Here is a 62,062-nt window from a genome sequence, read left to right on the forward strand (position 1 = left end):
CCTGTTGCTGAGATCCCAATGTTGAAACACACCCCTCCTTTTCCTTCCCCTCCTATACTTAGGAATCTCATTTTGGGTCTCAAGAATTCCCTTGTGTAAACATCCTCAATCATTACAAAATAGTGATGTTTTACTCTACGTCTACAATTGAACAAACATCTATTAAGAGCCTTGGAAATGCAGGGAACTCTGCCATAGCAGAGGAAAGGTTCAGTTATCACTCAAGGAGATGAGGCATTCAACAGAAGGTCAGCTAGAAAGTACCCCAGATTTGGAGTCTTGGAGGACATGAGTTCAGATACTAAATCTGCCATGTGTGATTTGGGGTAATGAACTTATCCTCCCTAGGCCTCAGTTTCCTTATCTGTAACATAAGAGGGTTGGAATAGATCATTCCCAAGGTAACTTCCAGTTCTAAATCATCGATCCTATAACTAAATACCTGAATGCCAAGGCTTTGTTGATTTTAAATAATTTTTGTAATATTTTTGAAAGTCCGTCCCATTTTCTTAAGCAGAGGATACTGAACACCATGGGACACTGTGAGAGGCTGGTCCTCATCCTCTGTTCCTGTCTTTATTTGCTTTTGAGTTTTCCCATCTCTTACTCTACTATCACATCTCACTATTGTGAGCATGCCAACAATTGGGCCCTCAGCACTTGCTGGCAGGCAGGCAATCAGCATTTATTAAATGCTTACTGTGTGCCAGTATGGTGCTAAGTGCTATAAATTCAAGTAAAAAAATAGCCCTTGCCCTCAAGGAACTTACGTTCTAATGGAGGAAGATAACACACAAAAGGAAGCACACACACACACAAAAAAAGCATGGGGCAGGACAGGAAATGAAGGTACCCAGATAATCCATATCAGGGCCTGTATAGTATTCAGGTCTGGAAAGCCAAAATGCAATGTGGATGGCCTAGGTCACTCCCCAGAATGGAGATCCTGGGGGGAGCTTATCAGTGGAAGAAGGAGGGGTGTTCCAGAGTAAGAAGGCTTCAGAAATAGATGGATGTAACAGGGAGAGGAGGTCCAGGTGCTGAGGCAGGTTTCAGGGTAAGATCACTGCCTAGGCATCATGGTCCAAGTACAGGAAGTCAGAAACTTAGACTGCAAGGGAAGGAAGCAAGGCTGGCCAAAACAAAGGCCCTCAGGCAGGGGTCTATGAGGCACATGATGCACTTTTAAGTTAAATATGCATAATTAAAAGTTTCTCCTTCACTTTTTTCAGTCAGACAAAAATCCACAAAACTAGCGTGATTTGTAGAATTTGCCAGTTTCTGAGGTATAAATGCTCACACTGGAATTTTAGATGCTGTGAGTCTACTTTCATTGACTTTGAACTGGTTTGGGGCTTCATCAACTACTAAATCTCAACCCAGACACTCGCCTCTCCGTGACTCAGTTTCCTCTTATGTAAAATGGAACTAGACTTGATGGCTTCTAAGGTTCTTTCCTCCTCTAAAGTGATGATTCTACCTATTGCTTTCTTGATATGAGGACCTTAGATTTAGAAGATGAGTGGGATCCAACAGGTCATCTAGTCATAAGATCATGGTATGGAAGATACAGAGCAAGAAGAGACCTGAGAAGCCGTCAAATCCAACCCCTCATTTTACACATGAGGAAGATGCCCAAGAGACCTGCCCAGAGTCATACCCAGAGTAAGTGTTTGAAAGAATTCTACCCACTCATGCCACACGCATGCTCACATTTAACAAAGCAAAAAACTGGATTCCAAGATCAAACAGATGGTAAGTAGCAGAGCCAGGAGTCAAATTCAGAGCCTCTGACTCTGAATCCAGCCTTCCTTCTCCTACACCACACTAAGAGACATTCTAAGGTACTCAGGTGGAGACATCTTCAAAGTCCACACCTCAGCAGGAGTAGTTTTGGTGAGTTTCAGCTCCAAGCAAACCTTTATAATAATGCCAGGGAATTTTGAAAAAGACATGCATAGATTCCTGCAAGTACATAGTGAGGTACGACAGTAATTAAAGCTAGTCACAGTGGAGGCTGATTTAAGGAGGCGACTGATAGGATGATGTATGAATCGGAGGAAGGAGATTATGTTTAATGAGCAAAAGTGTAACCACAGCAATTTTATGATCCTGTCAGTTTGAAACTAAAACACAGCCTGCCCCCCATCCAAGTATCATTCAGGAACCTAGGGAAAGTGGTCACAATATATCCCCCAAATGATGTTGAAAATAACTTTGTAATAGCATCTGATTCTTCACTGTGGCATGAAGGTGACCTGAGTCTTCAAGGGTACAAAAGCTCCCAAAGGCCCAGTCAAGCTGGATTATAGAGCCAGGAGGTCTCCCCTGCCTGTTTGCATAGGACTGGCCTAGCTAACCCTGAAAATTCTTGTCTCCGGGAGGCTGGCTGCTAGGACATGAATTTTTGGTCCATGATAACCCAACACTTCTCCTCAGAAAAAGTAAGGCACCCATAAGGGTCATGGCTCAAGGATTTGTGACTGCACAGTTCAGAGGAAGCAGCAGAGCAGGCCCTTAATAAGCACTAGAATGAATGAATAAATGGGTGGATGAATGGAACTAACAATAAGTAACTGACATGGTGCTTTAGGGTGATCCTAGTAATAAGTCTGTGAAGCAAAAGAAATAAAATTCCCATTTTACAGATGAGGGAAATGAAGGTCAGAAGAGAGAAATTACTTCTCCAGTGTCACATAACTAGTGTCTGAAATGAGATTTGAACCCAGGTTGGTCATTTGCAATTGTGTCCAACTCTTTGTTTCCCCATTTGGACTTTTCTTGGCAGAGATACTACAGTAGTTTGCCATTTCCTTCTCCAGCTTGTTCTACAGATGAGGAAACTGAGGCAAAGTTAAATGACTTGACCAGGGTCACACAGCTAGTGAGTGTCTGAGGTCAGATTTGAACTCAAGAAGATTAGAATTCCTGACTCCAGGCTCTGAACTGTTGCACTGCGGCACCACCTAGCTGCCCTAAGGAGACCCAGGTCCAATTGTAGTACTCTATCCACTCTACATTTCTCCTCTGGATTTGGTATCAGAAGACTTAGGTTTAATTTCCTGGACAGACACTTTCACTTTTCTGGGATCCAATTTCCTCTTCTATAAAAATGAGGTTGTTGGTGACCTCTAGAGTCTAAAGTAGACAGTTTTTGTGACTTGTTTTGGTTTTTAAAGCAAGTCATCTCTTAGGGATGGAGCCTTCCGTGATGATTTCCACCAAACTTAGCTAGACAGATCCTTGGTCAGAAGATCTTCCAAAGTTTGGGCTCTGGTAGACTTTACATCTACTGTGGTCAAAACAGACAAGTTTGCTACAGTCGGATCCCAACCTAAGTACTGGGATTCTCTTAAGATGGCAGAAAGAGCCACGAGGCCACGAGGAGGCCACTGGCCAGCTTTCACCCTAGCCACATATTCATCTCTGCCCTAATTCTCATAGTCTTCCCCCTTCAGATAAAAGAGAGCAAATCCACACATTTTTTTCCAGGCGACCCAAGCTGATCCAAAAGGGAATTTTTTTTTTTTTGCTTTTTTTTGGAGGGCAATTGGGATTAAGTGACTTGCCCAAAGTCACATGGCTAGTAAGTATGTCAAGCATCTGATGCTGGATTTGAACTCAGGTCCTCCTGACTCCAAGGCCAGTGCTCTATTCACTGTGCCACTTCGCTGCCCCCAACACGCATTTCTTTAGCCCCTGCTACATGCCATATACTCGGACCATGATGACAAAAGGATAAAAATGAAAGACTCCCTGCCCTCAGAGAGGGCAGAGAGATTCTACCTAGGGGATACAACACGTAAAAAGAAAATCCTATCTATGTACATTTTAAAAGGGGGGGGGTGGCACACTGGCAACCAGAAATATCCCGAAAGGTTTCCCAGAGGAGAGGGGCACATGAACTGAACCTTAAAGAAAGCTATGAATTCTAAGAGATATAGGCAAGAAAGGAGAGGGGAATAAGTAGTTCTTACCTCAAAAATGAAATTGATTCAGGGATTCAACATCAAGGCCTGGCAGGGACCTTACAGGACACCTTTATAGAATTGTAGAAACACATCTAGTTCAACCTCCTTATTTCACAAGTGAGGAAACTGAGGCCCAAGAAAATCAAAGGACTTGAAACTAGGAGCGATGGATAGAGTACTCACCGGACCTTGAGTAAGGAAGACCAGAGTTCAAATATGGCCTCAGACACATATGAGCTGTATGACACTTGACAAGTCACTCCACCTCCATCTGCCTCAGTTTAATCAACAATAGCCTCTACCTCCCAAGGTTGTTGTAAGAATTAAATGAGAATAAAACTCTAAAGTACTTTATAAACCCTATAAGTGTTAATAGCTAGGTACATGTTATTATCATCTATTATTACTGCCCAAGATTACCCAGGTAATAAGTGGTAGGGTCAGGATTCAAACCCAAGTCATCTGACTCCAAAACCAGCATTTTTTCAACTACACCACACTATGATCAATAATCCTGATGGAATATATCTCCCCTGACAGAGGTGGATTAGCACCAAAGTGGTTTTTGATGAAGGTATGGGCATTTTCATGCATTTGAGGAATGCATAACGATTTGCACAACATTTCTCTCATCAGATGCCTTTTCCCTGCTCATATAACCACTACCTCAGTTCACCTCTAGCTTGGGCTCCTTACTGTGCATCCTCCTAAACTGGTTGCATCTCCCCACTTCAATCCATCCTTCACAAAACTGCTAAGGTCACATTCCTTAAGCAAAGATCTGATCTTGTTACAGAACCACAGAATTTTAGAGTCAGTTAGCAGACATCTAGAACAATTGATAAGTGACAGGAACTGCCACTACAACATATACAACAAGTGGTTGTACAGTCCCTGCTTGAAAATCTCCAAAAAGGAGGAATCCACCATCTTCTGAAGCATCACAGTTCACTTTGGGACAGTTCCTGACATCCACCTAAATCACCTCCTTGACAAATCTGACTCATTTCTCCTAGTTCTCCCCTTTGGGGCAAAAAAAAAAAAAAGGCTAACCAATCTCCTCATAATAATAATAATAATGTAATTAGCATTAAAATAATATTAATATCATATTGATATATCAAGTAATAATTTTGTGTTTGGATATTGATTATATTCATAGTTAATGACATTAACATTATATTATAAAATCATTAACATTTACTATGTTATGTGCCAGTACTTAGAAAGTGCCTGCTTAGCAGTTTACAAATATCATCTCATCTAATCCTCACAATAATCCTAGGAGGTAGGTGCTATTATTATCCCCAGTTTGACAGAAGCAAACAGGGTTAAGTGACTTGGCCAGGGTTACCTAGCTAGTGAGCATATGAGGCCAGATTTGAACTCAGGAAGATGAGTCTTCCTGACTCCAGGCCTGGCACCCTGTACACTATGGTGCCACCTAGCTGCCCTCACTTAGCCACCACTTGAAGACAATGATCATGTCCTCCCTTAAGTCTGTCAATGCCCCAGACTCAATACATTCTCCTGATCCATAACAAACTGCAGTGGTCCTGTAGTATAGACATCAAACACTACTGCCACAGGCCACATGCAGCCCACAACATCCCAAGTGTGGTCTGAACCAGATCAAAATGTAATTGAGAAATATTTAACAAAATAAAAATACAATAAAATATAGGTAGCTCTACATTTTAAAGCTAAGTTAATATGTAGCCTGCAGGGAGCCTTCTTTACGGGCTAGTGGTCCCATTTCTATTTGAATTGGACAACACTGCTCTAACGCATGTTAAGATAAAATATAAACACCTCTGTTTGGCTTTTAAAGCCCTTCACAATTTAGCTCCAACCCTTCTTCTGGCTTTGTTACCCCCCTTCCTGACCACCACCGTCCAGCCAAACTGGCCATCTCTACGCTCCTCATATATGAGGCTCCCTCTCTCCTCTGCCATAGCTGGCATATATTCCCTCCTCCTCTCCACCTCAGAATTCCTCACTTCCTTCATGATTCCAGTCAAGCAACATCTCCACAGAGCCTTTCCCAATCCCCCAAACACTAGTTACCCATCTCCTCCTCTACCCCGTATTTATTTGATATTTACTCTGCATGTATTTAGTTCATTTGTACACTTGGTCGATAAAATGCAAGGACTCTGAGAGCAGGGATTTGTTTTTCTTTTTTTTTCCTATCCCCAGCATCTTGCCTGGTGCCTAGTGCACAGTAGGATTTATTAAGTTCTTATTGAATTATTTTGACAGATTTGGAGCAAATTGAATGCCATAGCTTGCCATTCGTCACTAAGGGGACAACACAGGAAAATCTATTCCTTTGAAATAACTCGTGGTACTGGCTAGGAATCCACAAAGTGTTTGTGGTTATAGCTCTGCATTAAGAGTATCTCACTTAAGTGATAATCAAGCCTACCCCCACTGAGTGGGTTTTGCTATCAGTCCCTCTTAAGTCATAGAGGCTGAAAAAGCTTTTCGGAGACTGTAGGTGTTTGGTTTGGGGTTTTTTTTTCTGCTAGTTGTTTTTTTTTTTTTTTACTACTCTATAGAGTAATTTGAAATGCCTTTAATTTTACCATTTGAGGTCCACCATGACCCGTTTTCAGCCTTCTTTTCCAACCTTAGCTCACATTATGCTCTCAGGACACTCTTCTCTGATCTACTCCTCCCTTCTCCTGACTCGGTGCATTTATTCAGGCTGCCCTGTGCCCAGAACAGACTCTATCCATCATTTTACCTGGTGAAGACCTAGAAGAGATACTACTTTCTTCCATGAAGCCATCTTGGGTTTCTTTGGTTTTCCCATCCCATCCCATCCCCTTTCCAGTCCCTCATAGAGAAGTGGACAGTGGATAAAGTGCTGGGCCTGAAGTCAGGAACCCTCCAGTTCAAATCTGACCTCAGATACTTACTGAGTAACCCTGGGTAAGTCACTTAACCTTTGCCTGACTCGTTTTCCTCATCTTTTAAAGTGGGGAAAATAATTGGACCTTCCTCCCAGAGTTATTGTATCTAATAATGATTGAATCCTCAAATTGCCTCACCAAATGAGATATTTGTAAAGCACTTAGCACAGTGCCTAACACACAGTAGGTGCTTGATAAATCCTTATTTTCTTCATGACTAATCTTTTAAGCACTTAAGACACTCTATATGTATCTTATACTAGTTCACACACACACACACACCTCACCACCACCACCCCTCCAATATAGCTATCATAATACCATTGAGGGCAAGGATTATATCCTATTTCATTGTCCTCTCCCCAGCATACTGCTCAGAGCAAGCACTTGAAAAAATTTTGTTGAATTAAACTGAAAAGGATACAAGTCAGAAAAGGCTGGATAATGTTCTGTAGTCAAGCATTCTTGAGCAGTACAGTGAAAAAAAAATCACAAGATGAAGAATCAGAACACCTGGGTTGTAGACCCAACTCTATCACTAGCTCATTGTATAATGTTGGTCAAATCACTTTTCCTTTAAGGGTCTCAGTTTCCACATAGGTAAAAGAGAATAAATAATATCTGAATTCCTGTCCTGGCCTAATTGCATATTAATCTTCATTTTTGTTGAAAATGTTGGAAATTCTCAAAAAAAAAAAAGCAAAAATCACTGGTGCAAATATAAATCAAAAGTGTATTTGTGGACAGTCTCAGATAGGGAAATTCTACTGATATATGAGAGATTGGTGCACACAGTGGAGAAATACAGAAAATGTTTGTGGGTTAGGGTTACAGAACCAGGTTAGCACATAGGATTAAGAATAGGAATAGTTACCAAATGAGTACCTGAACCAGGATTGGAAAAGAAGGAAGGATATTAGCAGGTGTGGCTGGAGAGGGAGTCTATTCTGTTCATGGGGCAGCCTGTAAAATTCAGAGAGATACCTGGAAGAGAACGGGATGTGATTTTTGGTAGCTGCCCAATTCTCAGATTTCAAAGTATATTTAGAAAAACAGTGGTCAGCACCAGAGAAAACCACTTGACCAGAATAAGTTTCTACTGGGTGAACTACGGGACTTTTGAGGCTTTCTAAACATTTTGTTTCTTAGCTTCCATCTTTTAAATTGTCTAGCTATAGCCCAAGAGTCAGGTCCCATACAAAAATCATGAAAGAGACCTGCCTCAACTAGGAAAAATTCAATGCTCAATGTGTACCACTATTATATGTAAACACATAATAATATGCAAACATGTATATGTAAACACATATAATAAATAGCTTCCTGTTGTCTTGAAGATAAAGTAGGACCTTCTCCATCTGGCATTTTTCTTAGACCCTCCACAATCTAACTCTAAACTACCTTTCCAAACAACCTACCTCATATTACCCTCCTTAATCCAGGCAAACTAGACTATTAGCCTTCCCTCCCACTCATTGTTCTTTTTCCTACCTTGGAATTCCCACAGGTTGTCCCACTATGGCAGGAAGTCCATTTCCTATTCATCACGTAAATGCCCTAGGCCTCAGTTTCCTCATCTGTCAAGTGAAGGGGTTGAACTAGATGAGTTCTTAGATGCCTTCCAGCTCTGGATCTATGATTTCATGTTCTCTTTCTTCCTGAATCCTTATCTTCCTTTTAGGCTTTTCATATCAGGTGTCATGTCCTAGGTGAAGCCTTTCCAGACTCTCCCTTCTACTAACCAATTTGTGATTATGTTCTCCTTCCTCAAATTACCTTATATTTTCTTATTTTGGTGTCTATGCCCTATCTTCCCAATAGGATGGTAGCTTCTTGAGGGCAGGGACAGTTTTTGTCTTTACATCCCTAACTACTATAGTAGTGACTGGCACAGACATAGCACTTTTTTTTTTAAATGCTCATTGAACTGAATGGTGTGGCAGGGACCAGGAAGAATATGCTGACTACCACAATGCCCCCTTTGCCCATTTTGTGCTTGTAAAAGAGAGGGAAAAAAGAGGTAGGGAAGGAGGGAGGTAAGAAGAAAAGGAAAGAAGGAAGAAAAGAAGGGAGGGAGGGAAGAAAGGAAGGAAGGAAGGAAGGAAGGAAGAAAGAAAGAAAGAAAGAAAGAAAGAAAGAAAGAAAGAAAGAAAGAAAGAAAGAAAGAAAGAAAGAAAGAAAGAAAGAAAGAAAGAAAGAAAGAAAGAAAGAAAGAAAGGAAGGAAGGAAGGAAGGAAGGAAGGAAGGAAGGAAGGAAGGAAGGAAGGAGAGAATGGAGTGCATGACCGCTTTGTGGAATGGAATGGAAAAGCATTTATTAAGCAATTACTGTATTTCAAGAACCATAAGAAGTAAAAAGGACACAAATGGGAAAGGGAGAGAGTACTTCCTCTTAAGGAGCTCACGTTCTAATTAAGGAAGGTAACATATATAGCAACATTCCATTTCAGCACAGATGGAAAGAACAGCTGGTCTTTAGGGTGCAATGCCAGGTCATACGGTAATGCCTAGGAGTCTGGAGGCAAAAATGTTGAAGCAGATGGTAAGTCCAGTGTACCTTGGGGAGCAATGGCAAGGACGAAGATATGCAAATAATGACTGGAAGAGCACAGTGAGTCCTAGGGTCAGACTGACTTAACTGTGGCAGAGGTGGAAGATGAGGGAGGATCTGTAGCTGGGTGATAATTGAGTAAAGCAAACTAGAGGGAAAGGAGAGAAAGGGTTCTCTGAGGTCTCCACTTGTTGGTATCTTCGACAATAGTTGTTAGGAAGTGGGATATGGATGATCATAGAACAATGAATAATAAGGAGGGGAGTCAGATAGGAGAACCAAAAGTCATGCCAGAGAAACCAAGGGAGGAGAGAGTAGCAAAAACAAGAGATGGTCAACTGTGTTAAAAGGTGCATAGAGAAAAAATAATAAGGGAAGAGGGAAGGGAATAAACATTTATGTAGCATTTATATACAGTTAGCAGTCATATGAAGGAGAAAACTACATAGGAGAGATGCTTGAAGCAAGGGGACAAATTGGGATATCATGGGCCAGGTACTATGCTAAGCACTTTAAAGATCAGCCCCTTAGTGGTCTCAAATAAAGTGTGCAAAAATGCCATCTGAACAACAGGCTTCCATTTGAAAGCTTCCATTTCAAGGAAAATGGTAGACTATTCCACACCAGTATAAATCTCATTGTTAGGAAGATTCTCCTTTGCCTTTTTGGAGACTTCAACACATTTCTCTCTGTTCTGCCCTTTAGCAGTCTAATGTGGAAGTCTAAATGGCAGAGTGGAGAGCACTGGATTTGTAGTCAAGAATATGTAGCTGCACCCACCCCCTGTTCTCCAGAAAGCCTGATGACCACAACAGGATCAGGGAGAGGAGGAAAGTAAGTTCTACATGAAGGGTCTCACCACCACCCCATCTTCACTTGAAGGAGAACAGAATGAGTCACATAGGATGAGCAGACATGGACTGTTACGATTACATCTTTGGATCTCATTATATTATCCTTCCTATGCCCCCAAACCATCCTTCTTCTGTGGCAAAAACACTTTATTCGATATTATTTGAAGCTAGTTTTATTTGGCTGGATATTGTTTAACCCAGAATGTGATGTGTGGGTCATGCTGATCCCAGATTGCTGCAAGCAATGTTTGAAACCCACCAGGGTCGTTTTAGTTCCACCTCAAAAGTTTATGTTTTGGCTTCACCCAAGTTGTATTGAATGTTTATACTTACCTGCTGATGTATATCTCAAACAACATCTGGAAACTACCTTTTTTTGGAAACTGCCTAGATGTAAGACTCCGCAAATTGTATCCTTATTTGAACTCTATATAATGTGAAACTCACAGATACTCCAGAGGAAGCCACATTATTTTTCCCTCTGGCTCTCCCCTTGGCCAACTGACCCACTAAACTTCTTCCTAAAGCTTTTCAGGTTTGGGTTTTGCTCTTGACCAACACTTCCACACTTCCGAAGGCACCATCATCTTTCCAGGTCATAACCTTTATGTCATCTTCAACTTTTCATTCTCTCACCCCAAGTATCCAAATCTGGTGCTATGTTTTATCATTACAACTTCATCAAATTAATTTGTTAATAACAGCTCTTCTTGGTTTTGACCTCACTATCGCCACCATCCTCCTCCTCACCTCCCCCAAACCATTCAGGATTAGCATATCACCAGGAAATTCATGATCAGGGAGGTTGCTTCAGCTTTCATACTCATCAGTACCCTCAGTTTCTTCTGATTGGAGGGCAGAATGAAAAAAAACAAAACAAAACCCTTCCCATGGCTTCCCTCTATAGAAAACTCAGAACTCCAGCTTTGTTTCTACTCTAACTTCATCATCATGCCCTCTCATGTCCTCTCTTATTTTCAGCTTCCCTTTGTGTATCACCTTCCCCTTTAGATTTTAAGTTCCTTGACGGCAGAGACTATTTTTTTCTAAATTTCTAACCCCTGCACTTCACACAGCACCTGACACATAGTAGGTATTTAATAGTGTACAGTTTTTGTGCTTGTTCAGTCACTTTCGGTCATGTCTGACTCTTCATGGTCCCATTTGGCCTCCTTTGATGAAGCACTCCATTCTGGGAAGTTCTGCGCCAATGTCTCCCATGTCTCATAATCAATTCCAAAGTTGAGAGACCTTGAGTGTCCTTATATCACTTCTTCTGACTTCCATGTGAGCACCTGCCTTGGGTGAGCTCTCTATAAAATAGCCTTTTAGGGAAACATATGTTTGTCATTCAAATAACATGGCCACCCCATTGGAGCTGTGCTCTCTGCAGTAGAGTTGGAATGCTCAGTAGATCAGCTAGCAGAAGGACCTCAGTGTCTGGTACCTTATCTTGCCAGGTGATCTTCAGAATGTACCTAAGACAATTCAAACGGAAGTGATTCAGTTTCCTGGAATGGCGCTGGTAGACTGTTCAGGTTTCACAGGCATACAACAACAAGGTCAGCACCACAGCTCTGTAGACCTTCAGTTTGGTAGGCAGCCTAATACTTTACTCTCCTCTCCCACGTTTTCCTTCAGAGCCTCTCAAACACTGAACTAGTTCTGGCAATGTGTGCATCAACATCATCATCTATGTGCCCATCCCTGGAAAGTACACTGCCATGGTAAGTGAACAGTATACATCAACCTCGCTCTCTCTTTCAGTCATTGGAATCCAATGGTGAGATGAAGTCAAAATGACTAGCGATGGCTCAGGATTCAGTGGGTGACCGTGGCATCTTCGATGCCTTCCCAAGCTCTAAGTGCTCCATGGTGCCTGCTTCAGCCGCCTTCATGGCCATTGGAACAAACTGTCCTCATCTACCCACTCCTCTAGGGTCACAAGTAGGAAAACCTTAAGAAGCCCTGCTCTAGGGCAGGTCTTCACATGGTTGGGTAGACATCCCACTAACTCACTCGTGGGTTTGAATATGCACACTACAGCTTCTTGGAGCCACAGGTGGGAGCGGGGTGAGTTGGATGGATGAGCAGCCCTCACCCCACAGGCTCACATCTTAAGTATATGCAGGCTCTCATCTTTTGCTTCGACTCTTTCAACAATCTTCTAATTGGCCTCCCTGTCTCAAGTCTCTCCTCATTCCAATCCACCCTCTAGACAGCGGTCAAAGCAAGTGAATCTCTAAGGTTCAGGTCTGACTGTATCACTCCCCTACTCAATGAATTCCAGTGATTCCCTATTGAGTCTAGAATCAAATATAATAACTAGCAATTATATAGCACTTTAAGGTTTCCACAGGTTGTACACAACATCTTTATTTGGTGCTCACAGCAACCCTGTGAGGTAGTTGTTACTGTTATCTCTTTTACTGATGAAGAAACTGAGGTTCACTGAGGTTAAATGGCTTTTCCAGAGTTAATACAGTTAGTTAATACAGCTAGTATGTATGTAAAGCAGGTGATCTTGAATCCAAGCCCACCACTTTATCTACTGCATCACCTGAATGCTTCTAAATACCATTTGATATGAAATACCATTTCAATGTTATTTCAATATTTTTATTACTATTTTGTGTAAGTTTTATAACAATTAGCACAGCAATACATTGTAGTCCATAAATATGTAAATATATACACTGGAGGCATTCAAATAATTTTTATTAGCAGGAATTCATTATCCAAAAAATTCAATTAAATCACCCTCCTACTCAATAAAATTTAGTGATTCCCTATTGCTTCCAGGAGCAAATACAAAATGTTCTATTCGGCTTTCAAAGCCCTTTCTAACCTAGTCCCCAGTTTTCTTACACCTTACTCCCTGACACATATTTTTTGATCTAGTGACACTGACCTCCAGGCTGTTCCACAAACAGCAAACAATACACTCCATTTCTAGGCTCTGGACTTTCTCTCTGGTTGTTCCCCATGCTCTCCCTCCTCTCCAAGTATTGACCCCCCCCCTCCATTCCCACCCCGTCCCCCCCTAGTCCCTTCAAGGCCCAACCAAACTCCCACCTTCTAAAGGAAGCCTTCCCTGACCTCAATTAGTTCTAGTGTCTTCCCTCTGGCAATTATTTCATATTTATCCTATATACTGATTGCTTCACATATGTTTGCGTTGTCTCCCCTGTTACACTGTAAACTCCCTGAGGGTAGGGCCTGTTGTTTTCCTTTAGCACAATGCTTGGCACATATCAGGCACTTTAAAAATGTTTACTGATTGACTACTGCAGATTGTCCATTCATGTCCTTTGACTATGGTTCCACTGATAAAACTATCTTTAGTCTTACATATATGCATCATTTCCTTACAGATACATGATTTTTACCCCATCTCTTCTTCCAAGGGATGTATTAAGATTTTCCTCCATAAATTTTGCGGTAAAATTATTAGATGAATATATGATTTAATATTTGGTACATGCACAGTTAATATTCTAATATAATTAGTGTCATTTCAACTTTTTGTGCTGTGGCAGTCATAATAATATTAATGGAAAAAATGATCAATATGGCACTTTACAGCATGAAACATTCTCTTCATGAAAACCCTGTGAGGCAGACATTGCAATCATGATCATTCTCATTCCACAGATGAGAAAACTGAGGCTGTGAGGACAAAGTGACCTATCCCAGGTCACACAACCTATAAATGTTGAAGGCTAAGTCAGCAGCATGTTAAATTTTAATTCATTCCTTCATTTTTTATCTACTCTGATCTTTGTGGATTAAATGTGTTTTCTGTGAGCTAACATGGTTGGATTCTGCTTTTCTATTCATTCCATAACTTTTTCTTTTGCATTTTAATGTGATGTTAAGCCTCGTTGCACTTAGTGTTAACATTGTTAGGCTTGTTTTTGTTTTTTTTTTTCCTAGTCATTCTCACAGAAGGGAAAATGGGACTTTTTATTTTTATATCAGTCCAACTTAACTAAAATATTGTCACCCAAGTCTTTTTTTCTAAGAACTGACTTTCCCCAATTCTCTGAAACTGTTAATGGTTCACCTAACACAATGCTTTTGAGTGTTCCCACGCTTGGTTAATGTTAACAATTGTTCTACCTCGATGGTTTCAAATACTTCTCTTCAGGCTGAGAAGTTTTGTTATTGAAGATTTCCTTGAAGCGGCTGTCTCTCTGTCAACTTGGCTGAGTCTCTTTGCTTCTCAACCACACACAATCAGTGCCAAGTCTCACATCTGTCCCCTTCTCTCCACTTACATGGGCACTTCAGATCCTCATCACCTCTTGCATCCTTTCTGCAACCCTACTGCATCCTTTTCAGATCATAATGCAATAAAAAATATATTTAATAATGGACAACAGAAAGAGATTAAAAACTAAATAATCCTAAAAAAATAAGTGGGTCAAAGAACAAATAATAGAAACCATGGATAATTTCATTAAAGAAAATGACGACAATGAGACAACATACCAAAATTTATGGGATGCAGCCAAAGTGGTACTTAGGGGAAAATTTATCTTACATCAGGATTGTCACAATAGTTGCTGGTGGGTCTGCCAGTCTCAAGTCTTTCCTCACCCAGTTGATTCTCCATTTAGTCACTGAAGTGATTTTCCTAAAACAAAGGTCTGATCACCCACCTGCCCTCCTTATTCAACAAACTCCATAGTCTTCCTATTGCTGTTTAGCATTCAAAGCCCTTCATAACCTGGCCCCTTCTACCTTTCCAGGTTTTCTTACATCTTACTTTCCAATCTTACTCTTTGACTTAGCCATCTTTGACAGTCCATTTCTTGGCTCCAGGCATTTTCTTTGGCTGTCCTCCATGCCTGGAAGGCTCTCCCTCCTCTTCTCCATCTTCTAACCTCTCCAGCTTCCTTCAAGTCCCAACTAAAATCCCACCATTTTCTGCCTCATTTCTTACCTAGCCTTAATCACTGAATGGGTGCTGCCTCAGTCAAACTGAGACCTGTTAAAGACCTTAGTTTAAAAAGACCGTCTTCCACTGTATCCAGGCACATCTTCAGTCCAAAGGAGTGAGGCTAGTGACTTTGCACAGCCATCTCTCACTTAAATCCAACTCACTTGCATGTTATCTCCCTGAGGTCACGGTCCTCTTGAGAATGAAGGACAAACAACGAAATCCCATCTTCCACAGGAAGACTTCCCAAACCCTGCCAATTCCAATGCTTTCCCTTTCTTAGTTCTTATTCACCCTGTACATAGCTTGCTTTATATATACGTTTGCATATTGTCTCCCATTAGATTGTAAGCTTCTTGAAGGCAGAGATTGTCTTTTGCCTTTTTTAATTCCCAGCACTTAGCAGGCACTAAATATTTACTGCCACCTACTAGCTGCCTGACCCTGGGCAACTCACATAACCTGTTTGTGCCTGTTTCACTTGTAAAATAGAGATAATATCTGATTACCTACCTCAAAGGGTTGTGAGAGCCTGAGCAAAATCTCCTGACCTCTATGAAGGAAATGTTACTCACATTATCAGAAATTCTGATTGTTATTGGTGGTATGAGAGAACAAACATTATATTTGTACATGGGTTTGAATCATGGCTGTGCCTACTTACTACCTGTTTAACTTTCAGTAAGCCGGTCAGCCAACAAATATTAAGCTCTTACTACATGCCTGGCCCTATGCTAAGCACTAGGATACAAAGTTAAAAACACAGTCCTCGCTCACAAGAAGCTCACATCCCAAAGGGTAAGGCAGCATACACATATGTCAAAAATAACTCTAGCCTAAAGGGAAGGTATTCTCAAGAGAGAAAGCACTAGCACTAAGGAGTGGGAGCAGGAAGGTAGGGGCATGTTGTAGAAAATCACTTCTCTCTAAGCTACCTTCCTTATTCTTAAAATGTAGGCGTGTCCAACTAAAATGGTTAAGGCTCTTTTTAGTTCTCCTATTCAAAGACCTTTGCACGCCATAAAGAACTATTTAAATAGAAATTGTATAAGTATTTCATATTATTCCTGCTACAAAGCCCAGAACTCCCTGTTCCACCCCCCACCCCCCCCACTAAACTGCTGTGTGGACTCTCAGGAGGTCTCCAACTCTCCACTCATTTGCAGGGCAGGTGCACCTTTCCTGACTCACATGGACAATTATGCCTTCTGTGCTCAGTATACTACCTAAACAGGGGAAAAACATGCAAACAAACAAAAATTAACAAAGATGTGCCACAAAGACAGAATCATGGAAACTCAAAATTGGGCTCTGAAGTCCTAAGACAATTACTCAGCATACTGAGGGACCTGCAGGGAAATGTCTTTCTTTCCAAAATCTTATCAATATAACTTTATAACATCTATTAGAATTTATCTGAAAAATATCTCATAAGTCATCTAGCCTAACTCCCTCATTTTACCTATGAGGAAGCTGAGGCTTAGAGAAAGAAAATAACTTAGCCAACATCAAACCGAAAACAAGTGGAAAAGCCAAGATTTAGTGGCCTAACTGCTGGACTTGGGACCAGGAGGATTTTAAGCCTGACTTTCACACTTATTAGCCCTGTGAACATCAGTAAATCACATAACTTCTCTAAATAAAGCCTGTTTCCTCATAAGTAAAATGAGATCCTAATAAATGTAGTACTTGCCTCATGGGACTGTAATGAGGCTCATATAAAAATATATGTGAAGTGCTTTGAAAATCTTAAAGAGATACATGTCCATTATTATTATTGCTATTATTATATAATATTACTACTATTATACAATAATCTCCATCAACAGGGGGAAGAACTTTTTCCTTCATTCAAGTGTGAAGATTCTGGTTAAACTTTAGGCATAAAGGTCTGTGAATTCTGGTAGATAGATGTGGATGTAGTGATCATGGTGCTTGGACTGAATTTGAGTCCTGTGCTAGACACAAAGATTCAGCACCATGATTAGCTCCCAGTGGATTACATCTTTCCTTCAGTTCCCAGAACAGCTCAGTCACCCTGGTCTTTCCATAGCGAAATCCTACCCATGTCCCTGAATATCTATCCATATACCGAGACAAGAAATTAAGACCAGAGTACATTTCAGTTCATTTTTAAGGAACCGGCAGTTCCTCATTCCTGATAGTAAATGGAGGAGGTATTTGACTATCAAATAATAAAGGCAATAATCTGATCCAGAAGATAGTGGCATAAAACACAAAGAAAAAAATACTGAAGCTTAAGTCAAAGATTTGCATTTGAATTTAGGTTCTGCAGATTACCTGTATGACTTTGGACAAGTCATTAAACTTCTTAGTACCATAGACTTAAAGCTGAAAGGGATATCAGAGATTTAACTAGTTGAATCCTTTAATATATGAGGAAATTATGGTCCAAGGAGGCTAACTGATTTATCCAAGGTCACAGAGGTCATATCAGAAAGGTGAAACCAATCCTACATAGAAGGATTGAAACAGCAACATGAAGTAACAAAATAGGAGGCTTTCTTCAAGAAGCAACTGTGTCTTCACAGGTGCTCTTTCACAGCAAAAACACATCTGTCTTGGTCAGGTGGAAAAGAAAAGTCAATAAATGTCCTTACTGATTCTGAGTCACTGGAGAACAAGATTGCTTGTGGGATGAAGACCTTGGAAAGGGAACAGGAGGAACCTGATGATGCAATGGTTAGAGCACTAGGCCTGGAGTCAGAAAGACCTGATCTTGACTGTAGGCTCAGAAATTTACAGACATTTAACCAGTTTGCCTCAGTTTCCTCAATTATAAAATGAGGCTATCTTTTTACTTGTCTGCCTCAGTCTTCCCATCTGTAAAATGAGCTAACAATAGTACCTACCTTACAGGGCTGCTGTGAAGATCAAATGTGATATTTCCAAATCATTTAGCAAAGTGCCTGGCACCTAGTAGCTTACTAACTGCTTATTCCTTTGCCTGGTAAAGGATAAGTTTAAGGTCTCAAGACAGGAGAATTGAGCACTGAAGAAGACAGATGTCCATAAGAGAAATACTTCTGTACAGGAGTAAGCCCCCCCACACCCACACCCCTCAGCCATAAATAGCAACCCTGTTTAAGACTATTTATGGCTGCTTTGGTTGGGATCAATTATATGCATGGATTTGTGCCCTGGGGTAGATATTCCTCAATCACTTTCAGTTGCCCAGCACAAAGAACCTCATTTGTAGAGAGACAAGCTCTGGGAAGGAGCAGGAAATGAGGGGAAAGGTGAGTGTGAACATAGGTGACTCCTGCCATGTGCAGCCTTCTGTACATATATGTCTTCTATTAATTTAATTAGCACCCCTATTAGGAAGGGGAAAGGAGAGAATTACCATGATTTACTATCTTCTTATAATTTAAAGAAACCAATTAATATCACCACCACTAACCCCAAATTCCTCACTTGGTTACTCTCTCTTCCTCTTCAATCAAATATTTCAACTGCCAGAAAAAGGAAACAGAATGAGGAAAAACACAAAGCTTAGCAAATATGCATTGTGTGTTTTAAAAGTTGGATCTGACCTTTCTCTGGAAGACAATAAAAAAGTTTGGGGGAGGTATGACATCAGCAGAGCTAGGGATTTGTAAAATAAATTTTTCTGCTGGCTGAGGGACAGATTAAAATGAAGGAAAGACTAACCAGAAGATGGGAGGACAATGTGGATAGTGGGAGTGGGGAGGAAATGAGTTATCAGAAAAAAATTAGTGTTCCACATATGGACTTAGGCATAGGTTACTGGGGATGGAAGGGAGGGGAGGGGGAAGAACCAGGAGAGGGAACAAAATCCCTATATACTTAATTTTAAGGTTTGCAAAGTTGGAAAATTATCATATCTCACATCTGATTAAGATTTTACTGGTAAACTAGGGCTGGGTGGGAGTGGGGAGTATTTGGTTACTTTCATGTGTACAAAGTCAAGATATGCGTTAATACATTCCCAACTATGGATATCCACACCCCTATCCCACACACAATTCTATTGGTTCTGCTGCCCTATGCTGGGGAAGGCAAGTCTGGTATGTTGTAAAACAGCTATTTCCTTTTAAGAATGAATTTACTCCTGACTCCTTCCTATATAAATGTACATTGAACTGACACTGGCCATCTGTAGAACACGTTTCTAGATGTCACTCTTGTAATAATATACGAAACAATTGTACTGAATTTGAATTGTTTTAATTTCTGAAACTTCATTTTCTATAATGACAGAAGTAATATAGGGCAACACTTTCAAACCTGTGTAAGATTCAGAGGACTGATTTATTTACCTAAACTGAAATTCTCACTAAGTGGTTGAAAGTCATGAATTACTAGGACAGAAAACGATAAAATTTAGGGCCTCAAAGTCAAAAATATAACATTTTAGCAAGCCAAAGAGGCCTTATTAATTCCAATAATTTGAAAGAACCATATAAGATTTGGAATTTACTCCCCAAAGAATAAATTTTTTTTTCATATGTTGAAATTAACAATACAAGGGTCATGTAAAATTACTCTATGACTAGATAATGTGCATGCTAGGACTATTTGGACAACCACAATCTATCTAAAAAGTATCCCTGCTAGGACAATTAAACTGAGAATATAACCTGAAGTTATCAATAATTTTATACTTCCTGATAAGGGAAAGATTCAGATTCAGATAAAAAGGTACTACACAAGGAACTGTGGAATTTAAATAATTCTTAAACTAAAATAATATTTTCAGTAGACTAATGCTAGTTCCAAATGGGGGTGGGGATGGGTCAGACAAAGTAAGACTTTTCAAAGTATTTACACTTTAAACTTGCTGAATGATGTATAAATTTACTGAAGAAACCTGCAAGGGGCTCCAAATGTAAGGATAAGAATGAAAGCATTTCCCAGCACACCAGAAAAGAAACTACAAACAGACACAGGTAGAATAAATTGTTGTGCATTTAATGGCGTCTCTTGTCCAATCCATAGTTTGGCAGTATACTAAAAATCCACAAGGTCAGAATAGTTTCACTGTGTACACACAGGTCAGGAAACATCAGGACTTGCCATTGATGAGCATTCCATTGGCCCGAGATCGCTGCCGGTCATATTTCACAGAGACAATCAGGAAAAGCAGGAGGGTCACTCCTTGGATAGCAGCCAGCAGGAAAAAGTAGTAGTCCAGGTAGCAGCCATTAATGTTACCTAGAGAGAGGGCAAAGTGGGTTGGCTGAGTGCCGCAGGGCTTCACACAAGAGGTAACAGGTCCTGTTCCCAGAGTAGGAGACACCTGAGATCCCTGAAGGCAAGGGCCATTGTTGCCTCTCTGAACCCCCAGTACTGAGTGCTTTGTACCCTCACTCATTCAGCACTGACCTAGAGTAAACATTTTTTTTTCTTTTTGGAGGGGCAATTGGGGTTAAGTGACTTAAGTCACATGACTAGTAAGTGTTAAGTTTCTGAGGCCGCATTTGAACTTAGGCCTTCCTGACTCCAGGGCCAGTGCTCTATTCACTGCACCACCTAGCCACCCCCTAGAGTAAGCTCTTAATAAATGCTGGTGAACTGACTAGTTCATAAAAGAGGCATGTCAGTTAGCTCAGAAATGTCACAAATAAAAAAGCAGTTAACATGAACAGAACTAATAGGTGTTTGATAAAGTTTACTTACAGTTCACTACGTAAAGTAAACAAACTCATAAGTTAAATACTTTAAAAACATTTAATTACAGCACCCAATTAACCAAAGATTAGTTTTGGTGATCAGATTGATTTTATTAATAAAATGCACTATCAACAAATAGGTAAAAATAAAGTTTATGAAGGATGATAAGCCTTCATATGGACATTTATGAATTTATGAATGGCCCTCCCATTAAAATCCTGCCCCAGTGCTTCACAGTGTTGTGGAAGTGACCCTAGAATTGTAAAGGGTATGCCCCTAAAACAAAAGCTCAGTCCTAGGAAATGCTTTAAGAATGGTGGCTACAATAAACTAAGATATATTCCTATCAGGTTGGCTCCAGGATGATGATCCTTCAGCCTTAACAATTCTGAAAGACAGTCTATGAATCAGAGTGGCTGTAATTTATATTGATGGAGGGCATATCCACACCAATAAAATCAAACATCCTTTAAGAACTGAAGCATAGTTATGATTTGTCAATAAACTGAAACAAGTAACCAGTAAGTTTTTAAATAATGAACATAAACCTTAGCTATTTTTAAATAGGTATTTTAAAATTAAAAGTTAAATGTTTTTTGTCACTGAATACTTAATGAAGTAGAGCTTAAACAAAATCTTAAATTAATAAAATTTAGGCAAATATAATACTAACAATTTTAATTGTTCCAAATTTTTTTCAAATGTTAATGACAGCAGTTAGACAAAAGAAAAAAATTAAAGGCATGGACTTAGCTAAAGGGGGGGGAGGGTTGCAGTGGTTAGGTGGCGCAGTAAATAGAGCATAGATATTCACTATCTGGAGTCAGGAGGACCTGAGTTCAAATTCGACCTGAGATACTTAACACTTACTTAGCCGGGTGACCCTCGGCAAGTCACTTAACCCCAATTGTCCTGCCTTCCGCCCTCCAAAAAAAAAAAAGCAAGAAAAAGAGAGAGAGACAAAACCACTCCCACTTGCTGCTAATATGATGGCATCCTTAGTAAACCATAAAAAATCAGCAAAGGAATCAAGACAATAGCTTCTGGAAGTATAGAGATAAAAAATAAATCCACAAAAATAATTTTTTTATATAGCAACAGGAACAGCAAAATCTCTTCAAAACAGCTAAAAAATGTATAAAATAGCTGGGTCTAACAGAGGTATACTGAAGAGTAATAAAGATACAGTTGCAAAATATTCTTCAAACAAATAAGGAGCAACTCAAATAACTGGAGAGATTTTTGGTCCTCATGGCTGGGTCATGTCAATATATAATAAATTAAACCTAAATTATTTCAGATTTAGTGTTATAACAAATAACCAACGGGATGCTTTACAGATGTAGATAAATAACAGTATAGTTCATCTGGAGAGTAAAAAAGTCTGAAACCACAAAAGAAATAATAATCTTAAAGAAAAACAAAAGAATAGAGGGGGAATAGCCTTTCTGGTACAAAGAAGTATTGAATCATCAATATTATTTGGTACTGGTTAAAAAAAAGAAAAGCAAATTAGTACAATAGACTAGGGACAAAAATTAGAAGAAAAATAAATAGTAAGAAGAGAAGGTAGAAAACTTCACCAAAAGTGATAGAATCCCAGGAGAACAGAGCAAACAGAACTCCATGGAGACCACAGGACATACTAGAAAAAGTCAAAAGATTGGGGAGAAAAATTGGAAACAATGTAAGGTATCTGAAAAACAGGAATGATAAAAATGGGCTGATATCACAAATGAATATGAAAGCAAACATAGTGAATAAAACATCACAAAAAGACTATACAACAACATATCCATAATGATTATTATACACTATGCCTAGGTTGGATTTATACCAGGGATACATAATTGATTCAATATTAGGAAAATTGTAAACCTAACAGATAACATTGTATCAAGAGATAAAAAAAAACTTTTGATAAGACATACCATCAATTTCTATTGAAAATATTCAAAAGCACAGGAGTAAATGGGAGTATTCCTTAATATGATAAAGAGAATCTCTCTAATAAACCAAGAGCTAACACTATCTGTAATAGAGAAACACTAGAGATCTTTAAATCTGGCATAAAACAAAGATGTCCACTGTTACATCTAATTTTTGACATGTTTCTAGAAAAGCTAGCTAAGCTAGCTATAACAATAAGACAAAGAGATTGAGGGAATAATCAGAAAAGACACAAAATTATTGCTTTTTATAGATTAAATTTATAGAGAACCGTAAAGATTCAACTAGAAATTTGGCACAATAATTTCAGTAAATAAATTCATAACAAAAGAGACTGTGGCAGGTAGCTTCCATAGCTATGACTAGGAGGAGAATTCTTAACCAAAGCCTACAAGTGTCCAAAAAGAATAAAATACATAATTTTGATTACATGAAATTGAAAAGGTTTTGTATAAACAAAACCAATGCAACTAGAATAATAAGCTGTTTATTCAGAAAAAAAATCTTTGCATCAAAAATCTCTGATATAGGTTTGCCGAATATTCAAAATACATGGTCAACTAACAAAAGCATTTAAAACCTAGGGTTATTCTCCAGTGGATAGATTCCCCAAACATTAAGAAAAAAGTGCAAATCAACTGACACCCAGCAAGTTAGCAAAGATAGCAAAAGATGGAAATAGTATTGGAGAAGGTGAAGAAAGACAAGCATACTAATATACTGTTGGGAAAGCTATGAAATGGCTCCCAATTCTGGAAGGTAATTTGAAATTACGCTAAGAAATGCTCTTAACCATTTCTAAATGATCTGAAACAAAAACAACCAAATCCCTATTGGCATATACTCCATGGAAGTCAAAGATTAAAAAAAAAGTCTCATATACTCCAAGGTATTTATAGCAGCATTTTTTGAAGTAGAACAAAGGGAAACAAAACTGAAGCTGTCAACTAGGAAATGGGCAAATACAAAAACAAGAGTCAATGAGCCAAAGCAAAAAACAAATACAATGGGAAGAATTTGTAACAGAATTTCCCAGAGACGAGTACATCAGCTTTACGGACTTCAAGGAGCAATGGAGGACAATGCATTACATTTATAGGCACACCTATTTTTCTAAATCATATACAATGAAACTGTGCCCCAAAATTTAACAAAATGTCTTGACATTTAGATCTCCCTTACATACTGAGCTGTGTGACTTTGGTGTGAATTTATGTTCTTTCTAAACTTGTTGATAGATACACATGTTGGAGTGGGGAAGAGGGGAGAAAGAACGGGGAAGAAAATGTTCCATAGGGTTTCAAACGAAGGGAGAAGGAAGAAAATGCTTCTTTCATAAGTTGACTTCTTTTTTCCCAAAACACTTCAATACAAATGATAGGAGAAAAAACGTACCTATCCTCAGTAAACGAAAGCCACAAATGAAAAATCTATACCATGAAGATGCACTAATCTGTCGTGTCTCATCTTATGAGAGTGTGTCTACTTAAACAAAGGCCTAGCCCTATTGTTCTGCCTGCTTACTACTACTGGAAGACAGTGTGACACAGTGGAAAGGCTGCTGAAACAGGAGTCAGAAGACCCATGTTAAAACCCTTGTTTCACCAATTGGAAAATGATCTCTAAAGCTCCCATAGTGGTAAATCTAGGCTCATATTACATGATTCTGCTGAGGAATCAGGTAGGGAAAAGGACCTGAGAGTTCTGCCATCTAAATCAATTCACTCCCAGAATTTTTCCTAGTACATCTGTTTTGTTAACTAGACAAATAGAAGCATACTACAGTGGTAAAGTACTGGGTGGTTTGGAGCATTCCTCTAAGATAGTGCCTCCATTTAAACATCGATCTAAGGAGGGTGCCCAATACAAAGATCTTAGTTGCCACCTGGCTACTGAACTTTGGGACATCTCTGACTTCTCCACCATGGCCAAGGAAAGTCATCACTAGGAAAGCCTCATCATCCACTCCTCCCTACCTTCTGTCCCTGGGACGAGAGAGCAGAACCAAGAACTCCAAACCTCCATTAAGGAAGGGGCTCAACAAAGACCACTCTCCATTTCCCCTGAGGCTGGCTTCTCTATCATGACCCTGCCCTTTTCCCCACTTTCGCTCCCTTGCTTTTCATCTTCTTTTTGTGCCTTCCCCTATTAGATTATAAACTCCTGGATGGCAGAGATTGTCTTTCTTTTTTTTATTTGTATCCCCAATCCTTAGCATAATGCCTGGCACATAGTAGGCATTTAATAAAAATGTTCATTGGTTATTTTATGAGAGGATAAAGACATCTATGAGAGCGGCTAGGTGGTGCAGCGAACAGAGCACCAGTCCTGAAGTCAGGAGGACTTGAGTTTAAATCCAGCCTCAGATACTTAACACTTACTAGTCATATGACCTTGGGCAAGTCACAACCCCAACTGCCCTTCCATCCTCCCTCCAAAAAGCACACACACAAAAAAGACATCTATGACCAAAGACACTAAAAGCAGATAAATGATGTACTATTTATGTCAGAAAATATCTTTGGCTTAACTTGAGTCCAGGAGAGCCTAGCATAAGATAACCTCCAGTGCTTACTTCTTTATATAAACCAAAAGTAGAGTTCAATGCATTATATTCAATATCTGGGTATTTTTATTTCTTGGCTAACAATTTGTTTTTAAGAAAAGGTACAGAGAAAATATTTGGTTGCTTCTAGTTTTTGAGTCTTAATAAATCATTCAATGAACAGGTATTTAGTAAGTGCCTATTATACGTCAGACACTGAGGAAACAAGAACAAAGCATGTACTCAGAATTTCTACTCATCAGAAGGAGCTTACATTCAAATGGGGAAGAAAACAAGTACATATAAAGAAATATACAACATAAAGCGAATAAGTATAAATAGATACAGAGTGGTTAAATACAAGTTAGGGAGAGCACTAGTAACTGAGATCATGAAAGACTTCACACAAAGATGGTGCCTGAATTTCATCCTAAAGAAAAAAAAGAATTCTATGAGGTAAGGAAGGAGAACATGTCAAGCATGTGAGGCAGGGAACATAAAGAGAGAGAGAGAAAGGAGGAGTATTATGGTAATGAAAAACAGAGAGATGGTCTATTTGGCTGGACTGCAAATCATGGGAGGGCAAGTGATGCCCAACAAGGCTGGATGAGTTGGGGCCAGGACGTATAGGGCTTTAAAAGCTAAACACAAGTGCTTATTCTAGAAACAAGAAGACGCCACTAGAGTTAACCAAGTAAGAGTGTGTAGGATAGACTGGAGTAGGGAGAGACTTGAGGCAAGAAGGCCAATTTGGGAACTGGCCCAATAATCTAGGCAAGAGGCAATGATCTCAACTAAGATGGAAAGAAGGGTCTGATCTGAGAGATGTTGTAAAGGTAGAAAGAGCAAGATCTGGCAACTAACTGGATATGTGAGGTGAGGGAGAATGAGGAAGTGAGTAGAATGGCAAGGTTATGAACCTAAGACACTGGAAGGATTACAGTGCCTTCAAAGGAAATGGGCAAGTTTGTAAGAATAAAGGGGTTGTTGAGGAAAAAGATGAGTTTAGTTTTGGACATGTTGTGTTTAAGCTATCTCCATACATCTCCCAACCCTGAATTAGCTGGTTATTAAGTAAACATAAACCAACAGTGACATGAGAACCCTCCTAGCTACCACCACAGACACATACACATGAGGGTATACTATATATCTATTATCTTTATATAATTCACCACTTATAAAATGTTTTTAAAACAAGAATTTAGAAGACACACAACCAGGCAGTGTCTAGTATCATTAAGACTCCCTTAAATCCAACAGACAATATTAAGAAAAGTTTATGGAAGAAGTACCAACTGCAGGTACTAGGAAGTTGGTTATACACAGAGGTAAATGATAAAATGTGGGCATCAAAATAAAAGACACTAACATATGGAGCTGACTAAAGACCTTGGAGAAATTATAAATGGGAGCTTTTTCACAACTTGGGTGATAACTGAAGTCAGATTAAATTTAGCAATAAATATGAAATTCTATACTTGGTATTCAACTAATCAACTCCATAAGGGACAGTCATGATTAGAGAGCAGGTTTGTCTGAAATGGATCTGGTCCTTTAAGTGAGGCAAGACAGCGGTAAGAAACAATAGAAAAGAATCACCAAGAAAAACAACATGATCTTAGACTGCATGAAGGGAATCAATCAATCACTAAATATTTATTAAGCGCCTCCAGGTACCAGGTACCCGTACTGAGCATTGGAAACAGTGCAATTTGGAATGTGGCCATAATAGTCCTGCTATCCTCTGTTCTGGGCAGACCACATCTGGAGTATTGTGTTCAGTGCTACATTTGAAAATGTCTTCAGGAGGACAATGAAGATGGTAGCCATGCCAAATGAGGACTGGCTGAAAGGACTGGAGAGAGACTTAAGGAGAGGACATATTTGTCTTTAAGCATTTAAAGGGCTGTTAAAAGCATTTAAAACCCACGGAAGAAGGGTTAGACTTGTTCTGGTTGGCTCCAAAAGGCAAACATTGGAACAATGAATGAAAATCACAAAGAAGCAAATTTAGGCTTGATGTAAGCAAAAAATTCCTAACAATTAGAGTTATCTCAAAGTAGAATGGACTGGAAGGAATAGGTTCTCACCCATTTGAAAATTTCAAGCAAAGGCTATGTGGCCATTTTGGGGACAAAATGTACCAAAGGTTCTTATTCAGGTACAAGATGCACTAGAGAGCGATTGCGTATCCTCTCTAACTCTAAAGTTCTGTGATTCTGTCTAATAAGGGTCAGAGGTCACTATAAAAATGCAAGTTTAGGAGGTGTTTTGATGGCAGGCCACCATGGAAGCTTGGCCTTAATTCTACAGTTTCAGAATCACCAAAATTCAAATGTATTATGAGATTAAGGTACCAGTTATCAAGATTCCATTCCATTTTTAAGCTGCCAAGGTTGCCATTTCTGACAGATAAAATGGCCTAGCCATTCTTGGCTTGCAGGTAATTAATAAAATATACCTACTTTGCAGTATTAAGTATTAAGAATATAGTATGACCAACCAACTTTCTTACTATTACAGGAAAATAGTTTTAAGTCAGGAAAACACATAGTACTAAATTCTAGGATTTAATTAAATCTATATTTATATGCTTTTAGTCTGTATCTACCACCACCAACCTCCTGGGGAAATGAGCATCTGTGTATGAAGAAATCAAGGTTCCATGATAATTTCTGCAAGGCAAGTCACATTATAAGAAATATTGCCTGTTCATTAAGGACTGGCAACAGATTACCCAGAGACTCGACCCAACAAAGCATCCTTACCAAAGTCTGTGTGATTACTCATCCATCCAATGCCTTTCACCGATACCAATGCCAACAATCCTGAGCCAAAAAATGACCCAACTCCAGAGAAGAAAAAGAATAATCCCATTATGGCACTCTGCATAGATTTTGGAGCAGCTGAATATGCAAATTCCAGCCCTATTAAAAAAAAAAAAACAGAGAAAGCATGGAATATAGGCAATTAAATGTTAACCTAACAGAACTGACATCTATAAAAACCCATTATCACTATCAAACCTATTGCATTATACTTAAGGGCTCTAAACGGACCATTAATTACTTTTCAAGACAAGTCACAAAATTTCAGAAAGGGAAGGAATGAATCTTAAAGGTCATCAAGTATGACCCAAATCAGAAAAAGAACTGCTCTTACAACATGCCTGGCAAGTGGTCTAATAGTCAGACCTCTTAACAAAGAGGAATGCATTACCTCTCAATGCTGCCACCTACTTCTGTGGACAGAGCCTAAAGTCACCTCCTTACAATGTTTATTCGTTGCTGTTCATTTTATCCTTTAGAGCAAAGCAGAACTAGTCTAATCCTTCTTCCAAATGACAGACCTTCAAATACTTAATAGAAAAAAATGTCATAAGCCTTCCCTAAGGCTTCTCTCTTCTAGAATAAACATTGTCCAGTTACTTCAAGCGATCCTAACATGGAATGAAGCTGAGCCATATTCTTTCTTGACTCAGCTTTATTTAGTTCCTAAACTGTTTTCTGTGTTGGGAGTGAATAGGCCACCTGTCATTCTGGATGCCTTCCTCTGGATGCTATCGAGTTTATTGGTGGTTTTTCTAACCTGTGGCACTCAGAAATGAACACAATGTTGCAGACATGGTATGAACAGGGCAGAATAAAGGGGGCTACCCCTCTTTATCGTTGTGTTTCTTCCCAGACAGCCCAAGACTCCAGTCTTTCTTGACAACCATATCATCCAACTGACTCATACTAATCTTAGCATACACTAAAACCTCCAGGCCTTTTGCAGACAAATGGTTGCCTACCCACATCTCTCCTATCTTGTACTTGCAAAGTTATTTTTTTAATTTGTTGTTGACTCAAGTGGAAGACTTTAAATTTATGCCTCTTAGATTTCATCTTCGCAGATTCAGTCCTGGTCCCTCAGTTGGCAAGATCCCTCTGTCACTAGGACTCTGCTTTGTATCAACTGCAAATTTAATAAACATTAACAATAATCTATGCCTCAATGTAAATCAGTGACAAATCCTTGGTCATCACCATTTCCAATCAAATGCCAAATGCTCAGCTTTTCTAGACCCACTGGGTTAAGATGCAAAAAGTGACCCTTTCATAGAATCTCCTTCCTTTTTGATGATACAAGCTCATGATGATAAGCTGATGATCATGTGATAACAGTCATCATATATGTCTCAGGAAATGGATGTTTATAACACTTTTCACTAGTACATTATTTCTGAACGTGTATAAGAAAAAAGGATAAAGTTTCTTTTTTGATGCAGCTTCTTATAATCCCTATACTACTTACTTCCTTTCTTGGAGATAAATAGGTCACCAATCATTCCACACAGATAGGGAGGGAGTATTATAGACTGCAGAACTACTTATTACTTTTTTTGTCACTCAGTACATCCATTAGATCAGAAACAAAAATCTACATAAGAACTAGGTTAGAATTAATCACAGTATCTTCTAATACTTTCAAAAGTAAAATATCAAAAACATATATGAGATTATTTAGAAAAATGAATATAGTGAATGCTATTAAATCTGATTGAGGAAGGTCCTATTGCCTTTCTCTGGTATTCTGTCTCTGGGAGGGTGAAGAACAAAGTATTCTGCAATGAAGCCATCAATATAGATGTTATCTAAGAGTACTCTCACTACCTTCTTACTAGTGCCAGGATTTGTTTTTAGAGAGCTGAATCTTACAAACTGGTAGAAAAGTTTCGAAGTCCAATTTCTTGACCTTTCTTACACCATAGGTAAATCAGGACTATAATCTACAGAAAAGAAAAATCAAGTCATTACCATCATAATCATTTAAAAAACTTCAATGGTAGTTGCTTGATTTGTTATACTAATTAATATTCCATCATCTTCAGTAATGGAAATCAGTAGCTTTTTCAAACATAATCTCTCCATCTCTTCTAAAAGGGAAAAATACCACTCCTAAGACTTACTTGTAGAGCAGTTACAAATTGGCATTAATACAGTTTTGGTAAAGTGCGGTGATTAAATTTAGAAAAGTTTTATTATATATTTATAAGGGAATCCAGTCACAGGCATATATGGTTGTTTAATGTAAAGTGTACAATCTATCAAAAATTTAAATGCTCACAAAAGGATACCCATTTGAAAGAGGCATATTTTCTACCTAGATAAAATATCCCCCCCCCCAACATAACCTCATATTTACTTTAAAAGTAAAGAAGAGGGGTGGCTAGGTGGCACAGTGAATAGAGCATCAGCCCTCAAGTCAGGAGGACCTGAGTTCAAATCCAGCCTCAGACACTTGACACACTTACTATCTGTGTGACTTTGGGCAAGTCACTTAACCCCAATTGCCCTCCAAAAAAAGTAAAGAAGATCTTTACATCTGATATACTAAGTGAATCAAGAAACTATGTATTCAAAAATAAGAGTAAGCTTCAAAACTTAAAAATTAGAGTAATTGTTTGGATAAAACATTATATATGTAGATCTACCAAATAACAGGACAATTTACAAATAGTATTTTAAAGTATACATTTTAAGGATTCAATAGGTGCATATCAACAGCCCTTAATGGATTTACAGTGATTCAAAGACCACTGCTCAATCTGTAACAATACTCTTGAGACCATCTGCTAAATCTGTAACAAGACTTACCTGCTATACTTGCAAATATTTCACTCATTCCAATCAACACATACTGTGGAACCTGCCACCATATTGGCAAATCAGCAGCATGGTAGGTAACATTTCCAATAGTCTGATTAATTGTTTTCTCCTTCACAATGTCCAGTCTTTTACTCTCTAAAATTCCTAGAATTAAAAATGCAAAGGTTTTTCAATTGTTTGTTTGTATATGATACTTAGAAGCAGTAGAAATTGACGGGTAGTCTTTACCTAGTCCCTGTCTTTTATCATCTCATACAAGCATTAGATTATGTAACAAGTACTTATGTGGTATTATTTAGACTTCTTAACATGTAGTATTGTTCATTTCCGTAATTAAATTTTTTGCTTATTCAACTGTTCTCATGCTACTTTCTTACTGTCATTTTAATTGAAAAAAGTTTACACCCAAAACAGAAGGAGTCTCCTTACTCCCTATCTTCATAAATCATTCCCTGAAAGGCAGGGAAGCAGAAATTCAAAGAAAAGCTATTCTTTTTAAGTTTATAAAGTCAATGGTACTTCTTTTGTTAGTGCATCTAAAGACCTAACTTTTACTAAATGAAACAACTTCATAGTATACATGTACATACAAGTATGTGTATATGGTAAATAACCACTGTTTAGGAAGGGATAATAAAAGAAAGAGGTGATTGGGGTAGTCTCTTTTTATTCCAATTCTAATTGAAAACTGATACTCTAAAATAAAGTAGAATAAATGGTAAAAAGGATATGCAAATGATGCTCTTACATTTTAAGTAAGCACAAGAAAGTAGTACATCAAGAAAAAGGCTACTTTTAACTGACGTCTGTATAGAGGTAAATGTTTTTATCATGGCTTGTCTAACTCCATTAAGACAGGCTCTTTACTACCCACCTTCTTTCATCACCAAAAAATTAAAAGAAAAAAAGACTGTCTCAGATATAACTTTGCACACAACTGGTACCAAAAGTGAGCTCAGTTCAGAGTAGAAAACAAAAGACATTCATTATTTGCCAATACAAATGCTTCACTAGAACTCCTTCAATGTTCCACCTTTGCAGCCCCACTATGTTTGGGATGAAAACCTGTGGAAGTTGATGCCACCAAACCTGGACTGTATTTGTTATCCACCAAAAGTGACTACGATACTAATTCAGAAGAAAGTAAGCCTGCCTCCCATTCTTTTCATTAATTTCTGATATATGCGTTTAAGTGATGCAGCAGATGCCGAATTAGACCCTTCAAAATGAGAGATTTAAATACACATAATTCCAAGCAGTATGTTAGATGTTGTGTGTGTAATATTTGCTTTAAGTCTTATATCTTATAAGACTTATATATATCTTATATCTTAAAGCTATACTTATGACCTGGGGTATCCATAAAAATAAAGATTCTACTTACCCAAATACTTTCAAAAGCCTTCAAACATTAGGAAGGCTGTCGTGTAGGAGAGAGATTAGAGTATCTGCTTCTCCCCAGAGGGTAGAACTTATAAAAGGCAAATGCAGACCTGATGGAAGGAAAAAGTTCCTAACCCTTAGAGCTATCAAAAAGTAGAGAGCACCTCAAATGGTAGAGGGTTCCCCATCATAAGAGGATTTCAACCTTCCCCAGGCTAAATGACCACCTGTCAGGTAAGATGGGGAAAGGATTCTGGTTCAGGTATGAAGAAGTCTAACATGGCCTGGACTAGGGCCACAGTGATTCTGTGAAATGTTTCCTCAGCTCTAGCCATCAGATGTTGGGGCATATTTTTACTATTAAACTTGCCCCTCTCCCTGGATTTCTTGTTGTGAACACTTAACTTTTGTGGAATTAAAAAACCATGTCTAGGGGTGGCTAAGTGGCTCAGTGAGTGGAGCACCAATCCTGGAGTCAGGAGGACCCGAGTTCAAATCTGCCTCAGACACTCAACACTTACCAGCCATGTGACCTTGGGCAAGTCACTTAACTCCAATTGCCCTGCCTTCCCCCCTCAAAAAAGCAAAAAAAAAAAAAAACATGTCTATAACCCTGATACAACATCAACTTACCAAATTTCTTTTCTTTTCTTTTGGAAGGCAATTGGGGTTAAGTGACTTGCCCAAAGTCACATGGCTAGCAAGTCTGTCAAGTGTCTGAGGCCAAATTTGAACTCAGGTCCTCCTGACTCCAGAGCTGGTGCTCTACTCACTGCGCCACCTAGTCACCCGGCAGTTTTTTTTTTTGGAGGGCAATTGGGGCTAAGTGACTTGCCCAAGGTCACACGGCTAGTTTTTGTGTTAAGTGTCTGAGGCTGGATTTGAACTCAGGTCCTCCTGACTCTAGGGCTGGTGCTCTATTTCACTGCATCATCTAGCCTCCCCATTTATTTTCTTTTCATAAAAAAAACAACTTTGAAAACATCTTAGTATAACCATATGCACATATCACAAATGAACTTAACTGATTTTAAGCAAAAAGGAATTTTTATAAGTAACAACCTTTTGTAGGACAAATGTACTGGCTGCTGTTGACATTAATTTTACTGCTGACCAGGAATAATGGTTAGGCACAATAAAAGTTTGCAACATTTTATCCACTATCCATGTAAAGTGAGTCCTGTGATATAGTACAAAGGGTTCTTAACCTTTCTGGCATCCTCTGCCTTCTGGACAAGCTAGTGAAACCTAGGGACTCCCTCTCAGAATAATGTTTTTAGTTGCATAAAATACAACAAATTATAAATAAAAATACTGAAATTAAGAACCCCTGATATAGTGGATAAAGCAGTGGGCTTAGATTGCCCTAGACACATGTTCAGTCCCATCCCTGACACTTACTCACTGTGTGACCCTGGGCAGGTACCCTAATCTCTCTGTGCATCACACAATTCCCTAGAATTTACTAAGTCAAGAGATTTGAGAGAGTGGAGTTCCTGATATAACAATACCATAAATCCTTCAAGTATGTACGTAAAAATGTTCATCTATATATTGCTATCATGAGCATATTATTCATCTTTTATTCCAAACAAGTATCAAACGCCACATCAGCAACAGTTCTGTGCATAAATCCTTCATAATAATGGATGATTAATGACTAGTTACAATGGACCACCTTTTTACTTTTCATGTCCTCACACTTTTAGAGAAAGTTCACTCCCAAATATAACATTCCAAACACAAATAATGGACAAGATAGTGATAACCACTTCATAACCACAAGGTACATGAATGTTAACAAAAATTGTAAGCTTATTTATAAGGGTCAAGTATAACTGCATTTGCTGCCAACAAAGAGAATGTATTTTTTTTTTTAGTACTCTGTCACAACTCTTAAGTGTCTGAGGCTAGATCTGAACTCAGATCTTCCTGACTTCAGATGAGGGTCTTCTCCTCCTAGACTGAATTTTTTTTTTTTTGAGTAGGTAAACTAGGCCATCTTTTGCCTCCTTTCTTACTTAGCCCTTAAATTACTGAATGGGTGTTACCTCAGACAAACTGAGACCTAGGAAACACCTTAGCTTAAAAAGTCCAAGGTTTCCAAGTGCAATGGGGGTCATCTCCAGTCACCCTGCCTATGTCTTGCCACCGGGCCCAGGTGGCTCCAGAAGAGAGAGTGAAGCTAGTGACTTTGCACAGCCCTCCCTCATTTAAATCCTGCAAATCAAGACATCACCTTGATGTCCTTGGTCCTCTTTGAGAACAAGGACAAACAACAACTCTATGAAATGACTTCAGAGATGACAAGGTAGGAGCCCCTAAGCACCAAACACAGTTCTGTCATTTTCGGGACTCAGTGACACAGCCTTTCACTGCACAACCCTGTACACCGTACACAGGTATATGATAACAGAGGCATGCAGAGGTAGCCACAGCCTTTGCTCAGGAAGACCCTGGGGAAATCCCACTTTTCTCTATCTCTATGATGATAGGCAAAGCCCCTCAACCTCTCTGAACTTCAGTTTCCTCATATGTAAAATGGGACTAATCATACTTGTACTACCTACCTCATGGGATTGTTAAAGCTCAAATGAAGCTTTTTGTAAATATGCAAAAGCATTTTGCAAACCTTAAAGATTTATATAAATGTTATTACTGTTGTCAAAAAAATCATGCCTATCTCCCAGAGGAATAAAGAGACTTTGTAAAAGCTACCGAGGTGATGCAATGAATAGAGTGCTGGGCCTAGAGTCAGGAAGATCTGAATTCAAATCTGACATCAGACTTTTACTAGCCCTGTGATCCTGAGCAAGTTACTTAACCTCCATTTGCCTGTTTCCTCATCTGTAAAATGGGTATAATAATAGCACCTACCTCCAGGGTTGTGGTGAGTATCAAATGAGATAATAATGGTAAAACACTTAGCATAGTGCCTAGCATATAAATGTTTTCTTTTCTTTTCTTCCTTCTTTATACATTATTTAAGCAAACAAAAAAATAAACCAAACATTTTCTTTCCTTATATACACTACCCTACCCCTTCCTAAAGTATAAAGAGTTAAATTCCTATATTCTACAACAAGAGTTTTACGGAATATGCTAAGTGGGACACAAACCTGTCATGTCACTCACCTTCCATCACTACTGACACAGCCTGGATGTTTGTAGCAGGAAGTTCCTTTGGGGCTGAAACCTGAGTCACTTTCTGTGCACCACTGATACATTCTTACCTGCAGCTAAGGCTGAGCACATGACAAAGAACATGCCAACTGCAATCCTCCTTAAAGATGATGGCAGCAAACCATTTCTCTTCAAAATAGGATCTACTAGTTTATCCTTTACAGGTATAAGGACCAGGATCAGCAATGCATCGAACATAGTTAGCCAGGCTGCTGGAAACTGGACAATTAAAATGGAGACAGTAGGTGACCTGTCCATGACAAAGGTATCTAAATTACCAGTTTAAATTACATAGGTATCTTTTTTTTTTAAAGTAAAGAAGAAAGCTTTGCATACAGTGCATTTCATTTTTTAAGTTCCCTTATTACGACATATGCATTTACTGATGATTTATTTCACAATTGTATAGTTGAGAAACAAGAAATGCAGAGATGGGGGAACAAAAATTCCGAAATAAGGCAAATCAGTATGCCTTTCTTCCTACATATTTAGACTCAGTCATATGAAATTGCACTCATTCTATGTAACACTGCTCTATCTATGCATTTCTGTGAAATAGCAAGTTTTCCTTCTGGCCTAGGCACCTAGATGAAAGAAGTGATCAACAGATATGACTAATACTACAAATTCAACTTACCACTATTCCACCAAACTAAACAACTCCAGGTATGGGCTAGCTAACCCTACTCCAATGCTCTGGCATAGGGCGGGGATGTTTAAGGAACACAGCATGCCATTACAAATTCACTGCCAAGTACCACACAACCACCCACTACCAGAATCCACCCTTTATCCTTTCTTCCTAGAAAAAGAGCAAAAATCCACACTACCTGTGTGTAACTGTTCCATTACAAGTAGAACATCTTTACTTATCCATACTACTGTTTGTCCACAACTACTTTTAGGGGGTTGGTATAGAGTTAAAAGAACTGAAGTAAGGAGGAATTTTTTTCCACATAACAAACCTATTTTCATAACTGAAATAGCTATGGTTTTATTTACCGTATGTGGAGTGGTTGTAATACTTGAAATTTCTGGGATTCTCAAATGAAGACTCTGCAAAACATATGTTGTCTGCATCTAGATATAATAGAGAAACGTGACATTAAGAATGGGTTTGAAAGATACAACTACAACTCCTCGATAGATGTATATCCACATTGATACCCTACACAGAAGGGGTCAGTCTAAGCAAGTATAGAGATTGAACACTAATCCACGAAAGAGAAAATGGTCAGGGAATGAAAGGAAGGAGAAATCAGTGAATCAAGCATATTAACCAAATGGGAAGAAGAAAAATGTTTTTTAAAAGTACTAAGTAGTTACTATTCACAGATGAAAGGGACAGTCCTAGTTAGAAAATCTGTGGGTGCCACACTGGCATATGAGCAGAAGAGGTGAATTTTAGGATTTTTACAATTGGCTAGAAAGTTCTTAAACACTTCTTGCATAAAAGCCAACAAGAATAACGCCTGGCCCACATTATATCTGTCCCCTGACATTACAGATTAAGTCTGGGGAAGAGTCCCATACAAAGCCATTCCAACAGGCTGACTTAAGCTTTTTGCTTCCTTTGTTAATTATCTACTGACCTACATTGTACTCAAAATAATATTTTATAGACAAGGGAAAGGATTAGGGTGGCTGCCATAGGGAACTGAAGCAAATTATTCTACTTATTTCCACTCACTTGAAAATATACTGTCCAGTAAGGTATCAAAGCCAAGAAAACCGGGATAATCTTGACTAGGGCTTTTACATCTTCCACTTTATCTTCTGTAAATGGCCCTCCACGGGACATTTTACATGAATCAAATAGACTTTGTTTATGAGACTGCTGAAATACTCCAATGGTTTCTCTTTAGGAAATAAAATACAGGAATTAGTTTAATATTGATCTGTAGCCAAATGAACGTAGAAAAAAAGTTTGGAGAATGGCATATTCTTGACTGTATTTTACTATATACATTTATGGATTCCACATTCATAATTACTACACTGTGCCCACTAAGAATTAGCAGTCCCACTTTTTCTTTGATATATTCCTTTTTCCTCTTCTGTGGCTATGTATATAAATATTATACCACCTTTCAAAGAAACAGTTACAATAGTAAAAGTGCATTATGTTGGGGTGGCTAGGTGTCGCAGTGAGTAGAGCACCTGCCCTGGATTCAGGAGGATCTGAGTTCAAATCTGGCCTCAGACACTTAACACTTACTAGCCATGTGACTCTGGGCAAGTCACATAACCCCAACTGCCTTCCCCACCTCCAAAAAGGCAAAAAAAAAAGTGCATTATGAAACAATAGTCATTAAGGTGCCCCAATACTGTTTCAACAGTTCTACGTGTTGGAAAAGGTAGTCTCTCTACTTTTAGTTTACTATGCTCATTTCTTAAGGCTTAGCTGACATCAATATTTTTAGTTAATGTATAGAACAGATATTCCTAAGTCAGACCCCTGGAGTCAGGAAGGACATAGAATCAGGATGATGGGAGTTCAAATCCACCTTGAGATAGTTACTAGCTTTGTGATCCTGGGCAAGTGATTTTGTCTCAGTGAGTCTGCCTCAGTATCTTCATCTGTAAAATGGAGATAATAATAGCACCTAACTCACAGGGCTGTTGTGAAGATAAAAATGAGGTAATACTTGTAAAACACTTTGAAAATTACAAAGTACTTTATTAATGCCAGTTATTCATATTTTACTATTTTTTTCTCTTTCTTTTTCTTTCTCTCTCATTTAGTGACCTTATCAGCTCTCACAGCTTCAATTATAATCTCTATGCAAATGATTCTCAGATCTTCCTACCCAATTCTAATCCTTCTCTCATTCTCTCCCTTACCCCACCCCATGCTTTCAAAACTGGCCTGTTTTCTACCAAGGGCACCATCAGTCTTCCAGTAACAAGATTCACAATCTGAGAGTTACCTTTGATTCCTCAATCTCTCCCCATATATCCAATTATATCCCTTCTACCTCAGCAGCATCTCTTGAATCTGTCCCCACTCTCCAGACACACAGCAACCATCCTGATTCATGTCCCTATCACACAAGAGCCTCCTCACTGGTCTTCTGTCTCAAGTCTTTCCCACTGCAATCCAGCTTCGACACAGCTGACAAAGGCTCATTCTTAGAGTATAGCTCTCACTAAGTTACTCGCCTTATTCAATGAACTCCAGTGGTTCATTATTACTTACAGAATCAACTAAAAACTCCTCTCTTTAACACTTAAATCCATTCACATCCTGGACCCAATCTACCTTTCCAGCCTTATTACACATTACTCTCTTCTATATATGTGATGGTCCAGCCAAAACAGGCCTTCCTGTTATTCCACAAATATAATATTATACTTCCTACAACCACTCCTTGATCATCACAGAAGCTCTGACTTTGCCTGAGCCTCAGGCAGTCTAGTGGCCCCTAACTTCCAGGGGCTGCCATAGCAAAGCTGGACTTAGTTAAGGATCCCCAACCATCTTCTACATGAAGTCTTTCCTGATCATTCTGGCTCTTCCCAGGCCTCTCCCTCAAAAAAAATGACTCTGTGTGTGAGTGCATATATATGTACTTATTTTCTCCCCCTAGAGAATATAAGATTCTTGAAAACAGAAAATGTTTCCCTTTTTTCTATCTCCATCTTCTAGCATAGTCTCCACTATAGCGTTTAATAAATGCTTGTTGACGGACTATTCTTCCCCTTCCTCAATGTTTGTTGACTATAGGAGGTAAATAATAAATATCCAAATGGGGAAATGACTATACTAACAGTGATATATATTAACATAACTAAATGCAGTAGCTAGCAGCTTTACAAATGACCATTTAACTATGGAAAAATATCATATATGAAATAATACTAAAATGAAAACAGCAGCCTAAGGGGAACTACACTGTAACTATTTTTTAATTTAAAAGTAAGAGATAAAAGATGTGGTGGGGAGAGACAGAAGGTGGGGAAGAAAGGGCAAGGGGAGAAGAGGTAGATAAAGAGAACCAAAGTGATGGGGTGCTTGGGTGCCTGAGCTAGGACCTCAGTTTGTAAAATCACACTTCTCCCTAGCCTCAAATCCCCCCATCCTCTGAGGATTATCTCTGCCCCTTTTCCCCTGCCAATATTCTACCTAGCAACCATTCAAGATCAAGCCCCAGACAAATGTTTATCTCCCCTTGGTACAATAACAAGCTGCACCTACGAATCCTTCACTAGTTTATCTGTAAGTAACTCCCAGTTCATTATATACATCCTGAATCCCTCATTAGCTTGAGACATATGTATACTCCCCAACATCCATCTTGTCAAACACGATATTGATGGGTGGCAGCTTCGTCAGCCCTGACCACTAGCTGACTTCAACCTAAAACCACAGCTCCATGCAGCACCCCCCTCCCCTGGGCTATTTCCCAGTGAATTCTGGACAATACACCTGCGCCTGTGCAGTGGATATTAAAAGTTCATGTTCCTTTAAGAACTGACCACTCCTTAACTCCTCTCTAATCCTGCCCTGACACACCTACTTAGCATATTTGGCACAGATTCTACTAAAGATTATCCTATAAAAACTTTAACTGTATACCTTTAAGGTTGCATGTTCCCTAAGACTTGTTGCCCGCTGTAAAGCGTAACAATAAATCTTTGCCACCTTGACTCAGAGAATGCTTGAGTCCATGAATTATTCGCTCCAGACTGCTTTCCAGGGACTCTGGTTATTGCGGTTCCTGGACTACCTGAACTCCTTCACCCCTTGACTTCTTGTCAAAAGGAGAGCAAAAAGGAATAATTAAAAAGCTGTTTAATTGTTTTTTCTTTCTCTGATGGCTTAGTGAGTGGGTTTATATTATTTCTTTGGTTTTATTAGATAAAAAATAAGAATTCTCCTCTCTGAGAAGTTGCCCACTCTATCTTCCAGACTCTTCCAACTGTCCTCATACATGGGCAGGAAGAGGCTCTTTCCCAGTAAGGAAAACCACAGTTCTGCATGCAGTTAAACCTCCTGCCTGTTCCCTTGGCCTAAAATAAATGGGAAAAAAATTATCAAAACACACCACACCCTTTAAAAGTACTTTTAGGTTTTGTCCTTTTTTTTTCTTTAATCTGTTTGGTTCAACATCACATGGTAGGCACTTAGTGAACATTTGTTAATTGAACTGAATTGGCTCTAACATTTAGACTCCTTGATCCAATGCATATAATACATTAGAGCTTGTAATCTGGGACTGTTAACATTGGTTATTCACCATTCACAATTGTGAAGAAGACGCTGAAACAAGTCCATAGGCTGCTTTGCTACCCAAATAATCAACAGATGACAAATACATCTGGTAAGCATCATACCATATATGGGTAATTAAAATTATATTTCAACATATGCATATCATACTCACTAGAAATATCATATACCCTAGAAATAATCTTACAGCTATTCTTTGTGTGTATATGTATATATGTGTATATATGTATGAATGTGTATATATGAAGTACAAGCCAAATTTTTTAAATTATTTCAAATCTATTCTCACCTTCAAATATACACACTTATAAATACATAAAAAACACTGAAGTTAATTACAATCTTCAGGAGAAGGGAAAGGAGAAAGAGGGTAGTGCCTTAGTGAGGAAACTACTTTATAAGAAGAACCCTCTGGTAATGAAACCCCTTTGGATTTGGCTTATAAATGCATCCTTCTACTTCTATCTACTCTGCACTACCCAGTGAGTTATTTATCTATCTATCTATTTGCCTGCTTATTTATTTACATTTGTTCTGGACTGTGATTTACTGGTATAGGGAACTCCCTGTGAGAAAATTACCTCTGCCAATTTGCAGACAGTTAAGTGTTCCACAACTTATATTCTTAGAGAAGATAGGTGACATGCAATGGTGAAACTCAGAGCTAAGACTTGAATACAGGTCTTCCCAACTGAGGCCAAGTCTATCCACTGAGCCACTTTCCCCCGTCCTTCTTCTAGCCCCCCCCCCCCCCCCCCCTTTTATACCCACACCACCTTTTTTTTTCTTATTTAAAAAGAAAAAAAAAAAAAAGAAAACCATATTTAATAACTTAATAAAAGTTTTCCTCACAAGGGGCGAGGTGTCTCTCCACCGTGCCACTCTCCCCTCTCCTTTTTATAGCCCCCCCCCCCAACTTCATTGTATACCAGAATTTTACTTTCAGCTATGAATACAATACAAAATAAACAGTAAATCTTCAGTTATGGCACTGTTTCCACACATCAAGAACTGATAGAATAGTTCCAGGTTTAAACTTCCCCTCTCTCCTTCCCATGTAAAAATTTATTTAACTATAAAATAAATTCCAGCAATGGAGAGAAGTCAATAGATCCATGTAACGGAGTTGCTGCCACTTGCCATTCAGGTAGAAATATTTTCATAACAATTCCTTTTCTTCACTTGTGGTAAGGAAGGACCATAATAAACAAACTAAGATACTTCTTCCCTATCACATATACTATGTAAATGACTAATTCTGAAACTGACATCATGTGTACAAGTGTGCAATTCTTAGAAGAAAGACTACAATCACTGTGATGTCCTCTACTATTAAATGCTGACGTCCAAAACAATAAGGAAAGGTCATATGGTGCTTTCTGGAAGCTAATACAACTAATTGGAGGGTCCAGACCACTACATAGCTTCCCTCAGCAACTGCTATAAACCTTATCACCATGGCAAAACAAGGGCAGAAATCATGCTATGGAAAGCACTGGGTCTTTAAATGTTTCCCTTCCCATCCCCCCACCCCCTAGCACTAAATGTTATTTTATAAATGAATGACATTCAGCCTTATAGTAAGTAAACTCTTTAGCTACTAGATGTGCATTAGTTTTTCTGGCTATGAGTCACCATTTACTTGAAGTTACTTATTAAATAAGCTCTTATTCCTTCTACTAGCTTAAAGGAGATAAAGTCAACTTCCAGTTGGTTGTTGCCTTTACTCATATCTTTCCAAATGACCTTATAATTATACTTGCTGCCACTGAAGCACAAGAGGTAGGGAGGAAGGGGAAAAGGGTGGGAAGGAAGAAAAAACAAAAGGAAAGGGAAGGAAGGAAGGAAGGAAGGAAGGAAGGAAGGAAGGAAGGAAGGAAGGAAGGAAGGAAGGAAGGAAGGAAGGAGGGAGGGATTTGTTAAGTGCCTACTATGTGTCAGTTAATGTTAAATGCCTTGTAAATGTTATCTTATTTGATCTTCACAGCAACCCCAGGAAATAGGTTCTATTATTATCCCCATTTTACTGTTAACAAAAGTTAAGTGACTTGTCTAAGGTCACAGGGCTAGCTTCTGTGAGGTCAAATTTGAATTCAGACCCCAGGTGCAGTGCCTGATCCAATGTGTCCCAAAATAAGGCTATATACTATTTATAATAGTAAACAAAAACCCAGTTCAAATTTGAATGCAACATGCAAAGTAGCTACACTAAAAATACAGAAAACTGGCTAGAAATATGACCAAGTTATTCCACAAACGATTCAAAATATATCTTACATTATTCATATAAATTCTAGGTAACCCAGACTACAACTATCTCTTTTGAAAGTCTAACTCTACTAGGCCCCAATGTCTCCAGAGCCATCCAGACAACTTTATACAAGTAACTTTACCTCTCTGGGTCTATTTCCTCCTCTATCAAAAAGGTGGATTGGCCTTGGTGACCCCTAAAGTCCCTTTCAATACTAAATACCAGGAGTATCCCACTTCTTACGCTAAGAAGGGTTGCTGTGTTCTTCCTGGGTCTATCTTCTTTCTGGCCCTACTTGCCTCTGAAGTCCAATTAAAGGACGGCCACATAATGCTCTCCCTTCTGTTTTCCTCCATCTTCTAAGAACAAAACCACTAATTTTCTTCCTATTTTCTGCTGGGCTCTATGGCTCTATATAGGAATGCCTACTTAAGTCAAAAGAGCTGCCTAGTCAGTCCAAACTGTTTCTAATTAAATTCATATACATATATATAATTTATTTATATATTATATATTAATTCTTATGGATTGCTGCATTTTGCTATTTTATTTGCCTTTCTGCTTTTCTCTTTAAATGGTGACTTAGGTTCTTTGGCTTTAGATGATGTGCATTCCAAACTGCATAATTCTACCTGAATTTACAAAGCTCCTATGTTCCAAACTGAGCTAAGTATTTATACCTTCAATTACTGACAAGGGATTGATCTGCTACTTACAAATAGAACCCATTCCACTTTCCAGAGCTGCTCATCTGTGCAAAGAAAATGATGCACTCCACATACCTGCTTTTTGCCAGGTTACTTGATGGCTCTATTCTTTGAAGAACTAGTGTAAGTGAGTAAAGGAATGTTTGGCCCACAAACTCAATCCTAGACCTAAAAACCTTGACCTAAACAAATAGGAAATTCCCACTCAAATTTCAAATCGATATTAATTCTGGTATTCTACCTGTTCATTCCAATAACATCAATAGTTTGGGACCAGGTCACCTAGCAGATAATCACAGACATTTACTGAAACCTCAATAGGCATAGATGCTTCTACATCCCAAACTGGAGCTAAGATGAGATAGTCAGAATAGGGTGGAATTTAGAACTAAGAAAGAAGGAAAGGATCTACTAAGGTAAGCTGATGAAACCAGTGCCCTGAAAAAGCAAATGTAATTCAGCATGCTTCATTTTCTCCCAAATTTATTGTTATAAGTACCTGAATCTAAAAATCAAGGGAAGAGAAAAAAAGTCCTACATTAATGGTTTATAGCTTAAACATCAGCCCCATCACAGTCCTTGCACTTCATATCAATATTGAACTTTGAACTGCTAACCATAAAGCCTACACTGATTTGTCACTACATACCTGCTGCTCCTACGTTCCCCGAATCGTTTCCGTGAACAGCAGGAATATGCCAAAATCCTGAACATATCAGTAAAAGCACTGCCATCAGGAGGTTTAGTGATAAAAAAACTCTGACCACAGAGGAATACCATGAATGCAACTCCAATGCAAACTGTTGGGATGATGTATCCAATAACAAAGCTCATGTTCTGTTGAATATATGCAATGCCTCCCAATGAAAGGATTGCTCCCAAATTAATGCTCCAATAAAACCAATTAAAAAATCTTCTAGTCGCTTCTGGACCTCGATCTTTAACCTAAAACAAAGATAGAAAAAGAATATTAGCAATATGCAATAATACTGTCATGGCTTCTAATAGATTAGAAAGATCCTATAATGACTTTTTATGTCAAAAACTTTGAATTATATATAAGAAATTCAAGACAACCACATTCAAATCTCATCTCTAAAGCTTACTGCCTTCCCATCCCTGTGCCTGCATTTTCTCATCCTCATGAAAGGAGGAGGCCAGACAAAATGGCCTAAGAGATTCCTTCCTGTTCAAGATCTGTGAGCCTGAGAGCCCATAAATTCTCTCTACTTTTAATTTAGGTAGCCATTACAGAGCTCAACACTACAGCAAAACTCCTCCTGTGGTGTGTGTCCTCAGCATATAAACTGAGGTTCCAAATGATATAACCCTTGACCAAAATCACTTTACACTTCTCTAGACCTTGATTTCCTCCTCTATGAAAATGTAGGAATAGAGCAGCAGCAATAGTGGTGGTGGTACAATAATAACAAAAACACCTTCAAAGCCCAACCCAACACCCTTGCCAGAAGAGGGGAGTAACAGCAAAGAAGGGAGACTGTTAACAGTCCTGAGGAGATACAGCATGGATGTGGGAATTGAGTGATTCCTAGGCCATTATGGTAGTTATAAAGAGGCCTGACAGAAACTCTGAAATGCTGCCATTTCTGGTGGTCTGATGGTACTCAGCTGAGTTAGTGCCCTGGTCAGTGTGGTACTCTTAAGAATCAAACAAATAGTCAAAGCAGCAGAGTCCTGCAGTCTGGCTCTACTTGGAACCTTCATGATGATCACCTCAACATTGAGGAGAGTGGATTGAGTGCTGGATCCCAAAAAGGTCAGACACACAGAAACAAATTAAAAATACCGATAGGCCATTCACTGGAATTACTCAGGCACAGGCAGTACTGACTACTAAAGCAGGTAAACTATAAACGTTCCTAAAATATACTAATGTTATGAATACCTGAATTATGTACCAGGATTACTTGACAACAAAATTGGAAATATATCTTTACCAGCAATAGTCATGGGTGGCATGCAACTTTGTGCCAACTATATCATTTGCTCCAAGTTATACAGCACCATGTAGCCAATCAGTGTAGGACAATCCACAGAAATAATTTAATCTCTAAACCCATATTAAATGAAATAAAAGTGGAAATGGAGGAATTATGTCTGAAGAAAAAGCTGAAGAACTTAAAATCATTATAAGCTTTTGCTTAAGGCTAACTCCAAAAGTTCTACCCAATATTGACACAGATGACAAAATCAATGTTGATGTCTCAAATGATTCTGAAGAAGACAAGGGCAAATCTAGGTTGGAATTTCAAACAGCCATTTTGGGCATTCGTAGTATGAAAAGTCAGACAGCAGTTGAGAAGGGGTCAAAGGTTATTAGAAGAAAAGGCATCTTGTCAGCCTCCCACGTCTCTTCAGGATCAAGAACAGATCACATAGAAAAGTAGTCATCTACACGGGACAGTGGAGGTTTGGGGGAAATAAAGGAAAGTAAAAACTGTTTGAGGGGCAGCCAGGTAGTGAACTGGATAGACTACCAGGCCTGGATTCAAATATGGCTTCAGACACTTGACACTTACTAGCTGTGTGAACCTTGGGCAGGTGCTTTGCCAAAATATATATATTTTAAACTGTTTGAATTGATATGATGAAAAGGTCACAACTTCGACTGAAGAGTCAGCAAAAGTATTCTTACAGATGACCCATAATTGTGGAGAAGATTCAGTTACAGATAGTGGTAGATTTATCTGAGGTCAGAATAGACTTAAGTGAGCACAACCAACACTGAGCTAAGTAAGCAAAGACATTTGGTGGCTTTTTAACGACTTTCCCTGCATGGAGGGGCCTGATGTTGTCACTCTTGCAGGACCCATCAATGGACACAAGAATGAGGCCTGGGTTCATCAAAGTAGAAATTGGGGTTGATTTTTTTGTTTTGTTTTGTTTTTATGTCATTCACAACTTAGAGGGCTGACCACAAACATTCAAACTCCCCAACTCCCCATAGAGGAACAAACTAGTAATTAAGGAATGTGAATACCTGCATCCAAAGAAAATTCATGTTGATAAAACATAAGCTCTACAAGAGCAAGGATGATTTTATTTTTGTCTTCATATCTCCAGGCCTTGGCACAATGCCAGTTACATAGCATGCATTTTAATAAAGGCTTTTTCATTGATAGTACCTTGCTCCCATTATAATTTGCAAATTTCTATTTTAAAAGGTCATGTTCTATTTCTTTTTTTTGTAGAAACAAATGTCATTTAAAAAAATTTCAATACAATAAGACTTAGGAATTAGAAAAGACTTATTTTTCATCTCTGCATCATATTTTTCTCTTTGCAATATGTGTGTATATGCACACAAATATCCGCATACACACATCTTTCTTTTTTCATTTCCTCTTGGTTAAGTAAACCAAGAAGAAAAAAAAATGACTGGTCAAATTTGAGGAAGTTTCATTACCGAAACTCCCATTTCCTTTTAAAATGACTTTCAATTTCAGTAGGGGTCGTTATCCCTTCCAGGATTCTCCGTGTATAAAGACGTATATGAAAAAGACAAAAATGAAGATCTTTATTAACATTTATTCTTTCATACAACCAAGAAGATAGACGATCGCTTGTTGGGTATGTTATAAAAAATATTCCTTTCATGTATGGGAAGATACTGTACTGGAAATCACTGAGATCCCTTCCTACTCTCAAATTCTGTTATTTTGTGACCAAAAAAAAAAAAAAACCCACAATACTTTGCTAAGTTTTCTGATATCCATATCTGGTCTAAGTTTTTTCTCTTCCTTAGAAGGAAGAAAAGAGGAAATTGTATCTTCTGAACTTTTTTTGAGCATTCTAATTTTGGCTTTGTCTCAAAGGATACTTTAAATGTTCCATTTTATCTAAGTCAAGGGATATTTCTTTGGGCAATTGTTTAACTGTACAATCCTTAGTATACTAAAACCATTTGTCCAAAAAGCTGCAAGTCTCATTTCTAAAATAGATGCATACATAAAAGAGTAATGTTCCTATTTCCAAGGCAGAGATATCCCTAGTCTAAGATTCTCCATTTCTGAGAGGGCCCAAGAATCTGTTTTTTATCCATAAAATGGTCAGTATGTCTGCTTCCTCATGATCACATAGGGCTCACTCACAGAGAAAAAGGGCAAGAGTAAAACCTAAGACACTTAAAGATATTAAATTTCCTCAGATAATTGGCTCAATGTCATTATCACACTAATCTCAATAATACCCCCTAGCAACTAATGACAACCGAAACTCACAATCAAAGGCACTGGTAAGGCTCTCCCTTCCTCAGTGTCATACAGACATGATCATATCCCTATTAAACACTGAACAAGTCCAAAAACTTCAAAAAATCCACAAACAAACGATGTAAGGAGTCTTTCCCCTTTTCTTCTAGTCAAGATCTCTAGAGGGATGGCACTTTGATCTATGGGATTCCTAAAGAAGATAGGAGTGGCTAGATTCCTAAGTCACTAATAAGGTACAATATTTCTAGGTCAGGTATTCGTTCAATACTAAAAGCAAAGAGAAAGTGAAGGCATTCTTATCACTGAGTTATAGGGATCAGTCAATTTCTCTGGCTTTCTGAACTTGACCAGTCATCACATCTAGAGGTTCAAGGGAGTCTGAGGTAGCCAAAATTGGCTTAGTTCCAATCCTGGTTGATGGCTTCTAAATTTATAGGAAAAATTACCGAATAATAAGCATGCAACTCACAGTGCACAGTAGAGGGCAGCTACAGACAAGCACACATATACATATATCACCTATAACACCCTACAATGTGTTTGACAGATTTGGTTCCAATGATTGGATGCCATGAGCCTAAACAAGGAACCAGTCTAATGGACAGCTATCCTCCAATAACCATTCTTAAGAGTTTTCAAACAATCTCACCTTCTGCTGATACCAGGGGTTTGGAGAAGAGCAGACCAAGAAGAGGCTGTCTTTCTACCTGATGCTGGGATCTAAGTCATGTCACCAATAACTGCAGAAGAAAACAATCTTTATTCTGCACTGAGGCTGAAGTTTGAAAGAGACACTTTATAGAAGTTACAAGCGCCTTACAAGGACAGGCAATTTCAGAGTGAAAGATACCTTCTGAGTTTCTCTTCAGTTATGTGAGCTCTGATCAAAGCACTTGGTATTCAGTATTGAGAATATAAAATGAGGAAATAAATCAATGGCAGTTAACTGGATTATAAATGCGCTTAATCAATATGCCACAAAAATAAAGGGTCTGTAGTTTTTACATATACTTTGGTTCCTCACTCCTGCTTTTATCTAGTTATACATTTCTTCCCTTTTTCCTCTCAATCAGGCAGTCCCCCTCCTCCTTCCCTTCAGCTCATCCTGTTCATTAATTTGTTTCATTTTTGTGTCCCTTTCCAAAAAAGGTTTTCTTCCCCACTCTCTTCGCTCTCCATCTTCTCTTCTGACCCTCATTCTCTGATTCATGACCCCTGCCTCTAGTAGGAATTTCTCTTGGAAGCAATCAAAGCTTCCAAGGTCTCCATTCTAGGCTCAGCCCTCTAGGTGCTTTCTGCCTCTGCCTAGTAGGGCATGGATTCTCCCTTTCCACTGGGTCTCACTCTCAGAACGATGCCTATTATAGCAGGTGTCAAACAGGCTGAAGGGGACCATGATATCACCTCCCTGTCCTCCTATCCCACCCCACCCCATCCCCATCCCCATGGATCTATATCCTCTTGTGTTACCTTTTTTTTTTACATTTGCCTGGAAATCTCCTCCCTATGTTTATGCTCCCCCACTAGTCCAGGTGCTAATTTGCCCCCCAGAGTTCCAAATCCCACCCTCCTGGGTCAAGTAGATTTTTCAGGCACCAAATTACCCAGGCTACATCCAGTATAAAGTTCTCATCCCGTAGTAGCATTCCTCTCACCTCCAAAGTAAGCCCTTTTTCCTTTCCTCCCCTTTTCAATCTTCCCCCTTTCTCTTCCCTTACTCCCCACATCTTTCTCAGGAAACATGCCACCTCCCCCCCATTGGTAACTCTCACTCCTCCCTAGCCATCTATTCCCTACCTCAAGTCCCTTTCATGTACCCTCCTCTGATGTAATATAGTCCCATAAAAGCATTCATCTGTAGGTAAGCTGTTGCCAGGTTCTGCCCATAATGCCCCCACCTGCCTCTTCAATGTTAACTCTACCAGATTTCCACTTTCACCTCTGTCTCCATGTGTACATTTAGAAAAAATGTTTCTTACTAGTCATTCTCCTGTAGCTCTGCTGCCACCACCATCTTTATTCATTCCTCCTGTATTTCTGTTGTTTGGGGTCAAGAAGCAAATAATATTTCCAAGTTTTGGTTTTCTTTCTAAAATGTTTTGAATTCTTCATTAGTGAATGTCTACCTTTTTGTCCCATATGGTTAAGCTCAGATTTGCAGGCGAGGTCACTCTGGGCTGTATTCTAAGCTTCGCTGCTCTTCAGAAAACATTCTTTATTTCATTTCCTCCTTTTTCTAGTGGGTACTTAATAGTCCTGAGTTATTCTAATGTTCTTTCCTTTGTATTTGAAGGTCTTGCTCCTGGTGACTTGCAGAACTTACTGTTTCTGGATTGAACTGTTAAATTTAACCACTACTGCATGTCTTAGAGTTGAAACGTTTAGGTTTGGTCTTTTTGTTTTGTTTTGTTTTCTGGAGTTGATCTGTGAATTTGTTCCACTGGAATTTCATTTTCTATTCTCAGAAGTGAAGGGCAGCTCATTATTTCCTTCACTATAGTGTTAAAGTTTTTTGTCCTGTTGTGTTCTTCTGGGAGACCTATGATCCTCAGATTGTCTGCGCATCCTGTCTTCAAGTTCAATGTATTTTGCTTGCATAATAGGTAGATTTTCTTTTAATGTCCTTGTTTTTTGCTTCTCTTCTTTTGGTACATGGCCTGGCAGTTTCTTAGATATAGTTCTGGAATATCTGAGAATATTCAAAGAAAAACTGAATACTACTAAAGAACATGTGCTGAGAAGGGCCTTTATTAACAAGATGAACTCACAGGTCAGGGAAAATGTATTTTTTTTCTTTATTGGAGGTAATCAGTGTTAAGTGACTTGCCTGGGGTCACACAACTAATAAATGTCATAGACTGGATTTGAACTCGGGTTCTTCTGACTCCAGGGGAGGTACTCTAAACGTTGCATCACCTAGGCGCCTTGAAAAATGTTTTTCTTACTCTCTTAACCTAGAGGCTTTAATCTCAAGAGTTTTATGCTTCTACATGGGTATGTACGTAAAAAGACTCACTGGCATCTTCAAGTCAGAGCTCAAGGGGAAAAACCCACTTAGCACAATTAATACCTTTGAAATACAATCTTAACAGTACCAATGGAAGAATAAAATGGGTGACAGTTGATTTAGATAGAATTAAAACAAAAACTCATACCATATTAACAAAGTGTAGGGTCACCACTCCAAAGCAACTACATAAATATTAATATCATTCATCAAATAGAAGAAAACTGATATTCTCAGGCTGCACAGTAAAACCAAATTCAAAATTTAAAGAAATAATTTCTCAACAGATATCTCTTGACAGAGCAATAGTTAAGCCTGATCAGAGACCAATGAACCTTTTAAATTTAACAGACAGTAGTTTAGAATCTATCAAATAGCTGAAATCCATAAAAAGAACCAAAAGGCTATCTATTCTACACAAACTAAACCAAAAATAGGTTGACAAGGAACAAATGGCTGAGTCAAGTTGATTTGTTTACAGAAATTTGATGGGTTCATGATAATAATACAAGAGTAAGTCATTGTTACCAGAAACTAAAAAAAGTTCATTCTTAAGAGGTCTGAGTTTATGGACCAATGAAGACTTTGCAAGTAAACAGCAACATATCACTGCAGGATGCAAAAATTTAGCAACTAGTGAATATCTACCCATAATCACCCAGACAAAATACCAAGTCACAAAAACTTGAAATTTTAAAAAAATGGTTATTGATGTCTTTTGTTTTTAATGTTGCCTTCATTTCCCAATATATCCCTCCTCCCTCTTCAACCCAGAACCATCCCTTATAATAAACAAAAAAAGGCAGTTCATCAAAACCAACCAATACACTAATCAAATTTGATTGTATATGCATTATTCCATATCCACAATCCTACACCTCCACAAAGAGAGGGAGGTATAATCTTATGTGCTCATCAATACTGACTTTTTCATTACAATTACATAGTATTTGATTTCAATTGTTTTGTTTTTAGGATCATTGATCTAGAGCTGGAAGAGACCTCAGAAGACATCTAGCCCAACTCCTCCAACTTTACAATCCAATTCTAATGGTTTATTTGTTCAAGAAACTGAAGATCAGTGTTTTGCCCAAGTTCACACTTGATTATCCCTGACATACCAGCTCTATTTATCTAAAAACTTGCAAGTTTCATGGCTACAGTGGATATATACATAAAATGTTAGTTTTTCTTTTTCCAGGGGAAGAGGCATCTCTGGTTTTGTTTACTTCATTTTGTATCAATTCATTTAAATCGTCCCATGTTTCCTTGTATTCTTCTTATCTGTCAGGGTTTTTTTTTTAATGGCACAGTAATACTGCATTATTATGAAGAACATTATGAAAAACAATGTTTTTAATAGATTAATAAATATCCATAACCTCAAAACTACAAGGAACTGAAAAACTAGCTGAAGAAATCAACATCAAATGAAAATGGTGGGAGAGATATCATCCCTCTATAACCCTTATTATCTGTTATAAATAAGACCCTCAGAATCCCCAAGAATCTCTCCAAACAGTAAGTTGCAAAACAGCTGCTGACCTACAAGTGAAGGTGTTTCCTCATGGGGAGTCCCCACATACCAAAGAAATCACAGGTCCAGCCCCAACCCCCTACAAAAATTACCCTACTGATTACAGCAGCTTACACTGCCACAACACTATAGTTGACAAAATAATTTCCTCACTACCGTTTCATATGGTAGGTAATAACATTTATATAATACTTCAGAATTCAAAAAATGTTCTCCTCAACAATCCTATTAGGTAGGCAGTATACATGTTATGCCAACTCTACAGATGAGGAAACTACTAAGAGCCAGGGAAAGGATGTATTGGCTAGTTAAGGGGTAAAATTGTTTTGTTTTGTTTTCTGGAGTTGATCTGTGAATTTGTTCTACTGGAATTTCATTTTCTATTCTCAAACCCAGTTCTTATCTCCAATGCCTCTTCCTTTTCTTCAGTTTTTTTTTTAATTTTTAAATTTTTTTTGCTTTTTGGAGGGCAATTAGGATTAAGTGACTTGCCCAAGGTCACATGGCTAGTTTTGTGTGTGTGTGTGTGTTAAGTGTCTGAGGCCTGATTTGAACTCAAGTCCTCCTGACTCCAGGGCCAGTGCTCTATTAACTGCAGTATTTTTTTTTAATAGATGCCTAAAACAGACATCATCTTCTTCATCTAAAACCTTGTCACTTTTAACTTCTCTATTTCTCTTAATAACACATTACTCTCCAAATCACTTAGGGCAGAAATTCTGAAATCACCTGATTCTTAAATTTTGTCTCCATAATTGGCTGCTAAATTTAACTGATGTTCTCTCTTTAATCTGTTCTCTCCTTTCTACTCTTTCTTCCCATTCCCTAGATCACATCTTCATTTAAGATGCAAAGAACCCTAGTCATCTTGTCAAATTTTCTCATTTTACATATAAAGTTCAACCTCAGAGAGAATGCAACTTGTCCAAAAAGTCACATAAGTGGCCAAATCTTTTTTAAGGCCACCCTCCACACTGTCCTTACTTTATTTATGTCTTTTATTTTTAACATAATACTTATTACCAAATATGTTCCTCACCCTCCTCCACACCACTTCAAGGAATTTCTTGTAACAAAGATTTTAAAAGATAGTGAAAAAAAGCAGTTAAAAAAAACAATCAACTCATCAACCAAGTCAGATGGCAAAGGTAACATATTCCACTCCACAGTGCCCATAGTCCCCCATCTTTTCCAATCTTATAAAACTTTTTTTTACATTGCCACAAGGGAAAATGTATCATTGAATGACCAAATGAAGAGCAAAATTAACTAAGGTATCACCCACTTGATAAGCATCTAACTCAAGGACAGTTTACATCTCACAGAGAAAAGGCTAAATGTTAGATTTTAAGCTCCTGGAATGCAGAGACTGTCTTTCTTTTTATTAATTGCATCCCCAGCACTTCCATGACTTAGAACATGGCAGGCACTTAATAAATGTTTGTTGGATTGGATTAGATAAATTACGAAGGGCAGGATGACCAAAAAAAAAGCAACTGTTGTCCTACCTTCTACATTATTTTCCTTGGTTATTTCCCCTTATTCCCTGTTTGAAAGATTACAAGAAGTAGCAAAGTTTTATCTCCAGTCCTAATCTCTCCCGAATTGAGATATTTGGTCTCTAACTACTACTACAACTCCCATCTTGATGGGATCTCCAAAATCAATAAATCCCCAAATGAGCTCATCATCTTTCCTCCTCTTCCTAACTTCCTCATTTCTGCTAATAGGACCAATAATCTCCCAATCCCTCAGGCTAAAAACCTGTTATCTTCAGCTCTCCCTACCTAATTATCCCAACTATCGTTCCAGAATCATTAACACTACAGTTTGGATTTTTCCAGTCACTTATCATATACTAGCTAACTTATACTAAATTTATTTGTGTTCATGCCTTTATCACCACTCCCATCCCCACCACCTCTTCCCCCACTCTACCGCCCTCCCTCCCTGCCCCCCTCCCCACATACACTCTACAAGATTTTAAGTTCTAAGAGGACAGGAGCGTTGCCTTGTTTCATATTGGTTTAGTGAGCATTTAGTAAAGATCCCTTTATGTGGCAGATACTTAAAAATTGTTTTGTTGATTTGGACTTGTTTAGAGTAAGTCTAAAAGATGATGAAGGAATCAATGAGAAGTTGGCAATAACAAGATCTCCTAGAGAGCCCTGGGAGAGCTCTGGGTGCCATGAATGATCCTGAACATAAAGTTGTACTGTTTCTTTGCACTTAGCAGGTTAAGTTGGCCTTGCAATCAGACCTAGATTCAAATTCAGCCACAGTTCCCTATTTGTTGTGGCACTGATTACAGGCAACTCAGCTATTCTCTCAGAACCTGTTTCTTCAACTGTAAAATGTGGAACCTAACGTCTGCACTGCCCACCTTCTAGTGTGACTATGAGGAAAGGTCTCAGCTAACCTTAGAGTACGTGAATGGTAATTATTATAATCTCATTCCTCTACATGCCTTTCTCCCCATTAGAGTCTAGAATCCTAAAGGGCAGGGACTATTATTTTCATTCATAGTTACCTAGCATATTTTCTAACTTAGATTACTGTTAATACCCTCCTAAGGGCTCCTCCATCCCATGCATCCACCCCCACATTCATCTTTTAGGTGCTAAGAATACAAAAAAATATTTTATGTATGTAGAATGAAAGCTCCCTGAGGGGGAAGGGGCAGTTTTCATTTTTCTGTATCAGGAGCTAGTATTTGCGTATATATACACATACATACATCCATAAATAGATATAAAGTTTTCAAAGCACTTTACAAATATTATCTTATTACATCCTCATAACCCTGGGAGATAGGTACTATTATGATCCTCATTTTACAAATGAGGAAACTGAGGCAGGCACAACTGAAATGCCTTACTTGTCCAGAGTCACATAGGTAGGAAGTGTCTGAATTTAGCTCTTCCCAACTCTGGACCCAGTGCTCGACCCTCTGTGCCTCCTGGCTATATCTCAGGTGTACCTAGTTAATAACATGCTGTCTCCCCCATCAGAATGTAAACTTTTTGAAGTCAGGGGTGCTGTCTTTGTATCCATGGCACTGAGCATAGTGCATGGCACATACCAAGTATTTTTAAAATGCTTGTGTTTTCATTCGTTGATAACCTTGATCAGACACTCACTACTCTTATTTCCAAGCCTTCTCTGGCTCCCTGTCACTTTCCAAATAAATGGAAAGACATACAAGGATCTACACTAATTGGTTCCAACCTCACCAGCCTCCCCATTAGACTGTGAGCTCCTGTACAGTAGGGCCTGCTTTTGCCACTCTTGGTGTCTGCAGTCTTATCAGGCTGAACTCCTTCCCCTATCTCTTGACACACTGCATGCTTTCTCGCCTCTCTGTCTCTGACTGTAGTATCTCCCAAGTCAAGGTTGTTTCTTCCCTCACCACTATCATCTTCTCATAGTGAAATCTCTTACCTTCTTTCAAAACTATCTCCATGAAGCCTTCCTTGATTCCCACAAATATATGTGACCTCTTACCTCTACAAATTTCTCAGAGTACTTTATCTGTGCTTCCCCTTTACATTCTGCTTTGTATGAGTTATTTGTGTCTTATTCTGTCAGTCAGTAAGCATTTATTAAGTGCCACGCAGTGTGCTAAGTGCTAAGGCTTCAAAGAAGGGCAAAAAACAGTCTCTGCTCTCAAGAAGCTTACAGCCTAACAGAGGAAACAACATGAAAAACAACTATATGCATGCAAACAAGATTTATACAGGATAAACTGGAGATAATCAATAGAAAGAAGATATTAGGATTAAAGGGCAATCAGACTGAAAAGGCTTCTTGTGGGTAGGATTTTGTCTGGGACTTGAAATCCCAGGAAGTACAGAGGAAGAGGCAGATTATGCCAGATACAGGGAACAGCCAGTGAAAATGTCCAGAACAGGAAGAAAGAGGGTCTTGTGCAAGGAACAGCAAGGAGGCCAGTGTCACTGGATTATACAGTACTTGGGGGAGAGGGAGGAGGACTGGTTGTAAAGGGCTCTGAATGACAGAGGATTTTTTATTTGATCTTGCAGGTGAGGGGGAGCCACTGGCATTTAATGAATGAGGGGGAGAGAGAAGTGACATGCTCAGACTTGAGTTTTGCGAAGATTAATTTGTTAACCTAAGTAGAAGATGGACTGGAGTAGGGAGAGACCTGAAATAAGGAAACCAATCCACAGGTTATTAAAATAGTATGAGGTAATGAGAGCCTGCACCAGGATGGTTTCAGTGTCATAGGAATGAAGAAAGCACATAAAAAGAGATATTACAAAAACAAAATCAAAAGAATTTGGCCACAGATTGGATTTTTCCACCTCCACCCCACCCTGCCCAAGACTGCAAGACCTTTTGAGGGAAAAGGCTGTGGGTAAAGTGCTTTGTAAATTCTGAAGATAAATAAATATATGTGTGTATATTTGTATGTAATACTTAATCATTATTACTTATCTCTGAACCAACCAATACTCATTTCAGAAATCAGTGAATAGTAGATGCTCAATAAAAGCTTGCTAAATGAACGAAAGTAAAAATCTCTGATCCATTGAGGTGAAGAAAACATTTAGAAAAATTTTTAAATTGCACATATTTGCACAGATATCTTTACATGAGTTTAGATGTTTCTAGATTCTTCTTGTTCCAGTATAAAAGTATGCAAACAATCATGAAAACTAGCCTATTCTAGCTATAGGTTATGAAAGTCCATTTTTAAAAATTGTTTCCCTTCAACCAAAACCATAATGGAGATAGAGGCCACACCCCAGAAATAAGATGTCTGACATGAAAAAAATATACATACAAGCACACAACCAAGTAAGGGTTATATTTAGGTTTAAACAAGTCAAACTTGGGGGGAGGCGTAACCTATACACTTACATCTGTACTCTGTTTAAACTATCAAGTATTTTACTACCACAAGACTTAATTATAAAAGATCAGTGCAGAAAGAAACTTTTTTTTTTAACAGTAGGAAGATTGGCACACACTACTAGCATATTGCAGCTGATTGGAAAGGATTTGTTTCATATTAATTAGACCAAAGACATTTTTTCTTGCAACATGCTGCATCACTGTTACTACTGAAAAACAACTTCCACAGATGTATCAATCTACTGCAAAATTCTAACAATTGATCAAGATGAAAAGACCAAACATTTGCACTAACAACTTACTTAAGGGAAAACAGTGGGTAAGAATTGCTTTGAAAGGTAAAGCTGTCAATAGGCTTGATGTCAGGAAAATTTTTAACACTTAGATCTAAAAGTGGAATATAGGCAGCTTCAGGAAACAGTGGGCGCTGTCACTGAAGCTCTTTCAGCTAAGGCAGGGTGACCGTTATGGGGCAGGAGGGAAATCATAGTGCTGTGCATGTTGTAGCAGAGACCCTTTTTTAAGCAGGGAATGTACTGGATACCCACTGAGGTTTCTTCCAAGGCTGAAATTTACCCACTTAATTGGATTTAAACCCAGATCCTGATGTCAAATCCTGACATGATTCTTCTATATCAGAATGCCAATAGTTATACTACCCATGCTGATGTGAGGAAAAGTACTTTGTAGAACTTAAAGGGAAGGGTTGCATAAATGTGAGTTACTGTTATTCATCTGTAAAAGGGAGACCAATAATGCTTTGTAAACCACAATATACTATCCTAATGTAAGCTAGGATTATTGTATTAGTATTATTATAAGGACAGGCAGGAAGACTGCAGAACATCCAGACTGACCACAAAGAACTCATTTCCCTGGGTTATGATGGGAGAAGGGAAGTGTTGGGAAATCACTTCAGGACCTGAGATCAAATCCTATCTCAACATTGACCACCTCTGAAAAACTCCAGTAAGTTACTTCACATCTCAAGCATGTTTCCTCATCTACAAAATGATGTTAAGACTATAAACAGATTGTCCTAGTACCCAGAGCACTGGCCTCAGAGGCAGAGAGAAGATCCTCCCCTGGAAGGAGGGTTGTTTCTGCCTTTCTCCATCTCTAGCACTTAGCATAGGGCCTGGGAGTGAGAAGTGCTTAATACTTGTTTGCCAACAGACAGAGTCATTTCCCTCACTGAGCAAGCCACTAAATAACAGCTAGCATTTTAAGATTTGTAAAGTTCTGTACAAATATTATCTTGCTTGATCCTTATAATAACCCTGCGAGTTAGGTGCTATTATCCCCATTTTCAGGTGAGAAAACTGAGGTTCACCGAAGTTTGGTGACTTACCAAGAGTCCAAACAGCTAGTTTCTGACACAAAACTTGAACTCAGGGCCTCCTGATTACAATTCTGACACTCCAGTCACTATGCCACTTACCACCACTGAACCTCTCTAAGCCTTAGTTTCATTATCTGTAAAATGGGGATAATAATTAGAGCATCTATCTCTGACGGTTTCTATGAAAATCAAGTAAGAGATTATGTATGTAATGCACTGTTCAAACTCTAAGGAGCTCTGTGCCGGCTGCTAGTTTACTTGTCCCTCCCAGCTCCAGGTCTAGGCTACTATGGGTCTGTCTCCTCCTCTAGAATTGGAAAGACTGGACTAAATGACCAATAACATCCCTTCAGACCAGCTCTACATAGATGCCATACCCAGACGAGATCCGAGACTCTTCCCGTTCTAAACTGTTGGTGCCATGAACTTCTCTGGACCCCTTTGCTCACCTAGAACCCCTCCAGCTCCCACTGAACAAGGCACTGTCCCCAGAGGGCCCCTAAAGCCCCGCCCAGCTCCAAATGGACGATGCTGCTAACGGGACGGGCCGCGGCCCCCTTCGGCTCCAAACCCATAACTCGGGTGGGCTCTAAAGTTCTTCCAGCTCCCAGTCCGCGCTGCCTCGCACCTCGGCTCCCACAGAAATGGGAAGGATGCGCGGACTCGAGGACCGCGGAGGACCCTGCTACGGAAGGACCAGCGGACCACCGCGGTGCCGGCCGCAGACCCCCGGCCCCCGCGGGCGCGGGCCTACCTGGTCTGCTCCGAAGGGGGTGATGTTGGCCTTGACGGTGCCCACGCCCAGCCCGACGATGACCAGCCCGGCGTAGACTGCCCGGGCGCAGTAGCGGCCGCCCCCCGGCCCGCCGCCGGGGGCACTGCCATTGGGGAAGGGTCCCGTGCTGTTGTCCAGCGGGATGAGCGGGAGGTCGCCGCAGAGGCCGGCGCGGGTGGCGGGCGCCGCCACGAGCGGGAAGCTGAGCATGCCGAGCAGGTAGAGGGCGAGGCTGAGCAGGATGGCGCGGCACTTGCCCAGCAGGGCATCGGCCAGCCAGCCGCCGAAGGGCGACACCAGGTACGTGATGCCCATGAAGAGCAGCAGCGCCTGGCTGGCCTGCGCGCCCTCCCAGTCATACGGGGTGCCGTTCAGGAACAGCACCAGGTTGGAGGTGACGCCGTAGAAGGCGGCGCGCTCCAGCAGCTCGGCCACGAGCACGGCCCCGCAGGCCGCGCGCCGCCCCGCGAACGCCGCCGGGCCCGCTCCCGCGCCCCCGGGCCGCCACGGCCGGCCGCTCCCGCCCAGCAGCGGGCTGCGCTCGCCCGCCCCATCCTCGCCGCCGCGGCCTTCCATGCGCGGGGGCCGGCCCGAACCGCCGGCCGCCGTGCGCACTCCCTCCCGCGTCCCCCGCTCGTCTCGGCCGCCGCCGCGGTCTGCCTGCCCGTCGCCCTCTCCTCAGCTGACTCCTCCAGCGCCGGGCCGCCCTCTGCGCGTCCCGATTGGGCCAGCCCGCCTTCGATCAAAGCCAAGGGCGACAGTTCCGGTTCCTCCCCTCCCCTCCCCCCTCCCCCGTAGGCACGTGGGGATGAACACAAACCCCGAGGCGTGGGCGGGGCGGCTCCGGGATGCTCTGGGGGAGTCGGGACACCCAGCCCTGCACCCCTGCGGGGTGGCCGCCCGTCTGCGGCTGTCTTCGTGTATTCGTTCAGCCAGCTTTGAGCCGGCTCGGAGCCAGGGGGGGAAGGAGCGGAAAGAAAACTGCCCCTTCCTTCAGGGAGCTTGCACTCTAATTGGAGAACTGGAATGAATCCAGGGCAGCAACGGGGCGCCAGAGTGCATAAAATGCCTCCCTGAGTCCTAATGCAGCCTCTGATACTGCCTAGCTGTGTGTGACCCTGGGCAAGTCACTTAACCCTACGTGTCTAGTATCTCTCATCTATAAAAGGAGCTGGAGGAGGACATGGTAAGCCACCAAGAAAACCCCGCAAAACAGCCACTCCTGAAACAACTCAGCAACAGTGAATCAGGAAAACCATCTAGTCTGGCACCCTCTCCATGAAGACAATAGAAATTAGAGCTAGCATGTGTAGGTCACGCTAAGGTTTACAGAGTGCCTTAGAAATATTATCCCGTTTGATTCATGGAAAACCCTTAAGGTGGAGAGTATTATTTTACAGATAAGGAAGCCAAATTAAAAAAAAAAAAAAACAAAGTTAAAGGAGGAAGTGCCTGAGGCTGGAAGACCTCAGTTCAAATCCAGCCTCAGCCACTTGCTAGCTGTGGGACCCTGGGCAAGTCACTTAACCTGTTTGCCTCGGTTTCCTCATCTGTAAAAGCGGGATAATCATGCCACCTACCTCCCAGGGTCATTGTGACGACCAAATGAGATCACTGTGAAGCAGTTAAGACAGTGTTTGACACATAATGCTATATAAATGTTAGCAGTTGTTATTATTGTTTTATTAGGATTCAGGTCTGAATAGTAGTGCCACTCTGGAAAATGGCAAGGCTGGGAATGGAACCCAGGTCCCAGTGACTCCAAAACTAGAGTACTTGCCAGTACCTGAGGAAAGTGGAAGGTGTGAAGGGGAAGGGACAGGTGAAGGAAAGAGAACAAAGTCACAAATGCTAGGATCTGGGAGAAACTTTTGAACAGAGAATTTAAAAACTAGGAAGAACAAAGAATGTGAGAGCTGGAGAGGGTCTTAGAGAATTTCGAGGAAATTCATGTCAACAATTATTTATTATACACCTACTCTGGGTAAGGCACTATATTAAGTGCTAGAGATAAGTAAGACCACAAACAGTCCCTGCTCTGAAGGAGCTCACACTCTAATGGGGAACCACATAGGAACTAGACACAAACAGAATAAGAACTGGGAAGGTCTGCAGAATAGAGAATGTCAAAGCTGAGAGGGGCCTTAGAATAGAGAGCATCAGACATGGGAGTGTCCTTAGAACAGAGAATATTGGAACTAAAAAAAAGTCAGTTACCTTGGGAGAGGCTTGCAAAGGATGGCTAGATGACAACTAAGTGTTTAGTGATTGTTCAGAATATTCCTATTCAAGAAAGTGTTGGTGCTATATTCGGATTCTATAAATACAAAGGGGAGGGAGGAGAGGGCTGAGCATTTACTGGACCTAGTTAGACAAACTATACTTTCTCTTCCAACACAAATTTCTCTGTCTTCACTCTATAGTAATTGTTTGGGGGTGTGGTGTGTGTGTGTGTGTGTGTGTGTGTGTGTGTGTGTGTGTGTGTGTG

At 39.5% G+C, this 62,062-nt stretch overlaps 1 protein-coding gene across 1 annotated transcript; it reads right to left on the minus strand.

The window, feature by feature from the left end:
* Window positions 1-20,174: 20,174 nt before the first annotated feature.
* On the minus strand, window positions 20,175-60,165 carry LOC138162573 (solute carrier family 15 member 4-like). Its single transcript, XM_069090259.1, has 8 exons — window positions 59,554-60,165; window positions 44,453-44,748; window positions 37,303-37,471; window positions 36,615-36,692; window positions 35,663-35,831; window positions 31,035-31,190; window positions 28,164-28,322; window positions 20,175-20,438 (listed from the first exon to the last, which is right to left on the minus strand). The coding sequence occupies exons 1-8, from the start codon at window positions 60,148-60,150 to the stop codon at window positions 20,290-20,292; spliced, it is 1,773 nt and encodes a 590-aa protein (XP_068946360.1). The 5' UTR covers window positions 60,151-60,165; the 3' UTR covers window positions 20,175-20,289.
* Between the last annotated feature and the right edge of the window lie 1,897 nt (window positions 60,166-62,062).

This window comes from Petaurus breviceps, unplaced genomic scaffold (assembly GCF_028583685.1).
Source record: "Petaurus breviceps papuanus isolate PSGF00001 unplaced genomic scaffold, PetGlider_PUasm1.0 100, whole genome shotgun sequence".
In the NCBI taxonomy this organism is placed as follows: domain Eukaryota; kingdom Metazoa; phylum Chordata; class Mammalia; order Diprotodontia; family Petauridae; genus Petaurus; species Petaurus breviceps.

Bases quoted from the DNA above. Each gene is read 5' to 3' on its own strand.
- LOC138162573 (XM_069090259.1), bottom strand. From the start codon at position 60,150: ATGGAAGGCCGCGGCGGCGAGGATGGGGCGGGCGAGCGCAGCCCGCTG. The intron at 44,749-59,553 runs GTAGGCCCGCGC...TCTTTGTTTTAG, and splicing joins CCCCCTTCGGAGCAGACCAG to GTTAAAGATCGAGGTCCAGA. The intron at 36,693-37,302 runs GTGAGTGGAAAT...TATTATATCTAG, and splicing joins ACTGGACAGTATATTTTCAA to ATGCAGACAACATATGTTTT.